Here is a 72,089-nt window from a genome sequence, read left to right as displayed (position 1 = left end):
AGATCCACCCAGCTCCATCATCCTGTTTTCCAATATTCCTTTCCATGTATCCATACTTTCCCATTACTACCCTGATATATCTTGCATGTTTCAATATTTTGCCAAACATGTAATTTTTTTCAAGCAACATGTTGAGTTGAATTGCTTAGGAAATGGTGTGCTTGGTTTGCAGCATTCAACATTCTAGATTCTAGACCAAGAGCCAAAGACACATCTAAGTTCGCTGGGATATATGGGGATTTGGCTGCAAAAGTTATAAACCCCTGCACATATTCTGGGCGCAGCACAACACTGTGCCTTGTCTCCCCCCATTTCCTTTGCTTAGAATATGAGTCTAAGGCCTACTGGGTACCCTCCATACAAACTCAAGCCACACATTTTTAGGAAGACATAGTCCCCCAGGCTGTTCTCTTTTCTGATCTCTTAATTATTTTTTTCATGGCTCCATTAGCTCAGGCATCTGACTGATTTTGTGATTAATCTGTTTTAGCTCTACAAAGGGAACTTCTTTAGGGTAAAACTAAAAATAATATCTGTAGTCTTGGCATATAAAAAAATAGGATACCTCCTTGTTGGGTGTCCCAAATGGCTTGAATAAGGAGTAATCATTTCAAACTGGAATCAGGAATCAACATACTTCCACTTTAAGATAGCACCACACTCAAACCTCAGAGTAAATTTTGGTTACAGATTAAAATGGCTTACATCCTTATGTATCCATACATCCTGCCCTGTATTTGATATTACAATAAGAGACAATTTTCAGTCAAAGAGAACAATCAGAAGTTTTGATTATATCCTATTATAATTAAGGAGGGAGTTTACAGGGCTAGGGTTTGAGGTCCAGCCCTGATAGTATCTGTCTGAGTGAACAATTATAGGAACAACAACAAATTTCTAGTAATAACAGGTGCATTAATACCATCAGTAATAATTATAACAGATGGAAGGGAGTTTGTGCTATGGGCCTCAAACTCTATGAAGCATATAAACTATTTAAACAGTTATTCAAGTATAAAATAAAGAAATTGTATTTCTTAGAAAATATGGAAGACGGAATACCTTAATTTTTTGTATACTCTGTCCAAAACTGCTGTGGAATACAAAATAACTTTTATTTTTTCCAATTTAGAGATACCTAGGAAGAAAGTTGAGGGGATAATATCAGTTGAGAGCATTCCAGTTTTGGAAAATGATGCGTAGTAGCTTCCTTTGCACATGAGAGAAAGCTGAACTCTATCAGCTGGTTGTTAGCAGTCAACAATAAGCACCTATTTATGCTGAAATACTATGGAGAGTCTCGGGAAGTATAGACAGCAATTAAACGAAGGCAGGGATAAGGGGTGGGAATGAAACAGCAAGCATGTTTTAAACTATTTAAAATTTGTCCAAGATTCCCATTCTTAATCCACACAACAAGATGGCTGTCTCTCCAAGAGGCTTAAAGGGATATATGAGGATGATTATTGGGCAGCAGCTAGAAATTCCCCAAGGAAGACCAATTCAGGAGGATGGAAAGCTTTCAGAGAGATTCAGTCAAAGGGAAAAAGAAATCTGTAACTGCTGGATCACTTGAGTGCATTAAGAGAAATTTAGATACTGTGGAGAAAGAACAATGCTGAGTACTCAGACTGTGGTAGAAAACACTTATTGAGTGTTAACTTGTACCAGGTAACTATTGTGCTTTGTATATATTAATTTATTAAACATCCTAGTAATCTTGTTAATTTGGCAATTTTATTAGCCTTATTTTAGAAATGAGCAAATTCTATAGAAAGCAAGTGCTACAAAATAAAATACAGTCATGCTACAATAGGGGATTTAGCTATACATAATATTTAAATAATTATAAAATGCAAGCATTAACAAAAATTATGCAATTGCTAAGATGAAGGTAGAGGAAGTATTTCTGTGTGAAGATAGGGCATGACATTTAACAAATATAAGAATGATTATTTCTGATCTACAAAAGAAGTTCAATAGGTAATATCTAAATCTGGGAAATCAGAGCATAGTGGCACTTTAAATTACAAACAGGGCCTCCCCATGGGATGCAGGACACAAGATAATATGTAGTGACCTTTTTTACATCAACAATTTGATTTAAAATGTGTGACAAAGTTCATGGGCCCATGCAAGACATTAGGATTTGATGCAGATGTTGAGAAGAGGTAACTACATGTTTGTAGGTATGATAGGGCCTAGCTTTCATGTCTTCCTGTTCAAGTCCAAAAACCATAGCATTGTGTTCTTTATTGCTATTTCTGACTAATTTGAGTCTTTTCACCCACATGAAAAGAAAGAAAGCAATACTGTTATTATTCGCTATGCAATGTTTCTTCCAAAACTGTTTTTATTGAAGCAATATAAGTCTTGCTGTACAGTTCCCTAATTCCACTTTTTAAATGCTGATTACACCATTACTTTTTATGAGTACTGGTTTTCAATGACTCTGAAAAGCTGCTAGTGTGTTACACTGATAATGATCACAGATGAAGGTGTTCTCTAAAGTACACAATAAATTAGTTTTCTGGTTTTGTTAAATTTACAGGTCAGCATTGAATAGTGTAAATGTGTAACAACACCCTTCAATTATGTCTTTTCTGGACTGCTTTGGACTAAAATGCCCATCTTCCTAGGATGTGATCTCTTTTGAGTTTGACCACTCCTCTTCCTTCTATCCACCACCAGAAGGCAACTGAGGGCAGTTGGGTAGAGGGAGAAGAGAATCTCATTCATGGAAGGACTGTTGATCTCTTCTCTAGTATAGGCAATGACAGTCTCTGGAGCATATGTCTCCATATTCATTGGAGGCAATTCAAAGAAATTGATGAGAAGGGCCTCTTCGTATTGTGAAATAACAGTTGTAAGTACCTTGTGGGAGATGGCACAGCCACCCCTGCAGAACTGCCTAACACTGGACAGAACCAGTGACAAGGAACACACACATGTGTTGGCTGTAGACCTGATGTGGTGGGATGATGGGAACATGAGTGGGTCCGATTCATTGCAGTTCATTGCTCAGGCCCATAAATGGGGCTCTAGGCCAAGTGTCAACAGGAAAGAGATGGTAGGCCTTGGTCTAAACTTGTCCTGTGTCTGACAGAAATTAAAGACTCACCCCAGATCAGCAGCAAGTCAGCATCGTCATGGCAGCTAAGTCTTACAAGATCCCGAGAAAGAAATGTTTACAATTATCTTGCAGGAGTGATCTGAGGGTAGGCCACTTTCCTAGAACTAGATCCATGCTTGCCTGGTCTAAGAGTAGTACTTAGTGTTCTGAAACATGGAGGCAAATACAAGAAGAAACAGTTTAAGAGGTAAAATATTGAGCTGGTAAATTCTTACATCAGGGCTAGGGAAAAACTGTAGAGGTGAGGGTCACTGGTTTGCACCATATGCTTTGTAATACTATATTATTAATACTTTTAAAATTCTAGAGAGAGATTTCTTTCAAAAATAAAAATAAATGATCTATGGCAACAGTTTAATTTTAAAAGTTTCTTCCAGCTCCAAATTGCTATATAAACTGAGCTTACAGGGAGCTAAATATACCATAAAATAGTGGAAACAAAGCCAGTTGCTTCAGGTTTATGTTTAAATTGGTCTATTCCAATATATCAGGGTTGATCTCTAAGAAACCTAGAAGTCAATGGCCAACAAAGGGGGCCTATTAACCTAAAACAGTCAAGTGAAATAAAGAGGAGGAAGCTTAGTATTATTCTAAGTATAGAATTATTAAGGCCATACTGGGCCCAAGCTGTGACTCCAAGGTTGCTCGTCATTTCAGGCCCTGTCTTCCCTCAGGCATGTCTGCTGGCTGTCAATTAAATACCACTAATGAGGACGCTAATAACAGCTTAAGAAATGTTCCAGTCCCATGGGTATTTTCATTCTAATAAAAAATGTCTTATTAGACCAAACCATCTTAAAACCCAAAGGATTAATTTTAAAAGGAATTCACTTTGTCACTGGCAATAGGGGAGATATTTTGTGGCCTTACAAACTCCCTCTGCCCTCAAGTGTTGCTTTATAGTTGGCTGCATATTGTGAAGCTCATCCTAGTTATACACAGCCTTGGAAAAAAGGGTCAGCATTCTTAGGTAAAAAGGGTCATATATTTTTTTAAAGCAGAGTTTTTGATTGACTTCCATGAAGGCTATAGTAAAGCTAAGGAGGTGAGAAGTATTCTGATGGTCATTTATCTCAAGGCACCATACAAACCACCCCTCTCCACATTAGACCTTACTGAATAAACATGTGTAAGAACAGAGCATAATTTCTTGGCCGTGTCTCAGCAGAATTGAATTGCCTAAATAATGTGTGCCTGCACATTCAGAGGCACACACAGTAATATCTCATTAGCTCTGAAGCATTAGAGAAAGGATCATTCTTTATATGTGAATTTCCAGAAAATTAAAAATTATCTTCTATCAGAAATAATTTAAATGCTCTTAAAAGCTCTACCCAAACTACAGAACGATTCTTTATCTTCTAAAAACACTAAATTGAGCTTTGAAAATATTTCAATAACACACAATTATTTTAACACACGAGTTGACATAATGTGCTATAACTGATGCTTTTGGGTTCTTGGCCACGTGCTAATACTCTTAATGATCCCGGAGAACTCTGCTATTGATTTCTTTTGTTTGTTTTGATAAGTTTCTGGTGTTTTTTTCCCCCCTCCACTGGTATGTTTCCAGTTTCATCTCTCACTTCTGTCAGTATTTTCTAGCTACCACTTTAAAAAAAAGTAACTATTCAGTTGAATTGAAATACGTTTTTGTCTTGGTGCTCTTGTAAAGAAATACTCAAATACTTTTACTGATCACAATCCATTCATTTCTCTCTTTTTAAATTAAGGAAGCTACTTAATATTACTTGATTTGATCTATTTTCAAAGTAATTCAGGCACTGAACGTGAAAGTCCTGTTAATAAAAATCCAGTTAGTTTTGGTCAGTGTGACAGTCTAAGTAATCACTGAGATCGGACTCCCTTTCCCATGAGTAGCTGGAGTGCTGTCTTGCAAAGGGCTGCCTGTTGGGGAGGCTGACAGCCTTCACGAGAGGGTGTGAAGCTATCCCTGCATCTCCACAGGAGGAGCTGTGACTCTGAGGAACCTCGCTCATAAGGAGCATATGTTGGAAGCCATTTCAGTTGGTAGTTAACATTGATCTTTTCATTTCTTTCCACTGTCATCTCAGTCCCTCTTTCAAAATAAATTATATTTCAGTTGTCTATTTTAATGAATATTCCCCACCCCCTCAAAGGTGCTAAGAAATTTCACTTAGAAATTAGGAAACTAGAAAGCGGAAGGCCATTTTAAAAGTAGTATATTGTATGGCCTCATATGTGAAAGGGCCCAGAAGGCCTCATCTCCAAGCAATCAAGGCAGTCATGTCTGACTTTATGGCTGCCCTCGGCTCAGCCCTTTGATGGATGCAAAAGTGATTTTATCAAATTGACATCTGCTGTTTCAATGACACAATGTGGATATCTTCAGCTTGTATTCAAAACAGAAATTGGATTTCAGTACACAGAAAATAAGGGCCAGGGACACAAATGACCACATTAATGACTTTGAATGCTCTCTAGTTATACTTCTAGAATAATAGCATTAGGAATATTTGCTACGCTACCAAAATATTGTTTTATCAGTAGAAATTATGGCATTGGCCTTACCTTGAATGACTTTTTAAAAAAGCTCATGGCATGCATATAAGTACAACCAATGGACACAAAACTCTGGGGAGGGAGGGTATGTATGGGGGGGGCAATGTTAAAATATGTACACAGATAATAATTTAATAAAAAATGTAAAATAAATAAATAAAAATAAAAAAATAAAAAAAAAATAAAAAAGCTCGTGACAGAGCAAGGACTGGGGACGGGTTTCACACCACATGTCAGCTGTAGTAATGCCTCACACATTTGTCTGGATGCTTCTTCCTCCAGTCTTAAACTCTGAGAAGGAGACTGAATCCTATTCATATGTTACTTCCAGAATCCAGCTACTTCCTGACACTATTGCACTGAGTATCTGTTTAAATAAATAGACATGATCCTTTAAATGCTAACATACTAGTTAATACAGTTTTCTCTGATTAAAAAACAAACAAACAAACAAAAAACAATACAAACCCAACTGGTTTAGTTTGAATTATTATTGAGTGAGTTTTTCTTTTTTTAAAAAAATATATTTTATTGATTTTTTACAGAGAGGAAAGGAGAGAAATAGAGAGTTAGAAATGTAGATGAGAGAGACATATCAATCAGCTGCCTCCTGCACACCTCCTACTGGGGATGTGCCTGCAACCAAGGTACAGCCCACAGGCCAACACACTGTCCACTGAGTCAAAGTGGTTAGGGCGGGTGAGTTTTTCCTAACATCTGTTTCTTAAGACAAGTTTCATTCAATGGATATAGACTATTAATATTATTATCATATAAATATTTGTGTTAATTTTACTGTGAGTCCATCTCTTACCACAAAATACAGAACTATGACAAGACTACATGCCCCTTGCAGGAAGATTCCTGCAATAGGGCTTCCTGCTGCGGTCTCCACTGCCCCTGCCTGGCTTCTCTCCTTTCTCCCCACCCTGCTTTCTTGCTTCACAGCTCCACTTCCTTCTGCAGCATTTGGCTTCTTTCTACACTGTCTTCAGTCTTTGCTCTGGCCTGGATATGCAAATTAACTGACATCTTGGTTGGGTTAATTTGCATACTTGCCCTGATTGGCTGGTGGGTGTGGCTTGCGGGTGTAAAGAAGGTACAGTCAATTTGCATATTTCTCTTTTATCAGATTTCTGAGTCTCTGAATAGCTTTCCAGTCTCTGGGAATGAATAACTTCCCAGACTCTGGGAAGCTCCAGTTAGCTCCAGTTTCTCAGCTCTCTATGAAACCTGCTTGGTTAGTTTCTCCAATTCCTTGTGAGGACAGAAAAATTAGGGAAGGAGGAAGGGAGGAAGGGAGGGAGGGGAAAAAAGAGAGAGAGAGAGAGAGAGAGAGAGAGAGAGAGAGAGAGAGAGGGAGAGAGGGAGAGAGAGAAAGAGAGATTAATTGGTTGCCTTCCATATGTGACCCAATCAGGTATTGAACTCACAACTCAGGTATATTGTGGCCTTTTTAGTATGGATTATTATACTAGAGGCCTGATGCACGAAAATTCATGCAAGGGTAGGCCTTCCTTCCCCCAGCTGCTGGCACTGGCTTCCCTCTGGCACCCAGGACCTGGGCACCTTCCCTCCGGCCACCAGCAGGCACCTGGGACCCAGGTGGCTTTGCTCCAGCCCCAGTTTGTCTGAAAGGACATCTGGAATGATGTCCAAAAGGACATCGGGTCTAATTATCATATTACCTTTTTATTATTATAGATTTTACGCCTCTGAACACCCAAATTTGCTAAGTACCTGAGAAATAGAACACTTCAAAGTATTCTTTCTTACTAGATTCAAATAAATATTTTAAAATCAGGTTTCTCATTACTCTACTTTTTCAACCAGTGTCTTTTATGTATGTGAGAATTTGAGTAACTTCAGTCTTTCTGTGGTTACACTATAATTACCAGTGTTTAGTAAAGGCATAGAGATCCAGAATTATAAAGGGGAAATAAATCAAATATGATTTGAAAGTAAATATAACATTAAGAAATCTATAAAATAGATAGTAGGATCTAGGAAAACAGATTCTACATTTGTAATCAAAATGTCACTGTTGGGATATTTACTTTCTTGTGTGATACTGGCTAAAATTCTGAAGTCTCTCATATTTTTTATTGCCATATTTTTTCACGAATGCTTTCCTGATTTGTCAGAAGAAATACATGTTTGAAAATGCCAAAGGATTATGGAATTAATATCAGCATAATAGTCAAGGCCTAAAGTGCCTCTCTCATAAATAATATAAACATAAGTATAGTTGATGAGTTTTAGAGTTTTGAAAAGCATAGAGAAGGCAACATTTTATATAGGATGACAAAAAAAAAAAAAGGAATAGGTTAGTGACAATAAAACACACAGAAAGTTCCCTTATAAAAACAAAGTATAATCTGTTATTGAGTGATAAAAATCAAATATACATTTCAAGTTTAATTATAATAACCAAATTAATAGTTTACAAAATCAAACGTATCACATTTCAAATCATGTAGAGTACTATTCAAGTGTATATTTCAAGTTGGGCCATTCCACTCTCTTTCCACTCCGATCTCTCTGTTCGGTTCTCTCCCTTCACGGTTACTGTAAATCTTCATTTCAGTCACTGTCAGTTTTTTCTCCTCAAGTCAGTATCTTTAAATAGATATATGAGAACATGTCATCTCTCACTTTAAAATATCTTTAATTGCATTTTACCTATATTTTTTAAAAATTAAAAATAAAAGTCTTTTTCTGCCACATAAAATCCAGCCATAAATTATTTTTTATCAAAGCCCCCTGTGCATCTAACTTCATCTTTAACTTGTCATCTCTGCAGGGGTACGCCAGTGTTGTTCTTGTCGGTTTAATCTGCCTCTTTGTGCCCTTTTATATGCTGCTCTGATTACCTAGAATACCTTCTCCTTTTTCTGCTGGCAAACTCTTCCTCATTCTCTAAGACATAGCTCAAATATCGCATCCCCATAAAGGCTCTGTCTAATTCCACACACCTGTTCTATTTTCAGTTAGAAACTGTGATAGCACTTTCCAGACTTATAACTCATCTGTTTAGATCATTTAGTTTTTTTCACTAAATTGTGAGCTCCTTTGTTAGAGGGAGTGCTTGGCTCACAACTTGTATTTAATAACTAAAACCTAATTGATGGATGGATGAAAGGCAGGTAGAAGGAAGCAAAGGAAAAAAGATGATAGCAAGGCAACTCTCCTTTGTGCATCTGCCATGCAGGAAGGCTGTGGTAGGCAAACTGCGGCTCGCAAGTCACATGCGGATCTTTGGCCTTAGCAAGTCTATTTTGAAGAAGTGGCATTAGAAGTTTAAGTTTAAAAAATTTGGTTCTCAACAGAAATTTCAATCGTTTTACTGTTGATATTTGGCTCTGTTGACTAATAATAAGTTTGCCGACCATTGCAGTAGGGATAGCTCAATTTCCTCACAGGCAGGACCAAAGGAAAACCTGGAGCTCTTAGCAAATACGTGAGAATAACACACTTACTGTTTGCTGTGGAATATTCAGAGATGCTACTATTGGATATTGGAATTTCCTTTTTGTCTTATTTATGTGAACTAAAAATGTGCTCTTCATGGCAATATACTTTTACACTTTATTTTGTCAACTTAGAATTTTTATCTACTCAGTGCAAAACTGCTTGAATATTATTGCCAAGGTTTCTCTATTCCAGCGTGGACATCCTCATAACTATAACTCCTCAGAGAACACCACATCAGTAGAATTTAGTTATAACTATTACCTGTAATTCCCCCCCGCCCCAAAGCACTTACTGCTTTTAAATCAATGAGAAGGATATTTAAAAATATCTTCATTGTCATTCTGGGTTACTTTATTTTTTGTATTTAGAGCCAGTGCTTAATTCTGCATAGAGTGCAGCCTCCTGAAAATAGGGCCAATCTGGCAACAGAAAAAAAAAACAATCAAGTTTTCTGCCTGCAAGTCAATACAGTAAAAATGTTAACAAGGATCCCTGATTCTATAAATAAGAATTTCCTTACCAGCAGTAAAATTTCTAGAAGACTCCTGCTGTGTAAGCTAGAAGGCTTCAAGCTGAGCTCTTTTTTATCGGCAACTTGCCCTTAGATAAATTACACTGATGACTAAGTAAAACCCAGGTAATGTGAGACTTGAGTACATATAGCTAGCATTCTTCACGTCATGCACCATTATCAGACTCAATGAAGCATACCTTGGGCGATCAAAGAATAAACCTTGTCCTCGCTGCTTTTTTGCTGTGTTGAAAATTTTTAACTGCTGGTTAGTCTATTTTTAACTTATTTAAATGGAGCCAACTGCTTCCTGTCTAAGAGGGTGCTGAGCTGAAAAATGATGGCCTGGTTTGCATGGTCTTATAAACTAAGGACTCAGTGCCCTAGATTTCCCAGGGCAGACTCTGCTTTTAAGACTTAACAGGTTTATGTCCTGGTTTGTGTTTCTTGGCTTCAATGGCGATAACAAGAAAACAGTCTTGTTGGAGAGAGAATTCACATTAGGTGACAGAAGACTGACTGGTTTGAATGAGAATTAGAATTTAAACCTAACGTGATAGGCCACACATAGCTATACTGGATCATTGACTCGAATAGAATACGATAAAGATATATTTAACAAAAAATAGTAAGTTACAAATATTGCATAGTTTGGGTCCATTGTAGGGTTGTGATGGTATTAAGGTGTTGCCATGGCTTAAAGATTGGTTTGCTCCATTGTCTAGCTATCTGTTATAGGGTCTAAACACTGTGTAAGTTATAAAAGTGTTCCCATTGTCTGAGACCACTGATATTCCCTTACTTACAATCTCTATTAAACATTTGATGATTTTTCGAGTGGTGCCAGGCTCAGTGTAGTTTCACAATCAATATAAGGGGAGCAAAGAAACAAATGCTGGTTTCATGAACTCTGGAACCAAGAAGGAAGGATATCATGTAAACTATTACCTCTAAAGTGCACGAAATATATAAATTTGCTCTAAAACAAAACAAACAAAAAACCTTACAATTAAATTTGGGAGCTAAATGACATATTCATTAAATGGCAATAGTAATTCATTTGATGATGGTACACAATAAGTTGTGTCTTTAGAGGAAGGAGGAGAAAGAGAGAGATGCCTAGAATGAGTCTGAAATTCTGACATGATCATTATGAAATAATATATGTGAATATTGAGCTTCAGCCTCCTAATGTTCATAAGTCCAAATATTCTCTTTTCTGGCATACTTGCTGGGTATGGGCTTATTCAGCTTTTCTAGAATAGCATTGTTTTCTATCCCAAATGGTTACATCAATATCAATTTTAAACAGCAATTTTAAAAGCTCTCTTTCTGCCAGATTCTTGACAATATTTAGTATTATCAAACATTTTGTTTTTATTTTTCTGGTGAAATGGGTATAAAGTAGAAATTCATTGAGATCTTGTTTGAATTTCCCTTCTTGAAGTTTTTCTTTCACATCTAAGTAATTAATACGCATTGATGTGCATGATGTAAATTAGTGATCTAATTTTATTTTGTACACTAAGATTAGCTGCTAAGAAATATGGGGAAGGCATCTGGTATTATCAGTATGGACCCTAAATGCAATTACAAAGGCCCTTATAAAAGACAGACAGATATACACTAAGAGACAGTAATGTGACTAACAGCAGATCGAAGAGTGACAACAGCCACAAATCCCAGAATGCCTGCAGCCAGGAGGAGCTGGGAGAGGAAAGGAACAGGTTGTCCTAACGCTTCTGGAGGGAGCATCGTCCTGCTGACACCATGACCTGAGCCTGCTGCTAAGAACTTCAGACTTCTGGCCTCCAGAAGCAAAAGAACAAATATCTGTTATTTTACACATCCCAATTTATGTTAGCTTGTACCACAGCCACAGGAAACTTAATGTCTTCATTCTTATTTCTTACTCATACTTAGAAAAATGTTTGCTGCAAGTTTTAATTAGATGCCCAGTATGAGGTGAAGAATGGGAAGCTTATTCCTAGTGTGCTAAGAGTTTTTGTAATAAGTGGTTGATAAATTAAGTAAAATACTTATTGGCATTAATTTTTTTCCCTTCTTTTCAATTATTAATAAAAATTACAGACACAAGCACAAACATTCTTCTAAGATAAATTACATTTGTTTTTCCTAAGGTAAACTCAACTTGAGCATGATGCATATATTTTTAATACATTACTTGATGTTGTTTGTTCCTATTTTGTATCTATTTTATGAGTGCAACTGACCTAGAGTATTCCTTTCTTGTACTGCACCTATCTACTTCTGGTTTATAAGACACAGTCACTTCAGAAAATGTGTTGGAGATTGTTGTCTTTGTTACTTTATGGAAGGGTTTATATGATAATGATCAGTTCCTAGGCCAGGTTTAAATTTACAGTACCAAAGGAAAGTGATATCAGTGGCCAAAACACAAGTTTGCTAGCACTGAGTTGAATATTGTACCTGTGTGTTTAATTGTACTATGCATAGGTCATAGCTTGACTTCATTTAAGATATTAGAACAAAATGTGAATGTAACCCCATTACCAAGCAGCAAGTACAGTTAGTAAGATGACTTTTCCTGATCACCTTGTAACATGTTAGATAACTGTACTCTGACAGACAGATTACTGATGTTTGCCATGACCTCTGGATCTATATGTTTTAACTAGAGGCCCGGTGCATGAAATTTTGTGCACTGGAGGGGGGGGGGTCCCCTCAGCCCAGCCTTTCCCCTCTCACAGTGTGGGAGCCCTCGGGATATGCCACACAGGGAGCGGGTCTAAGCCACAGTCTGGCCTCCCTCTGTGGGAGGCAACCAGCTGATCATGGGAAGGCACTGTCCCCGTTACCCCCTCACTGATGCTACCTCTGGCCTCCCTCTGCAGGAGGCAACCAGGTGATCAGGGGAAGGCAACGCCCCCATCACACCTCTGCTGCTGCCCCTGCTGGCCATGAGGATGCCTGAGCCTCAGCCCTCACAGCCACTGTGGCTTGCCTGAGCCTCAGCCCGGCCCTTGCTGCCTGAGCCTTGGCCCCTTGGGGTAGCAGCCACCATCCACAGCTTGCCTTAACATTGGGTTGGCCCTCGACAGAGTCAGCCACCCCTGATGCACTTCCTGGTCAAGTCCCCACACACCTGCATGTGCCTTGCACCTCACGTAGTCCCATCCAACTACGCGTGCCTGCTGTGCACATAGGCCCCTGGTGATCACTCCTTGTGACATGAGGGTGTCATGGCATGAGGGCATGCTGACCACGTAGGCTTTTATTAGTATAGATGATGTTTGCTGGGAGTATTATTATCTTTATGAAATATTTCAACCAACTGAAATCATGGAGGGACATCTTGCATAATTTAAGAGCATAGACTTGAAAGGCTGAATTCCTGGGTTTAGATTTCAGATATTTGCATTTTGGCCTGACTTTGGGCAAGTTACCCTCTCTAGGACTCTGTTTCCTCATTTGTAAAATGGAAGCAATAGCCTGGCCATCATGGCTCAGCGGTTGAGCATCAGCCTATGAACCAGGAGGTCACAGTTTCATTCCTGGTCAGGGCACATGCCGGGTTTGGTTCCAGACCACCACGATAAAGTAAATATTGCAATAAAGTGAGTTGGTAATCTTTTTGCTGGTGGAGGGTTTTACCTTCAGTTTATAAAAATACAACACTGGTAAACTCAATAAAACAAAGCACAATAAAACAAGGTATGCCTGTATATTAAACTACAGGCCCTGTGCACAAATTCATGCATGGGTGGGATCTATTGTCCCAATTGGGGAGGAGGGAGGCTAATGGGGGCAGGGCCAGATGGAGGGAGGGGCCATGGGCAGTTGGCCAGCTGGCCTCATCCCCTGGTTGAAGTCTTGGTCCAGGGGACAATTTGCATATTAGCCTTTTATTATATAGGATAATAATAATTAGTAACAACACATTTTTCTAAAAGAAGAATGAGTGAAGATTTCAAAACTTTGAGCATAGTCTATCACTTTTTTTTTCTCATATGGTATGTTACTTTTTTAGTCAATTAGGGCACATCTGGCAAAATATTTTTATTGCATATAAGCATCTCAGTCTCCGCCCATACTAAATTGGCTGATGTTCAATATCTAAAATTGGATATGTTCAAACTAACTTGCCAAGAAAGTAGGAATTTTTTTATGTGGCATCTATAATAAATAATATACATTTTTATTAGCTCTTTGTACATGATTAGTTTAAAATTACCTATGCAGAATCTTATGCAAAATGGAACAGAAAAAGAGTGTGATTTCTGAGTGTGATTCAAAACAAATCAACGGAGTGTGATTCAAAACATTCCTGAAATATTGTAGCCTTTATATTTTACTTAAATAAATTAGTTGATTTTTTTTGTGTGTGTGAGTAATAGGACAGCACGATTTTTTTTTGCAAAAGCATAAAGGAAAAGAAGGAATAGAGGAGGTATGGATGGGAGGAAGGAAGGAAGGAAGGAAATGAATAATTTTTATAATTTTTATTACCAGCTGTGATTTACTTCCCCTTTTGACGAAATAAAGAATATACATAAAATTGTATAAATCTCTAGTATATTTTAGTTTTATTCTAGTCAAATAGAAAATAAGAGATGAACATATAATCAATTGGACTAATCAATTGGTGCTGATTTATTTCTAGAGAGACTGTGAAGTTATAATAGTGTACAGAAATTGAATAGGATTAATTAAATAACAGAGTATTAAAGACTATAATATATGTAGAGTTCTTGTTTGGTGCTATTTCCTTTGTTATTGTTTAATACAGGTATTGATAATAATACCATTATTGTTCATAACATTAATATTGGTATTAGAAGGAGGGCCTTGAAAGCCTTTACAAACCAAAGGCCTAATAACTTAAGAGTCAATTTTCCTGAGAGCCATGTTGGTTTTAGAGGAATACAGAATTTTCGCTAACCAATAAATAAAAAAGTTACTAATTATTGTTTATTTCTGTGAATCCTTATGACCTACTTAAAAAAAATGAGATAAATGCAATTGAAAAGGAAAATACATTTCCCAGGAAAAGAGACCTCAGTGTGCAACTGGGCTCAATCCTGAATAAAATGAAAAGTATGCATTTATAGGTCAAGGAATGAGGTTGATGGAGGTCAATAGGAGCTCAAGTAACCTAACAGACCTCTTACAAAAGACAGGCAAAGTAGTCAGATATCACTTGGGGAGGAGTTGTATGAGAAATTTGGTCAGCTAGCAAGAGTTATCGATATTGAGGATGGGGGATTCTGGCTAAATCTACTTAAGAAGATTCTTGTTGCCGGGACCGGTTTGGCTCAATGGATAGAGCGTCGGCTTGGGGACTGAAGGGTCCCGGGTTCGATTCCGGTCAAGGGCATGTACCTTGGTTGCGGGCATATCCCCAGTAGGGGGTGTGCAAGAGGCAGCTGATCGATGACTCTCTCTCATCGATGTTTCTGGCTCTCTATCTCTCTCCCTTCCTCTCTGTACAAAATCAATAAAATATATTAAAAAAAAAAAAAAAAAGAAGATTCTTGTCATGCAAAGATGAATGAGGAAGTCAAAAGTCAAGGCCTAGTTAAAGAAAGTTTCAGAGGAGTCCCACAAAGTTTGGACAAGGAGAGCCACTTTGTGAATGACACGTTTTTAAAACTGGATTAGCCAGCTGGGAGAAAAATAAAAAGGGCCTGAGGAAATGTGATTTAGAGTAAACCATGGTGAATGATTGGAGTTGTATTTGAAGAGAGTTTTTTTGCAAAAGCACTTACCAAACATGTTTTTGGAAATTGAAGACATGCAGGTGAATAGACAATAAGGAAAGATGGGAGAAAGATAATAAGAAGTGGCTGACAAAGGTGTGAAATTAGATCAACGTAGAGCTGGCCGCTGAACTATCCTTGGGTGTGATTTTGGTGTTCTATGTCAATATAAGACATGTCCAAACCTGTAGAGCATTTTTAGGAGTTTATCTAAGTTTATTGAGCCAAACAGAGGACATACCTAGGAGCAAGATCTCAACAGACTAAGAAAATGCTCCAGAGAATGAAAGTTTTGCAGTTTCTTTTCTTTTCTTTCTTTCTTTCTTTCTTTCTTTCTTTCTTTCTTTCTTTCTTTCTTTCTTTCTTTCTTTCTTTTTTCCCATTTGGAATTAAGAAGGGGGCATACAAAAGATTAGAGTTCATAGTATTATGTGCTCCCTGGAGGGTAGTTATGCCTCCAAGGAGTCTAAAAATAGGATTATTCTGGCTTTCAAAAATGTGTTCACATAGATGCTCAAGAATATTCTGTGAACTATCATGAGCTAAGTTTTGCTGTTTGTCTCATTTTTCTGTGTTTTGCATCTCATAGAGCATTTACATACTCCCTAAAAAGAGTATTAAAGGTTATCCTGTATGTCTTCAGAAAATTATCTCACACTTATAACATAGTACATATATTGGCACCGAGACCTTTTAGCCATGAGAATAACTCATTAGTGTATAAAAGAACAGTCAGATCCAAATTTTGTTTAGGAGGCATTTACAATTCAATCTATCCTTGACAATTCGAATTCCAAATGACCTTCCCTTTCTTAAAAATAAGGATAGCTGTTTTTTAATATTTCAAAGAATTGAGTTACCGCCTAAGCAACATAAGTTGATCCATCTATCTACCGTATATCTTTTTGAGGATTCAAGAGATCAATTAAATGTATTTTTTATTCATTGTGCCTAATTTCATAGTCAGCATTTTCTAACTGTGCATGATAAATACTTAGAAGTATCACAGCTTTGCATCCTGCAGGAGTATTAATGGGGGGCAGACAGTTGTGGGGCTTGTTGGTCTCGGAGGCATATTTCCCATGTTAATTTTAGGTTTTCTTCTGAAAACTGAACAAGTGTCTGGGAGGAACTAGCCTGCAGATGCACGTTTCAGGATGAGTCCAATGCAGCGGGTATCCCCATGGGACTGCTTCATGCCCTAGAAAAAATCTTTCCTGTCAATCCCCAAAGATTCTTAGAACCAAAGAAGAGCTGAGATTTAGGTTGGGGAAGCAAGTGTCTTTCCTCTTTCAGAGCTACTTAGAGTTCAGTCTCTAATTCACTTAGTTCAGACTCTCAGTAAGCACTCCAATAAGAATCCAAAATTAAAAGGATCACACCCCACTCCCTCTCTTTCTTTTCCCTCATTATTTCAACTCTCTTCCACCGAGAGCAGTGGTCTGCAAACTCATTAGTCAACAGAGCCAAATAGCAACAGTATAACGATTGAAATTTCTTCTGAGAGCGAATTTTTTTTTAAACTTACTCTATATAGGTAGGTACATTGTTATTAACTTAATGAGGGTCCTCCTAAGCTGCTGGCCTTTGCTAAAATCTCAAGGGGCCAAAGAGCCGCATGTAGCTTGAAAGCCGCAGTTTGCCAACCACTGACCTAGAGGGTTTTTCAAAAATGGTTCAAATAAAGTGCAGAGCTGCTATGAAAAGCAAGGGGTTGGGACTCCAAAAGGAAATTCACCCAAGTTTACACAATGCAAGGCAGGAGCTGGCAGGGGACAGTGGGCCCCAGCTGCCACCCAGCACCAGGTCCTGCTCTGCAGGGTGGTCCTGGTTGGGCTTCTTTGGAATCAAGTAAATGTCAGCGTAAGACATTTCCAAACCCTTAGAGGAGTTTTTAGTTTGAGTTCAACACAAGATTTGCCAAGAAGCAAGATCTCAACAGACGGAGAGAATGCTTAAGAGAATGACAGCTTTGCAGTTTCTTTTATACATTTGGAATTAAGGAGGGACAGAAGAAGATTTAATTCACAGCATTCTATGCTCCCTGGAGGGTAGTTATGCCTCCCAGGGGTCTGAAAAAAAAAGTATTACTCTGCCATTTCAAAGGTATGTTAACCTAGATCCACAGGAACAGTGGACAGGGCTTGCTTCAGGCAAAGATACACCTTTTACTAAAGAAGTTATGTCTGGGGTGAGACTATGCACCATGACCTGTCTATTTAGGAATTTATGATCAAGGTACCTTGTGAGGTTACTTTGGGTTACTAGACTTGTCCAATTTATTACAGACCCCCATTTTTGCGCACATATATTATTAGTTTAATATATTAAGCTCTAATGAAATGAACACATCTGGCAAACTCATTGTTATTCTTTAAGAATAACATTCAAATCAATTTTCTATATCACGTGTATCCTCATTATAAAAACCTTCTAGATGAAATTTTTATCTGATTACTCTTCCAAGAATAATACTTCTCTTGAATAATTTATTTAATTCTATTTGATTAATTACGAATTTTATAATTGACTGTTTCTATTTTGAACAGTAGAATTGCAGAATTTTGCTCAGATAAAAACTGGTGGTGTACAGTATCACAGAAGTACAGGTGGTACAAATATTTATTATAGAGGCTTTGGATCCTTCCGTCAATGATGGAACACTGCCAGGGGCACACCTCAGGAGTTCAGGTTCAAAAGTACAAGAAGGGATAAAAGGCAGGAGAGACGATACCTATACAATGCCCTTATTCTCCATGCTCAGCACCATGCTCACATAGGGATGGATTTATCTGTTGAAAGGCATAAAATAAGAATCATTTTAATTATTTAGCACCAGGCTATTTTCCCAGGCTGGTTAGAAATGGGTTATGAAGGTAAAAGACAAATATCCATAAAATTTAAGATGATAGAAAGTGCAGAGACTTTTTGGGAGTAAAGGGGTTGGGGTTGGGTGGGAAACACTTCTTTAGTTCAAGCACAAGGTTAATTTAGAATAGATGTAAACAATGAGCCTAGTTATAATGTTTGGGAACAGATGCAACAGTTAGGAACAGATTGTTGGAAGGCTCTAACTATAACACAAAAGAGTTTAATTTTACTCTCTAACTTAATAGGAAAATGTTGTAGACATTTGTGTGGAGCACTAATGTTATGGTAATGGTGTTGCAGGAAGATTAATTTGGTAGTGTGACCTCAGTTTATTTTAACAATTATTTATTGAGTGCCTACTGGTTTCAAAAGTATTCTGCTTGGTATTTCAGGTGATATAAGTTGACTTCATACTTAAAGTTCAACAATGAAGTGTTTAGCATTAACTATGGAATGGACATAGTGCTAAGTGTTCAGAATCAAACAGGACCAAATGGGAGTATAAGGAAATAAAAACACGATAAACAACACATAATCACATGCTATGGCGATTCAAAGTGGGGAAGAGATGATATCCAATTGGCTACAGAGGACAGCCAGCCACCACTGTTTTTCTCAAAGGTGCTGTTACCTGCCCTTATAGCATGTTCCTTATCATTTGGTGAACAAAAATCCTCCCAGCAGTCTTGAAGAATGCCCTCAGCCCCTCGTATCTTGGTTATATATAGCAAATCCACTTTAGCACGCTCATCATCTCTTTGTGTCCTTGTTCACACATTCGGGAGTTTATTATGGGAATTTTGGCATCCATACTAATTTAACAAGGCTTATAGCTTTCCAAACGTCCACCAGTCATCCCAGAGGGCATTAGAGCTGTATCCTGGGGCCTTTGTCAAGATATTAAATATTGTGTCAAGGGACAATTCCCCATATTGATAGAATCTCCCTTATCCGGCATCATATTTTGCTCTTCTTTATCCAGGATCTTCACAATTTATCCCCAGGCAAATGCTCCCAGTTCTCTGTTATACATGTTAGCCAGACCTTCTGGTATATAAACATTCTCTCCCCTTACAAGCCCTAGTGATCACCACTGGGGTCATGCTTAGATTTGATTTTATTGATTTTTCTGGTGGCCAGTAGGAGATAAAGGTGCAGATTCTGAGAGAAAAAAAAGCATTGTCTTATAAGGCATCTGCCATGCCTGCAATCCAAGCAGGGGCTTCTATCATCTGACAAAGTAAGTAGGCAACTCCTGAAATCCCAGAGTTCAATGTTATTGGAGACTTCAGGGTTCTTTAGTTTACCCAGATAACTCAGGTATAATAGCAGGCTCCTGCCTGTGGCATAGAAGGCTTCATGTTGGCTGAAAACTTACCATCCTCTGAAGTCAGCCATTTCAGTTCTTGCAATTAATTATGTGCCCAGTCCTCCAGCTCAATCTGTCATCTGGCTCCAGGAGATAAAAGACTCTTCAAATGCTACCGAAGAAGACATTTGGTGCTTATACTTTGTGATCTTTGTGTTATATAGGGCAGTAGTTCTTCGGAGCTAATCATTTTCACTATTGAAAGTATAAAATATGCTACGCAATGGCCTAGGTCTTAATAGCTATTTTTATTCTCCACTGATCAAAGGCCTGAACAATTGCACCAAATTGTGCATCCCCTTTAGCTCCACTCCCTTCCAATAGTTCACTCCCTTCCAATAGTTCACCCTTTATAAGTTATTCGGTCTTCATTGTTACATGGCCCAAGAATAAACCAACTCTAGAATCCTATTCTTGGAGTCCTAGGACCGTTTGTGATATGAACTATTCTAGCCGAGGTTGCAAATAAGCAGAGCTTGAGATTAGACTGTTGTGCAATGGATTAGTTACATGTCTACTCTTCTTGTGAAATCTACTAGAGGCTTGGTCCATAAAAACTTATGCACTCAGGGTGGGGTGGGTACCTCAGCCTGGTGTGCACCCTCTTGCAGTCTATGATCCCTCAGGGAATGTCATGTCCACCAGTCACAGTAGAACATCCTTAGCACTGCCACAGAGGCAGGAGAGACTCCCGCCACCACCCGCCCTTCTGTGCTCAAAGCTGTTAGTTTGGCTTGTGTCTGAACAGAGCTCCCCTGTGGAAGTACATTGACCACCAGGGGCAGTTCCTGTGTGGAGCATCTGCCCTCTGGTGGTCAATGCATGTCATAGCAATCAGTGAGTCAATTTGCATATTTCCCTTTCATTATATAAGGGAGTAAGGGAAGCAGAATAGGGCAGAGAAAGAGGCGACCTGAAGACATGAATTCAGCTTAAGTCAAGCTCAATCTGACTATGCAAAATTCTGAAGAATGAATGGTAACACAGAGGTGTCTGGCTGAGAGGAAATGAGGCTAGGCTTCTGTAGCTCATTTCATTCAGGTATTGGCTGAGGGACAGTTCAGGAACAGGGCACAGCATTCTAGGCATTTCTGGACACATGTTAATCAAGTGTCAGACTCTTTAAACATGTACCAACAGCAACTACCTGGAGAAGGCCAATCAAATCTCACCTCTTAATTAGACCCTGTGAATTCTTGTTCTTTGAGACATAGCACCATATATTATCTGGTAGTTTGGCATATTTACCACACCTTGATAGGTAATATCCTAAGCTACCATATTGCTGCCTCTAGGTTGACATCCTGACTGGGCCTTTAAAGATCATTGCACAAGAGAATTAGTCCCTCTGTTTCTTGAATATGTCTTGCTAAGACAGGTGTGCCTATTGAAGTAATCTTCCTTTGTCATGAAGTGGTCCTTTGAGCTGAGACAAAGGAACAATATTAACACCTGAATTAATATATAAGTTATATGTTGGTACTTTGGTAGAAGGCAAATTCATTTTGCAGTAGGTATCGCTTATGGGTAAGGGCGAATTGCTACAAAATGTCCAGGTTGGAAGATATCTGATTAATCATGTCTTCCAGTAGATAAAGAGTATTCTTAAGGAGTTATGTCATATCAAGGGCTCCATATTTATATTTGCTACTGGCAGTGGCAGTAGCTAGATCAGCCATGATAACATGGAACCTATGCTGTTAAATCAATACAGTGATTTTCAACCTTTATCATGTCATGGCACACATAAACTAATACAATTTTGCAGCACACCCAGAAATATATATTTTTGCTCATCTAACAGAAATAAAAGTATAATTTTTATTGATTTACAAACAAATAATAATGATAGTGATTACCTACCCTTTTTGCTCCAAAGTGATTTTTTTTAAAAAAAAAATCAGGTACCTATGCTGTATATAAGGGTTTCTGGTACCAAGAATTAATGAATCAGACACAGCCTTATTATGCAACATGACCGATAAGCTACAAATCTATTATATGACCTATATATTTATAGTTAAGACAGGGCATTCACACCCGAAGGCTAATATTGTGTTGGCTGTTGTCATTTTTTTATTTGCCAATTTAAGGGTAAAGCCCCTTACTAAACAATCAGGCATTGCATATTTTAAAAATTCTCGGGGCACACTGGTTGAAAATTGCTGAGCTAATATATAGCCTTCATCACGGCCACAATGGTACTTACAATCATTGGTCCATTGAGCCAGCACTGAAGCAGCCAAGAAGAGAGTCTGACTGACATCCACAGACCATGTAATCCTACCTATCTGGTTTCAGAGATGACCTCTGAGGTAGACACTTCTTGAAGTCATGATGCTAGATAAAACTATGTGCATGCTTTCTGTACAATTTCATTAGTCCATCCATGCACTTCTTTTTTAAAATTGTACTTGGGATATGACATTATATAAATTAAAGTTGTACATCATGTTAATTTGATACTTTTATTTATTGTACTATAATTGCCATTATAGCAATAATTAGCACCTCTATCATTTTTTTTTGAGTGGCTGGAATAATTAAATTGCAGTCTCTTGGCACATTTGTTGATTATAATATATTGTGGTCTATATTTACTATACTGCATTAGATGTCCAGGGCTTATCGACTACATTTGTAAGTTTGTACCCTTAAAAAAAAAATCTATCCTATATCCTCATCCCCCATCCTCTAGCAACCACCATTTTACTCTATTTTTTTCTTTCAGGTGTGGCCTTTTTGATTCCACATATAAGTGGTATCATAGAGCACTATCTTTCACTATCTATCTTAGCATAAGATGCTCAAGGGTCACCCATGATCTTGCAAATGGCAGGGTATCCTCTCTTCTCATGGCTGAATAATATCCCAGTGTGTGTGTGTGTGTGTGTGTGTGTGTGTGTGTGTGTGTAGCACATCTATTTATTATCAATTTATCAATAAATACTTAAGTTGTTTCCATATTTTAGCTATTGTAAATAATGCTGCAATGAGCCTAGGTGTACATATAAATGTATAAATTATCCAAATAACATGAAAACACTAAATACTCAGAAGTGGAATTGCTAAAGGATAGGGTAGCTCTATTTTTAATTTTGGGGGAATTTAAAAGTTGCTTGGATGTTAAATAAAATTATTGTTTTGTAAGATGAATGACAACTTAGTTGTTCATTCACTTATCTCAATCTGAGAAACATTATTAACTATTCCAGCAGATGCCTGTGAAGCAAGGCATCTTTGTTATTCTTTGTGTTAAGCATTAATACCTTGTCTATACATACTGTCTTGTTACCTAGCTTTTGACATTATGAGTTCCTATCGTGCCCAATTAAATTAAGAATTCCAGTCCACAGAAGTGTCTTCTACTGTCCACCTTGTTCTACAGAGGATAACTACTAGCGAATTTCTCAAAGATTTAATTTCATTCTTCTTCATCTGATAATTCCTTGTTGGCCTAGGTGAGTGTGCTACTGAAAAATATATCGAGGTGGTGTAGTTTCAGGATTTACATAGTAATTTCATTTAATATTACCACTTTTCTGGGTTTTCTAATGCTTTCAGTAGTATGATATTATATGTAAATTTTTGTATTCATGTTTTCAGTAGTCACCCCAGTTGAATTTTTTAAATATATTTTATTGATATTTTACAGAGAGGAAGGGAGAGAGATAGAGAGCTAGAAACATCGATGAGAGAGAAACACTGACCAGCTGCCTCTTGCACACCCCCTACCGGGGAAGTGCCCGCAACCAAGGTACATGCCCTTGACCCGAATCAAACCCGGGACCTTTCAGTCCGCAGACCGATGCTCTACCACTGAGCCAAACTGGTTTCGGCCCCAGTTGACTCTTAAGACTGGATTAGGTGTCACTATGAATATGCTTCATCCTCCATATCATCATGTCCTCTATCTGCAGATTTATATTCTGCAACAACTCCTATTTCCCATAGAGATCCACTTTGGCAAATTCTTCCTGAATTCCTGCCCATACTTATTAACCAGGTTCTACATTTATGGGCTCTGGTACATTATTTCTCCCCAGAGAAGCACTGCACTACTTTGCTTGGGCTGTTCTAGACTCTGAGCCTATAGTTGCCCTCAACAGCAATGATGAGTAGCAGAAGCAAGTCTTAAATAGAATGAGCAGTATCTTTGTGAGACACTTGACACTGTTTCAATATCTATTACTAGAGGCCCAGTGCATGAAATTCGTGCACTGGTAGGGTCCCTAGTGATTTCTGGCCAGGGCCTCCCTCATTTCCTCTGGCTGATCCTAACCCCTGGTAAACTCCAGGACAACCTCCCAGTCAAGGAGACAATTTGCATACTATGCTTTTATTATATAGGATTATCTCTATCAAGTATAAACCTTCTGGAATTGTCAGGGCTGCTTCTATAAATCTGTAGAGTGTGGGATTATTAATACTTTTATTGCATATTCATTGAAATATTTAGATTCACTATCTAGATTCACCTTTTACCCTTAGGGTCTTGATTTTATATCAGAGACTTTTTGAATATAAGCATTAGGTCTCTTTTTAGTTTCATCAGATACTTGACCTGATTTTCTATACCATCCACAGAAAATTATTTTTCTTAAAAGCTACTACAAAGAATTCTCTAGCATTCTGGACATACCTTAAAACCAGCAGCCAGCTATAATGATTCCTCCCCCCCCCCAGCCCCTTTTTAAAAAAAAGATATTTCAAAGACAATAGCAGTAGTCAATCCACAGTTCTTATTATAATTAGCATTATCTCCATAGTATTGAAAAGTCACAACCACTGCCTTTTTCTTACCTCACCACCTCATGGACCTCATGTTATACATGTAAAAATGCAATTATCTTCAAACCAATTTATAGACTCAATGTCAGTAGTATATATTTTTTTCTTTTTAAGAAAGTGACATTCAAAAGTTCACATGAGAATACAAATGATCTTGAAAACTCAAAAACAATTTTGAAAGAGAAGAATTTGCAATTTCAATGCTTCTTATAAAGGTAAAGTAATCAAAGAAGCATGGTGTTGACATAAGTATAAGCATAAATCAATGGAACAAAATAGAACTCAGAAATAAACTTTGGCATGAAGAGTCCATGGATTTTTAAAAAGATGGTGTGGTAATTCAATGGGGAAGGATACCATTTTCAACAAATATTATTAGAATGATTGACTATCCAGATATGGAAGGTAATGTAAAAGATAAGAAACTCTAAGCAAACAGAAGAAATAGTTGTAGTATATCCAACAAAAATCGATATCTGAACCATCTAAATAACCCTCCAAACTCAATAATATAAAAAATAACCCATTGAACATTGGTCAAAATATGTCCTGACTGGTTTGGCTCAGTTATTAGAGTGTTGGCCCTTGGACTAAAGTGTGGAGGGTTCAATTCCAGTCAAGGGCACATACCTCAGTTGCAGGCTTAATTCCTACTCCGGTCAGGGCATGTGTGAGAGGCAAAAAATTGATGTGTCTCTCTAACATAGATATTTATCACTGTCTCTTCCACTCTCTCTAAAAAATCAGTGGAAAAAATATTCATTGGTGAGGATTACAAAAAAAAAAAAAAAAAAAAAAGCAGGAGATGGGTGTGTGTGCAGAATAGCCCAGCTGATGTAGTTCAGTTGGTTGAACATCACCCCATGCACTAAGAGGTCACCAGTTCAATTTCCTAGTCAAGGCACATACCTGGTTTAAAAGCTTAATCCCTTAGTAGGGGGCATGCAGGAGGCAATTGATCAGCTGATCCATGTCATGGGTGTTTCTCTCTCCCTCTCCCTTCCTCCCTCTCTAAAATATATTTCCTCTCTCTCTAAAATATTTGAACGTACACTTCACAGAAAGAATGTATAAATAGCCAATAAAAACATGAAAATACCTAGATGTGTTCAATGATCCCACTTCTAGGAATACATCCTACAAATCCCAAAATGCCATTCAGAAAGAATATACGCATCCCTATGTTCCTAGCAGCACTGTTTACAATAGCTGAGATCTGGAAACAGGACAATTGTGCCCCTTGTTATTAACCCAACTTTTATACCTGTACAAAAAACATGCACATAAATGGTAACAAAAACTTCCTTCACAGTTGCCAAAACTTGAAAACAATCAAGATGCCCTTTAATAGGTAAATGGATAAATTGTTACATCCAGGCAATAGAATATTATTCAGAGCTAAAAAAAAAAAAAAAAAAAAAATTGAAATGAGCTCTCTAACCATGGATAGAAGCATCTGCTGGATAGGGCTCCTAAGGGGAGGAAGCCACTGACCTCCAGATTGCAGAGGAGTGGAATAAAACTCTGATGGAGTTGGTAGATCCTGGCTCGCCTCAAGCCAGGGTGGGTGGGGCAGAAAGCTGGACAGTAGAGGAAGGAAGGTGGAGGGTAGAGGACTCCAGCCAGCAACTTCCCCAGCTCTGCTGCTTGCAGTGATGAGAAATCCAGAAACTGGCCCTAGACAGCAACCCCAGAGCGGTGCTAAGGGGGGTACAGGTGCTGTGACCTATAAGAGTGCACTGAGGATGTTCAGGATAGAAGTCTCCATTGTTGGTTTATAAGAGAGTCTATGGCTCCCAGTGAGATCTGAGAACTGGGAGGCCCGGGACTGTCATAGATCTCAGGGTGCAAGAGCATAAATGCATCTAAGTGAAAAAAGCCAATCTGTAGAGGCTTCATATTGTTTAATTCCACGAGTCCAATTATATGACATTCGGGATAAGGCAAAACTATGAAGAGGGTAAAAGGATCAGTGGTAGTGGTAGGGGGCAAAGTTGGTGGTGAGGTATAGATGCTATGTATTGGCAGGGTATGGGATTTTTAAGGCAGTGGAAATACTCAATATAATACTAAAATGATGGGTACATATTATAACGATACATTTGTCCAACCCATAAAATATATAGCAACCACAGTGAACTTTAATGTAAACTAGAAACTCCGGGTGATTATATCGTGTTGATGTGGGCTCCTTGATTGTAAGAAATCCATTCATGGGGGATGTGAATGTGGGAGGCTGTGCATGTTTGGTGATAGGTATATATGGGAAATAGCGATACCTTCTTCTTAATTTTCTGTGAATCTAAAATTGCACTAAAATAATGTCTTTAAAAAACCACAGTATGCAACTACAGACCCATGAGAATGGCTAGAGCATTAAGAATGCCAGTACCAAGTGTCAAAGGCTGTGTGTTTTAACTGCATAGCTCACATCTTGCTGATAGGAGAGCGCAATGGTACAACCACTTTCAAAACACTGTGGAGCTTCTTATAAATTTAATCAGCCACATCCTATATGCTACTTATCCACTCATTATCTCTCAATTCCCAATGCACCTTTCAATTTATGCTCTGTAGTAACAAAAAAGGATAATAGTAAATATTTTACTTTTAAAGCGAGCATGGTGTTCAGCTTTCAATAGAAAGTGCTGGAGAGAGATTTCAGGACCTTGGCTTCCTGAAATGTTCCATGTGGGCCTGGGACGGGGCTGAGGGGCCACAGATGACTAGTTGTCTTGTACCAAGAATGGGGTAGAACTGTCTTCAAAGTGGCAGGAGGCAAAGAGGAGTTGATAAAAACGTTTTATATCTTCATACAGTGTTGGTTGTATGGATGGAGTTGCCAAAACTCTTCAAACAGTTCATGCCAGCTCATAAAATGTATGTATTTTATTTTATGTTAATAATTTCAAATTTTGTGTTAATAATTTTAAAATAGCAAAAGTTATTTTAAAATATTTCATTTGTGGACATGTGAAAATGTGAATAGCACTTTGGTATGTATTTCAAAAATATGAATTTGATTCACAGCTCACTGTAAAAATTTGACATATATTCCTTCTGCCCTCCTCCAACACCATCAAGGCACATTTAATAATTCAGTTCAGAGAAAGCTTGTACAGCTATACCAGGTTTTAACTAAAGTTGGGATGCACACACACACACACACACACATACACAAACAAAAAACCACAAAGCAAACAAACAAAAACTACCTTAACATAAAGCAAAATTTTAAAAAAAAGAAATGCAAGAGTTAAAGCAAGGCTCTAGAAAGAAATAATTATTTATGCATTAATTCATTAGCATCTACTGAGGAGATATTTTGTACTAAGCCTTGTGCTAGAGTCAGGGGAAAAGGTCTCTGGATTTAATAAGATCCAATAGACAAGTACTAGTAAGTAAAACCCCTATGTATGGAGTTGGGTAACATATTTTACTAATGAAGCATCCCAAAGAGCTTACCAATGTGTGCCACAGGGGGAGCAAGACCTGAGCAAGGGATATAAGAGACTGGTTGGGTATAAGAGGTAAGAAAGAAAGAGATGCAAACAAAACAAAAATCTCCATGATGTTGAGCCTAAAAAAGCAGAAAGAAGTATAAGGTTTAGATGAAATAATGAATTTAGCTTTGTATGAGTTAAATGTTCATAGTGAGAACGTTGCTCTATGAAGATTACCTAATCAGCCCACAAGAGGTGATGGTGGAAAATATAGACAGAGATGAAATCTCTAGGAAGATGATTAAAGAAGCTCAAGTATTAAAAGTAAAAATTAAAGACACATTCTTAATGAAGGGTCAAAATGAGGAAGATGTAACCATGGTAACTCTTCAGCTATAAGAGCTTGATACACTGACTGCACTCAGATGTAATTCTGAATCCTAGCTACATGCTAAGTTCGGTTTGACAGTATGGTTTAAATTATATTGCATTGATTTGAAAAGTAATGGCAATTAATAATGAAGCTCGAATGATGTAATAAAAAGTGCTTTATATCTCAACAGTGTTATGGTTATAAAAACAAAAATTTCAAATGTACAATTAGCCAGATTTTTATAATACTTTAAGGTGAGCAGGGCAGATCTATTTAGTTCCTTTTACCAGTTAAAGAAATAATATCTCTATTACATTTAATGATTGTCATGAGATCATACAGCTAATAAATGACAGAAATGGAATGGATACCTGATTCAGATTCTTAACCCAATGCAGTTCCTACCTTACAACCTAATGTGAGATTTTTTTATACTTCATGCTCTGATATAATAATGGGACACATAAAAATTACTTATTTCACTCTGGGAGATTAAATACATTAAGAGTGGACCAGGGTAATGGAGGTGAACATAGTGAATATCATGCATTTGAACATGTGTAGAATGTGTTGCTTTGTATGTGTGTGTGTGTGTGTGTGGTGGTTTTTTTTTCTTCTTCAATATTTCAATATGCCTCTCTCCTGATGATGAATTTCAGATAATAATGATTATCACTGTTGGAATTAATTTTCTATATTACAATAATGTATCCATTTAATTGAACTGACTTGCTTTTATTGGCAATTATAAACTCTCACTATTAACTTAATGAATGCATGCTCTCCTATTATCCATATATTTTATGTGATATTTAGAAGTTGGGACATAAATTATGCTCCCAATAATACTGAAAATTTCAATAATACTAATGCTAACTTCCATATCTAAATAAAATGCTGTTTCTTGCAGTCCACAAGACATATGCTCCTTCAATTAAAATTGATGGACTGGTCCTAGTCCAACTACTCTCTGTTTCTTGATCTAGTTTGTGGAATGATGATGAATATTTACAAGAGGTATGGCCTAAATTAGCAGTATTATTTTTGCCCCAAAAGAGTCTAAAGATAGATCTTTAACGCTAGCAGTTTCTATCCATCTTAGGTGAATTTCAGAAAATATATGTGGAAGACATTTAATACATTTTGAGAAAAAAGTGCTGGCTGGTCAGCATGACTCAGGGGTTGAGCATCAACCTATAAACCAGGAGGTCACAGTTTGATTCCTGGTCAGGACATCTGTGCAAATTGCAGGTTCAATCTCCAGTACAGGGCATGCAGGAGGCAGTCAATCAATAATTCTCTTTCACCATTGATGTTTGTATCTCTTTCTCCCTCTCCCTTCCTTTCTAAAATCAATAAAAATATATATTTTTAAAAGTGCTGTTAGACCACATAGTAATGTAATTATTTTGTATAAGGTTTGACATTCCTTGCTTTTCAATAATAAGATTAAAATGCATCATGGCTAAATATAAATGAATTATGTGCCTATGATATGTTAAGTCATGAGCTTCCTAATTTTTTAGAGCCAATAATAAGCAATATATTATCCAAGAAACTATTTTGGGGAGGAATTGGAGATTGACTGAACAGAAGCTCAGACAGAAATGCCCAACATTACCTTTTCTATATATGTCATGATTAAAACATTTTATTAATAGATTATTCTTTACATATAAAGCTTCTCCACTTTTGCCTTTATCATGGTTCTTACCAAAGACTTCCCTGCATTATTTTTATTTTATGTTTTAAAAAAAATTTCTACCTGAGAGGAATCATTCAAAATCCAAACTGTCTTGCTCTTTGCTGCATCTCTCCTGATGCCTATCAAAATATACATTTACTACCGTGTTTCCCTGAAAATAAGACATCCTTCGAAAATAAGACCTAGCACATGGAAAGATAAGACATCCCCTGAAAATAAGACCTAGCGCAACTTTGGGAGAAAAAATTAATATAAGACACTGTCTTATTTTCGGGAAAACAGGGTACCTATAGTTTACTATGCTTTTATCATAATAAACAATGAATAAATGCTTCTTAAATAAAAAAAAATGAATACATACCTTACTGAAAGATATGAGATTGATCTATATAGGGACCTAATCTCTGATCTTATTCACATTATATTTGTTCTCTGAGGGTATCTGAAAAAGGTATATTCATTTAAAAATAAATTATATTTATCATGTCTCTACTATGTTTTGGTCATTCTTTTTGACACTGAAGTTATAGTAGTAAATGAAACAAAAACATCTTTAGCCTAATGAAGCTCACATCCTAGTAATAGACAACAACAACAACAAAAACCATACAAATAAAGTACTATATGGCATGTGAAATGGTAATAAGAGCTATTGGGGAAATAACGTGTAACAGGTAGCTAGGGAGTGAAAGGTTGAGATGATGATGACTTCCCTGATAAGCCGGGCTGGTAAGGAAAGGCATCCTGATAAAAAAAAAGCATTTGATCCAAAACCTACCAGAGGTAAGGGAGTGAGTCACATAGATATTTGACAGTAGAGCAATCTAGGCAGAATATTTTTTATGCAGCACCAGTCTTCCAGTGAGCATGGAACAGCAATATTGTCAATTATTCAGTAATTAATAAATGCTAATGGATGAGTAGAAAAAGATGACATCTGTACACAATATGTACACCTTAAATTAGATAAATTAGATGCAGGGTTTGAAAGAAAAACAAAAAGATATAGGGATGACTACAAAGTTTATGGATGGAGGAACCAAAATAATGGAATTGCAATTAACGGGCACAAGGAAGACTCTTTGTGTGATTTTTTTTGTATTGTTTTGTTTGTGTGTGTGTGTTTTTTTTAACTTGTCATTTTCAAGATATTCATTAGCTCTAAGTAGAGATATTGATGACTGAAGTTTAGAGAACTGACACTATGGGAATAAAAAAAAAGAAATAACACTTAGATATTTGTTAAAGCCATGGACATGGAGATCACTCAAAGAGTGAAGATAAATGAGAGGGGGCAAAGGAAGGAAAGCAATAGAAAGTGAAGGGAGAACTGAGAAGGTAAGAAAGAGAAGGTAAGAAAAATTAAGAACTAATTCCAGGAATACTCTAATATTAAGAAAAGAAGAGAGGCCAAAAATAAATAAATAATAAATAAATAAATAAATAAATAAATAAATAAATAAATAAGAGAGAATATGCCTGTATTAGTTTTCTACTGTTTGCCATTACAATATACTATAAACTTAGTGGTTAAAACAACAAATTAATTTTCTATGGTTATGAAAGTGAGAAGCTCCACTGGGCTGAAATCAAACCGGGATTGTATTCCTTCTGAGCTTCTAGGGAAGGACCAGGCTCCTTGGCTTTTCCAGCTCCTGGAGGCCACTGCATTTCTTGGCTCATGGACCTCCTCCCTTTTGACATCCAGCAATTCCATCACACGGACCTTACTTTCTGCCATCGCTTCTCTTACTCTGGTCTCATTCTTCTGTCTCCCTCTCCTATAAGGACCCTTGTAATTACACTGGGTCCACCTTAATAATTCAGCATAATGTACCCACCCCGAGATTTTTAATAAAATCTTTAAAGCCTATTTTTCCATGTAAGGTAAACATAGTTATAGGTTTTGGGAAGTAGGCCATGGAAATCTGGTGAGAGGCAGAATTTATTTATACAAGATAGTGTGTTGTCTTCAAATTCAAGTAAAGTACATGCTTAAAGCAGGAAAGATGCATAACTATGCTGCATGTTTATTGATAGCTGAAGAAATAAGATAACTGAGAAATAATGATTGAACTTAATAGAGAAATTGGGTAAAAATTTAGGGCAAAGGTATTGTGGTATGGATTCAAGTGAGTACATACAGAGAACATTATAGGCAACTAGTTTGAATAAATTTATCAAGGAATTTTGCTCCAAAGGGAAAAATAACATATAAAGGAGAGACTAGCAGTCGTTAGAGAAATATTTTTAATGGAAGAAGTTATATGCATATGGTGCATATATGCATCAGCATAATAACATATGTTGATAGTAGTGATTTAGATAAGCTTGGATGAAGCATGAAAAGGAGAGAAACGGCTGCCATTTTGGTAGGCAAATGGCAAAGAGATCTAGCACAGATTGGAAGGATTAACATTCATTTGCACATAACATGCCCATAATAATAAGAGGGGAAATGTAGGTAGGTAAATATAAAGTGGACATTTTTCATATTTGTTTCATTCTTAATAAGATGGAAAGTAATGCTAGAATAAACATGATGCAGAAGTCATTAGGATTTATGGGATAAATGAGAAAGCTTGACAATGTTATCCAGGAGAGTGAATGGTGGCCTAGGGAAAGAGTCTGTGATTTCGGGGCAGCACTAAGAATACTTAAAGTTTAATGTCATAAATGTATTGTATACTAGGAATGGTTTGTTTTTGCATGTGTTTTTAGTTTCATTCGGTTATATAGATATAGAATCAGAATAGGCAAAATGCTGAATTTAAAAGGTTAGAGAGATTGAGAGTGCAGAAGGTAGTTTAACAGGGAAGTGATTATTTCTCACAGAGGAACTTATTCATGGTAGTGGGGAAAGAATACATGGGATTGAGAGTAAATTTTGATCAAAGTGAATGGATTGTTGATGATTCTATTATTGTTCTGGATTATATGAGCTAGGTATATGAAGCATTAGGAAGTAGGATGCTTAAAACTGAAATTAAGATAGGGTTGCAGCAATTGGTAATAACAGGGTATACGGTATGCAAAGGAAGTGAATGGTCGAAGTAGGTAAAGTCAAAATAAGAGGAGGTGAAGAAAGATATCAAGGACTTGATAAGTCAACAGTAGTGCTATAATAACTAACATGGATAGTGAAATAAGCCAAAAATGTGACAGAAGTGTTCAAGATAATGACAAAAACTTAGGAATTAAATGTTTCAAAAACAAAAGGAGTGATCTTCTAATTATATATGACAGTGTCAGGAGTAAGCGTTATGGAGAGTAATCTAGTGATAAGTGATGTATGGTAGAGATTTTCAGGAAAAATACAGTCATTGAAAACGTCAACAATCAGAGGGGCAATAACTCCCTTTTCTGGGGATATTACAGAGAAAGATGAACTATTAGAGTAGCTGCAAAAGTTGTATCTTCAGAGGTAGATCCAGTGTCTGTTAGAGCAAGGAGAAGTGAACATTGAGGTGTTAAGACTATGGGGGATTATGCTGATCTGTGCCCGAGGCTCAGTGGTATAGAGGAAAGTTGGGGGGATTTAGGAGATGAGTAAACATTTGGAATGTACAGACCTACATGAAAATTGTATTGAAAAAAATGAGGGATGGCTATATGAATATAATATTAAATTTTGTGGTATTGAATAAAAAGCATAAAGAATAGAATAAGCTGTATCTAAGGAGAGAAAAGAAGGCTAGATTCCCCCCAAACCAGTTTGGCTCAATGGGTAGAGCATTGGCCTGTGGACTGAAAGGTCCCATGTATCTTGGTTGTGGGCACATCCCCAGTAGGGCTTGTGCAAAAGGCAGCTAATCAATGTTTCTCTCTCATTGATGTTTCTAACTCTTTATCCCTTTCTCTTCCTCTCTGTAAAAAAATCAATTTTATATATATATATATATATATATATATATATATATATATATATATATATATATATATATATATATTTAAAGAAGGCTAGATTCCTTGCCAAGAGGGTGGAGAATCCTGAGACATCTTCACAACTGCCAATGTGGAAGTTAGAGGAAGAGTGCTCATGTCCTTAGCTCCCAGCTCTCCTCTCCACCACACCCTCTTCTTTATTTGGTGGCTCTTGAGTTTTGTCTTAAATTATGCCATTGTCAACGTAAATCTGGAAAAGAAGCGATTTTTGTTGCTGTTGTTGGAGTATGTGTAATTTATAGGCACCTTATTGACTCCTTTTTTTGATGGTTTGTTCTTTTTGCGTTAAAACCAAACGGATTCTATTATTATGGTTACTGTTGTTGGAGAGGCTACTACTAATGCCTGCTCTATGTGGTCGCTGCTTCCTGCTTTGTTTAAAGCTGTTCACTTAGTTAAGATCAGGCAACAGCAGTAAAGAATCAATTGATATCAAGAAAAATTCAAGGGTCTTTCTACGCATACTATTATTAGTTGTACTTGAGCAGTTTAAGAGCTCTTCTTTCCATTTATTTAAGCTTAGCCTCCTTATTTATAAGTGGAAATAACAGTATTAATTAATAAGACTGTAGTGTGAACTAAATGGGATATTCTTAGCACAGTATTCTGGCTAGATTAAGCACTCCAGGTGCATTTATGATACCTATTATTATATGTGCATTAAATTGCACCTTGGTGAAAGTGTAATTGCTTAATCCCAACCAACCAGTCATAGATCATGAGCTCTAAAACAGTATCTCAGGAAAACACATACACACGTCTTGGCTGCAATGTTTTAATGTCATTAATCATATTTATCACTCTCACTGTGTCTCACTATAGAAAAGCAACCTATAGATGGGTTTCCTAATTGGCCATATGCATTTTGAAGTAATTTAGAAAATGCACTTATATTTGAATTCACAGTGAGTTTTAGTAATGACTTTTACAAGAGGATTTTAAGGGAGTAACATTGATCCAGATTTCATTACATTTTATCCATTGCCTCTATAAAAACTCCCTATTAGGCCCTGTGAGGTAGCAGATGATGGCCAGATATATTGCATTCAGGCTAACCTAATTTCAGAGCTATGTAGAGGTCAGAGTGACATAAAGAAAAAAAAAGTTCTATTTAACAAAAAATGAAATTCCAAACACTCACTACATGGCATCCATCCTTGCACTTCCTTCTTTTTAAAACATGTTTTCCCTTGCCCTAGCCAGTTTAGCTCAGTGGACAGAGTGTCATCCTGCAGACTGAAGGGTCCCAGGTTCAATTCCAGCAAAGGGCACGTGCCTGAGTTGAGGGCTCAATCCCCAGTAGGAGGCAGCTAATCAATGATTCTCTCTCATCATGGATGCTTTCATCTCTCTCTCCCTATCCCTTCCTCTCTGAAATCAATAAATAAATATATTTAAAAAGCATACATCTTTCCCTTTAGAGAGTTGTTACTTGCTGAAAGTGTTACTCCTGTAAGATTTGGATAGGATATGCACTGTGTACAGTTGTAGGATGAGCAATGATGAATGTAAGCAAATACATTAGAGAAACTGAGCAAATGAGATCGTGGTATCCCATTGAGTATAAATATTTGTTTAGTGTTAGTAAAAATAGAGCAAACCTAAGGACTTGTAAAACATCTGAGTGATGGTGAAAGAAGTATTAAATATAAACAAGGGAACATTTAGTTTAGACCTACTAACTGTCTCTGATGATCAGATTGCAACTATAATCAAAGCCAGACTTCAGATGAAGACTTTGTATGGAGGAATGGGGAGTAGAAACAGAGGAGTGGAACAGTGTCCCTAATTCTACTGTATCTGGCACTCCCACTGCCCCTGTATTTTCAGTTATAAAAGTAGTTTAAATATATTATTTAAGCTATCTTAAGTTTTGGTTTCTTCTATAGCTGAAAACATGTAATATACTACTTTTAGCTTGTCTACTCAATCTTTGAAATGAAGTTATTACTTGAACTTTATAATGAGACATTTAATAAAATAATAGTGGCCTATCATATCATCTACTTCATATATTTATCCTATATTTCAATTTTACATATGTCACTGCTAGCAACTGGTATAGCATTTCAGTATCCTGGTATGAAGAACAAAACTCATACCAGGAAACTAAATAGAAATAATTTAATATGTAAATCAGTAATGAAACTGTTAGAAAAGCTGCAAAAGCAATCAGGAGATAGAAGGTAACTGAAATTAATAAATACACGAGGTTGTTGTCAATGCTAAGTTCAGGAGTGACCAAAGAAAAAGACTGTGCTATCGTGACCTAGGAACCAAAGCCACACCCCAGAAACTGGAATAATGGAAAATCCCACTGGCAGGAGCTCAGCCATGGAAAGAAGTTACCTATTTATCAAAAGTGGTGATTGAAGGAGGGGAAGGAAAATGTAGGCTGCTTTCTATCTCCTGCCAATTGCTTTCATTAATCAAAGCAGTAGGCAAAGTGACCTGAAAAACACACACACGTACACAAAAGAAAACTTTCAAGTCAGTTTCTTTTCCAAAAAGAGCAGAGTATGAAAGTGAGAGAAACACATCTATAGGTTGCTTCCTGATAAGGCAGGGAGTGAATCCACAACCCAGGTACATGCTCTTGTTGCTTTTAAGATTCTCTCATTGTCTTGTCCAACTAGCATGGTTCAGTGGTCGAGCATCAGCCTATGAACCAGGAGATCATGGTTCTATTCCCAGTCAGGGCATATGCTCGAGTTATGGGCTCAATCCTCAGTGTGCGTCTTGCAGCAGACAGCTGATCAATGATTCTCTCTTATCATTAATGTTTCTCTCTCTCCCTTACCCTTCCTCTCTAAAACTAATAAAAATAATTTTAAGAATTATCTCTTTTTCTTATACATTTTAATGATAATGTGTATTGGTGTGGGATTCTTTGTGCTCCTTGGACTTGTATGTCTATTCCCTTCACCAGTGTAAGAAAGCTTACTGTTATTATATTTTCAAATAGGTTTCAATTTATTGCTCTCTCTCTCTCTTCTCCTTCCAGCACCTTCACTGTGTGAATGTTATTATGCTTGAAGTTGTCCCAGAGACTCCTTACACTATTTTTTTATACTCCTTACACTAATTTGTTTTTTATTTTTGTTGTTCTGAGTGGATGTTTTTTGCTTCTATATAAGTATATTTCAAATTACTGATGTTATTCTCATCTTTATTTACTCTATTACTGATTCCATGTAAATTATTCCTTATTTCAATTGGGGTAGCCTTCATTAATGGCTTGTTATCTTTTAACGTTTTCACGTCCTTTTTAGTACTGTTTAAGTCTCACTAAGTTCAGTGAACATCCTTATAACCAGAGTTTTAAATTCTGCATCTAGTAATTGTTTCCATTTTATTTGATTCTCTTCTTTTCCTTCTCATTTTGGCAGCCTCCCTGTGCTTGTTTCTATGAATTAGGTAGAACTGCTATGTTGCCTGGGTTTGGTAAAGTGGACTTACGAAGTAGGTGTGCTATAGGAAAAAATTACCCAGCCTCACCAATTATCAAAGTAGTGCATTTACTGGTGCATCCCTCTGTGTGGGTTGTATACACCCTCCTGTTATAGGGGAGCCCTGACTGCTGTTTGCACATCAATGGGAGGGGTTCACCAGGCTGATAGGCTGTTAGGATTGGCTGTGACAATTTACCACCATGATCAGTTGTGCAGGACCCTGCCCCACAGAAAAGGATTTACCTCATAGGACCTCTCAGGTTTGCTTAATTTGTCCCTTGAATTGCTTTGACATGGTCTGAAGCTGTCCACCAGATGAGCTGGCTATGGGGCCTCCCAGGAGATGAAGGCCAAGATCAGCCACCACCTATGTGCTTCCTGGGGCCACTCTGGATGAGCTGCAAAGTGATGTGTAGATCGGTGCTACATGTGCAGGGCTTAGAGGTGCCCAGGTGAGGTCAAGCTGCAAACCAAGGCCGGCTGCTGCTAGTGCCAGAACTGGGGTCATTTAATGCATAGTACGGAATATACTGATGTCAGATGCTGTTTATTGGGGAGATCTTAGGAAAGTCTAAACTATGAGCTACGGCAAGCCATTCCTTTGGGAAGCTATTGGAAACAAGTTGGATAGAGGGAAATTTTAGAGTGGGACAAACAGTGTGAGCCAGGTTGATAGGAGAGTCAAATATGGCACCCACCTGCTTGCTTTGTATGAGAAGGGCTCTGAAAAGGAACAATGGCTTCTGTTGGCACTTTTGTCTGGAAGAAAGCTGTCCTCCCAGCTCTTGCCTTGATGCCATACCACTTGGTTCTTCCCTTTTGAGCTGCTGCTGCCCTAGCACTAAAGCTCAGAGGGAGTGAGTCTGAGTAAGTTTGTGTACTAGCCTTTTAAGAGGAACTGCCTGGGACTCCAGTGTCTTCCATCTTACTCAGTCACAAACCCTATTGGTTTCTACAGCCAGAAGCTTTGGGGACATCTCTTCCTGTTGCTAAAACCCTGGGTTGGTGGGGCTGGAACTTCTCTCTCCTCATGGGAAACCTCCATAGCTGAATCTCTCCCAGTTTTATTCCCCATGTGCAACCAGCCCATTCTGCATAGCTGCCCCCTCCTGTCAGTCTTGATGTGGCTTCTTTTTTATATTCCTTGTTGTAGAACTTCTATTCATCTAGGTTTCAGGTGGTTCTGAATGATGGTTGTTGATGGTTGTTCAATAATGTTGATGTGGTTATGAGAGGATGCAATTACTGCATTTATCTACCCTGCCATCTTGACCAGAAGTCTCTGTAATTTGTTAATTATAGTTTAAGTGTTCCTGCTGGCACTGGCTCCAGCAGCAGGTTTCTGGTCCTTGGCTCCAATAGATTCTCTCTATTCATCTCTGTCTCTAGTTTTTGCTGTTGTTTGTGACTTGCCCTATGACCTCAATTCTCTGGTGGCTGTAATGAAAGTTGTTTTTTTAGTTTGTTCAGCGTTATTCTTACTGTTATGATGCAAGTGACAACTTCCAAGCTCTCTGTATGTTGAAGAGGAAATCAGAAGTGGACTTTATTTTTAAAAGGCAAAGACACTAAAGACCCACCTGTGCTCTAAACATTAATCAAAGCCTTTTCTTTCTTTTCCTTTTCTTCCTCTCCTTCTTCTTCTTCCTCTCCTCCTCCTCCTCCTCCTTCCTCTCCTCTTCCTCCTCCTCTTCCTTCTCCTCCTCCTCCTCCTCCTTCTTCTTCTTCTTCTTCTTCTTCTTCTTCTTCTTCTTCTTCTTCTTCTTCTTCTTCTTCTTCTTCTTCTTTAGTGTCGTTTACTCATATCTCATCCCATAAAACTTATTGGAGGTATGTAATAAATTTTTAACATGCATGAAAATATGAATAACACATTGTTTAGTGCTTCACAAGTAAGTTGGAGTTCTGGGACCAAAACACATTTTTCTGAAATGCTGTGTTTTCCATAATCATACATAACAACTATTTAGTTATGTATTATTTACTATTATAAATATCACAGTTATATTTCTGTGTGCTACACTAGAATATGGTTATGATTCTGATTTTCCATTTCTGAAACTTATTTTTGAAAGATAAATGAGTTCATCCTTCAATCTCAACTTATTTTGCCTGGCTCCATGTTTGCTCAATGCCTGCTTTTTCATTAGTCTCTTTGTATGTTGTATCACATGAGTAACATCTGTTAAATAAGAACAACCTTTGCCAGTGGTGGGCAAACCGCACCTCGTGAGCCACATGCGGCTCTTTGGACCTTTGAGTGTGGCTCTTCCACAAAATGCCATAGCCTGGGTGAGTTTATTTTGAAGAAGTGGCATTAGAAGAAGTTAAGTTTAAAAAATTTGGCTCTTAAAATAAATTTCAGTCATTGTACTGTTGATATTTGGCTCTGATGACAAATGAGTTTGTCGACCACTGACCTATACCAAAGCATAATTTTAAAAGTCTCTTTGTTTTGTACTGAAATTAAAGGATCCTCTTTGTTAACTAAAATACAGGAGCCATATACAACGGAAGTAGTTTAAATAGAGGTAATATTATAAATTACATCCTCTGCAGTCTGTCAGTCAAGGTGAAGTAGTTCAGAATTTGAGTCTTTAAAATAAAACGTATAAAAACACAAGATACTATTTCGTAATAGAATTTTAGAAATGAATGGGACTCAAAATCACTTATGAATGCATGATTTATTTTAGAAAATAGGAAACTTTTATGTAATGATATTAAATAAACTGCTCTGAATTTCAGGGAACATTAGCAAAAAAACAACAAAAATCCAGGTCTTCCCACTTCCAATTAAGTGCTTTATCTCTGTATTATTTTTCTTTTGCTGTCTTTTACCGTTCAGTTCAGTTCTTTTCTATTTAGTTGAACAAAGTAACACCTAATACACGGAGGGTGATCATATGTTAATTAGTGATAATAATAGCATCTGAGATTTGTCAGGTCAAGTTATAGGGCAAGTTATTTATCTGGCTCACCATTTAATTTATTCTAACATCCTGACTCAAAGGAGAGACTATAATTTTATTGCTTTACATTCTGGGACCCAGTGTGCATTTCTATTAAAACCCCAGAGCCACATCACAACTCCAGCCTCCATGCAGTTACACTTCACAAAGAGGCTAATGGAAATTCATGCTGAGATCAGGGCAGGGCCCACAGGGTGAGTACTGCTTCTTTCTCATATTCTCTGGTTGTGTTTATTAGTGTTTTTAAGTTACTGATTGTGAGGAACAGCTTTAGAACTGTCTGTTTTTAAGACATTGGGACAGAAATCCTGATTTCAATTTCTCTCTGTACCCTCAATTACAGAGAGCTCTGAGCCAGTCATATCCTCTACCTGCTCATTTTGCTGTCTTCATAATGAGGAGAAGGATGCTCCCTTCCAACTTACCTTACAGGAATGCCCTGAGGACCAGTGAGATCACATGCAAAATGCTCTTGGAGCACAGAGAATGACATCAATTATTTTTCCTATTAATCTCATCAGGTGTAATTCATGACTGTATAATGTGGTGTAGTTTTAGGTGCTCAGTGACAATTTACAAAAAGCTTTTCTGCTGGGTAGTTGTCTACTTCTCTGAAAGAGAATAATAGTGTGGGGGAAACAACGAACTTTCCTCTGAATTGTGCAGTAGCTAAGTCTAGAAAACACATGGAACAACAGTGCATATTTAGAGCAGAAGGCACCTAGGCTAGCTTCTCTTGGTGCAGCTATCCCATAGCAACATCTCCTTAGGTAGCAAAGTAACCTCTGAGTGAGTATTTCTAGGGTGGGGACCCCACTACTTATAAAGACTGTCAATGCTAGACACTGGATATTGCTTACATTGATGGCTCAATCTACCCTGTTTCCCCAAAAATAAGACAGTGTCTTATGTTAATTTTTTCTCCCAAAGTTGCGCTAGGTCTTATTTTCAGGGGATGTCTTATCTTTCCATGTGGTAGGTCTTATTTTTGGAGGATGTCTTATTTTTTTTGGGAAACACGATATGATAATATTTTTTTCTTTTGCCTATCATAGTTCTTTTATTTCAGGGCCCTATCAAACATTTCTTAATTCTTCTCTTATATTGATTAAATAGCATTTATTTCTCTTTCCCTTCCTCTGCCTTTATTCCAGTTCTATGTAGCTACTTTAATTTCATATACTTCACTAGAGGCCTGGTGCACAAAATTTGTAAACGGTGGTGGGGATCCCCTCAGCCCTGCCTGCATCCTCTCTAATCTGGGATCCCTCTCACAATCCAGGAATGCTGGCTCCCAACTGCTCACCTGCCTGCCTTCCTGATTGCCCCTATCCGCTTCTGCCTGCCTGCCTGATCACCCCCTAACCACTGCCCTGCCAGCCTGATTAATGTCTAACTGCTCCCCTGCCAGCCTGTTTGCCCCCACTTCCCTCCTCTGCTGACCTGGTCACCCCTAACTGCCCTCCCCTGCAGAATTGATTGCCTCCAACTGCTCTCCCTTGCAGGTCTGGACCCTCCCAACTGCCCTTCCCTGCTGGCCATCTTGTGGTGGCCATCTTGTGTCCACGTGGGGGCAGGGTCTTTGACCACATGGGGGCAACTATCTTGATCTTGTATGTTGGAGTGATGGTCAATCTGCATATTACTCTTTTATTAGATAGAATAGAGGCCTGGTGCATGGGTGGGGGCCAGCTGGTTTGCTGTGAAGGGTGTCCCGGATGAGGGAGGGGGTTCCCTTGGGGCGTGGGGTAGCCTGGGTGAGGGCCTATTATGATTCATTAACAGTAGCAAAAGTATAGTTATGAAGTAGCAACAAAAATAATTTTATGGTTGGGGTCACCACAACATGAGGAACTGTATTAAAAGGTCACAGCATTAGAATGGTTGAGAACCACTGCACTAGAACATGGTGGTTGTTATAGCCAAGTAAGTGCACTATTTTGATTGAAGCAGTTCCCTATTGTATAAATTTTTTGTGTCTATATTTTAAATGGAATTCCATATTTCCTGAAACTTATTGCTTGCTGTGTGCATAGCTCTATATGTCCTCATTTGTACTTTCTCCCTTCAGCCTATTTCATCTCCCTGGCAGACATGGTGCTCTGATATAGTCATTTCTCTCCTAGAGCCATATATTTTTGAAGACACTCTCTTTGAAATATTACATTTGAATGTGTGTTTTCCCAATTATAGTGTGGTGGAAAAAACATAGGTTTTAGAGTAAGAGATGCACACACTTTTTTTTTTCCTGGGCCTTTAAGGCACACAAATAACTTTAAAATGCATTCATTTCAGAAAGCTATTTTAGTTATTAGATATAATTAACTTAATTTTAAAAAATAATTTTTAATTGTTGGAAATATTACATATGTCCTCCTTTTATCCCCCATTGACCTCTTTCAGCCCATCATGCCCCAGGCCTTCAGCACCTTATTGCCTGGTCCTTGGGATATGCATATATGCATTACCCAAAGACATGCATTTTACATCTAAATTTGTGACTGTTCTATAACTATGCAACCTTCCTTAAGTGAGCTTTGTTTTTGTCACTTCTAAAATGTAGAAAACAACTTATACACTAAAGGATATTGGAGGATTATATTGAGATATTGTATGAAAAACATCCCGGTGCCTTTTAAGCCTTACTCCATCAAAATAATTCTATTCTAACCTGGATGGCATGACTCAGTGGTTGAGCATCCACCAGTCTATGAACCAGGAGGTCATGGTTCAATTCCTAGTCAGGGCACATGTCTGGGTTGTAGGCTCGATCTCCAGTGTGGGGTGTGCAGGAGACAGCCCATCAATGATTCTCTCTCATCATTGATGTTTCTATCTCTCTGAAATAAGTAAAAATATATATTTTAAAAAATCGTATTCTATTTTAATTGCCAAATATTATAGTTGATACATTTTCTAAATTGAATTTACTCACATACCTTAGAAGTGCCACAACATTAATCTACCATGTGTCATTTTTTACAATGGTTCTTTGGGAAAAAAATGTGATAAAATATTTCTAAAATGCCCTCTAAGTCCCAAGAATTGAACTAGGCATTATTAGTGACTTTTTATAGACACAAAGAGTTAAGCCCAGTGAAGTTAAGTAACTTGTTAAACTTGCTTGGCAATAACTGAATAAATATGTGTCTCAAATACACATTTTCTAACTACAATAATCTTCTCTACATAAACTTACTTTTTTCTAAGTAAGATAAGGAAAGAAAATGTAAGGATATTAGCTTTTAAATGATAAAATTCCATAATGCAAAGAATCAAGATCGAAGATTGATAGCAGACACGTGAACCAATCAACCTTCCTACACCACCAACTTTTTTTTAAACTTTCTATCTATGCTCCACAGGCAATAGGTTCATGGGTTTCTATGGAGACATACAGTATAAATAAATGCAAAGGGACTGAAGCCTAAATCAATCTCTGCGCCTAAGTGTCTCAGAGGTAAAATTCAAATAAGGCTTCCGAAATTTCAAACAATATTGGGATTTATCTACATAAGGATCTCAAAACATCAAAGGAAAATTGACTAAATAAATACAATTATAAATTGAGTTCCCATGGGGGCAAGGTATTTTGCCCTCCCGAATATGTTATGGATACTTACAAATAATAACCAGTTGACCAATACAGAATTCAAATGCAGCACATACTCAGTAAATATTTTCTGTGGCATTGATTTTAAAGTAAAGAAAAAGAAAGTAGCTTCAACTTTAAAATTGAACTTGTAGTAAGTAAATAACTGAAGGGAGAAAAAAAAAAAGCAGAAATAATAGCAACACGATGTGCTGTTAGGATGTGAAGAAACATTTAAAGATGTAAGAGACCGAGGAGAATAGGAAAGCTAATTCAAGCACACCATTTACTTCTTTTGCAGGATGTCTATTTGTGACTCTCAGATAATTTATGGATCTATTCAATTAGCAAGTTAGACATGAGTGTGCCTACATCTGCCCCTGCAGCTGAAAGCAATAATCTCTATGCCGGAGCATTATTGTTGATAAAAACTTTTCATCAGCAAATGGAAGAGAATTTAGTTTTCTTCAGAGTGGTGGAGAGGGAAATGAATCACAGAGAGGAATCTTTAGAGATTCAAACGTGGCAAATAAATCTGTGGTCTGGAGTGGAAGCCTCGGGCGCACAGATGCCACAGTCAGAGGCACACAGTGAAATATTCAGCCGCAGTCTTCCCATTTTGGTTTAAATCTTTGCTATTTACAAAAAAAAAAAAAAAATGTATCAAGCATATGGTTTCTGTTTTCTACTTGTTGTCCTTTACAACTTGAACCAAGGTTGTTTCCCACTCTTTGCAAGCTAAACTCCTCAGGAATGTGCCCATATCATTTGTCAGTCCAGCAGGCAAAGTTGGAGATTTAATGAAATGGGGAGCTCTAATTAAATTTGGGAGAACCACCTGAAGTTTACATTAGAATTTCTTTTAGGTTGAAATTAGATGGTATGTAATTTTAAAATATGGCATCATCTCTTTGAATGTTTCCCTAGCAAGTAACCTAACATTTTGGAAAATGCTATGTGATGGAAATCTTGGCGACTAGACAGACACTTTTTATCAGAGGCTCCTGAGCTAAACAAAATAGGAAGCCTTTTACAACCCCAGTCCTTATCTATCACATCTGTTACAGACTGATAACTGTGAGACAGATAGGCACATAAGAGTAGTTCGAGCATAGCCTATCCATTTTGTTGGCATTATAGCTTTTCTATTAATTCATACAGGTATTAAATATTCAATGCCTGTCTTATAAATTAGTAAATAGAGGATATATGAATATGTATTTCATTTTACGCTCCCTGGGATAGCCATATGAGACCAACTACTTTACTAGCAATGCTTCCATGTCATGCTTGGAAATTGTTAAACTATATCATGGTATATCGGAGGGAAAATGTTTCATGTTGAAATTAAACCTGTTAATTTCTGCAAGTAAGGAAAAGGGGCAGAAGTATTGTACTCTCCTGTAAAGCTGTGACATGTTTCTAGAAGGAAAAATGATGCATTTACTCTCCTGAGATTGAGTCTTGTATATGTGCACGTTTCAGTTTGTTTGGATCTCTAGATGTAGTATGTGTTTCTAATTTGTTTTCCTAATATTCTTGATAGCGAAAAAGACGAAATAAAACCTAAGCCTTCCACCATCTTGTTTCTGACTTCCCAAGATGTTTCACTTAGCTCTGGTTGTGTCAAAGCACTTAAATGCTAAGAATAACTTTTGCTTTTGAAAAGTTCAGTCATCTATCCAATAGTTATAAGTGGAAAAGCATTTATTGCAGAGCAAAGAGTAATTGGTTAAAATAATATATTTATAATTGCATATAATTACATATCAATTGAAACTTCATTAGGTTCTCTTGGTTCTCTTGTCATGATTGAAGGCTTACTTGAGCAATATGAGCTGAGGGTTCTTTATTAATTCCTTTGTTATTTTTCTCTATAGGCAAGCAGAATATACAAAGTAAGGTTACTATTGTCATGAGGTAATAGAAAAATAAGCCTTTCCCATTTAATAAATATATTGTAAATGAATAATGGGATTTTTTTTAGTATCCATATCTGCTATGCATACTGCTCTTATTAAAACGTTGGATGGAAAGAAAATCGGTATTTTTAACATTGTTGAAAGTAAAGTGCTATAATTTTATTTAAAACTAGGGGCCCTGTGTGATGAGGTGGCTGAGTGGTTAAGGCAATAGACGGCTAAAACTAGGGGCCCAGTGCACACATTTGTGCACCTTGAACGAAACTGTGGGCACTAGGCTGCAGTGTGCACAGGGGAGGATCCTGGCCCAACCTCCACACCCCTGCCTGGACCCTCCTGCCACAGCCTCTGGTCCTGTCTGCTGGCAGCCACTGCAGCCACTCCTATGCACACACCAGCCTTGCTAGCACCCACTGATGGCACGGAGCGATTGAGGCTGGCACCAGCAATGGGTGAGAACGGGGTCATAGCTGGCAGCAGGTGCGAGAAGTGGCTGCCAACCCCAATCACCCCTCAGGAGCAGGGGGAGGTGGAGAAGCCCTGAGGGGCACCCACCACTTGCACCTGCTGACAGCACTGAGCTATCGAGGCCAGCAGCAGTTGCAAGCGGCAGCTCTGGTACCAGCATCTGGTGTGAGTGCTTGGTGGGATCAAAGAATGTTCAGTAACCACCACAGGCTTGCCCTAATGTCAGCGATAAGTAACCCACCTTAGTTTGGCGCCCCCGCTCACCTGCTCCACCATTCCACCAGGGCCAATGCCCACCATGTTCTGCACTCTGCCTCCTGCCCTGTTCTGCGCGCACCCCCTGGTGGTTAGCACACATCGTAGCAACCATCTGTTTGATCATTTGGCCATTCAGTCTATTTGCATATTAGGGTTTTACTTATTAAATGAGCTTTATAGTACATTCAATCCTTTTTTTTGTAGTTTTTTCACAAATGGATTGAACTCATTTGCTAACACCTATGATGATCATAATACTAAATTTAAGGTGGTTGAAAATATTGTTTTCTCTCTCACAAATTAGTGATGGAACTTCATGTTGGATATGATTTGTTTCGGGTGTATAAAATACTGTAGCACTTATTGCCCTGAAGTGCTATATTGGAGCATAGTTGAGAGCATAGCAGAAGAATTCAAATATTACTATAGAACCAAATGCTGGGGTGCAATCTTTTATGTACAGCTTCTTAACCTTAAAGCTGAAATATAACCTCTGTATGTTCAAGTAAATTGGGGATTAAATCAGCAAATCTCTTACGGTTATTTTGAGGATTAAATGGATCAATACATGTAACCTCATTATAATTCTGTTTGTTACATTTAAAATACTTCAATAAGTATTAGCAATGATTAATATAGGGAAAATGAAAATATCTTATCATTGAAGGGTTCTCCAAAGGTGTCCTCTAGGTATTTGCTTCCTGAGGATATTTAAGATCTGAAGGTATATATATTTGCTTTTTTTATGTTGAATTAATATCCAGGGATTGTCTGGCTCACCTTTCAAAGGCAATGCACCTCACACATCTCATACATACACAGAAACAATATAAAAATATGTATCATTATAATGATTATGATTTTAAAAGAGATTTGGACATCCACAACTTTTTCACCTTTTAAAAAACCTGTGAACTAACTATGTAATAGAATTTTCATTATTTTATCCATTTTATTGATGAGACAACTGAAGTTCTGAGACTAAGTAGTTTGCTTTAAGTCTTACACATGCAAGAAACAGAGAGAGAAATTTGAATACCTGTCATTCTTAAGCCTTTGCACCTCCTACAGTAAAATATATAGAAGGGTGTGAAAAAGTATGTTTATAGCTGTTTGTATAGAAAAACCTATAATAATTAAAGTGTAATATGCTAATTAGACAGGACAGCCGAACAACCTTCCTGATGAAGCTGGGGCTGCAAGAGCCGAGCCCCTTGCATGAATCTCATGCATTGGGCCTCTAATAATACAATATCATCCTATATAATAAAGAGGAGCTATACAAACTGACCATCACGCAAACACACAGGATAGCCACCACCATGTGGACACAAGATGGCCATCAGGAGAGGGCAGTTGTGGGCAATCGGGCCTGCAGGGGAGGGCAGTTAGGGGTGACTCGGCTGGCAAGGGAGGGAAGTTAGGGGTCACCAGGCTGGCAGGGGAGGACAGTTAGGGGGTGACCAGGTTGGCAGGGGATGGCAGTTATGGGCAATCAGGCAGGAAGGCAGGCAAGCAGTTAGGAGCTAGCAGTCCTGTATTGTAAGAGGGAAGTCCCAGATTGGAGAGGATGCAGGCTCGGCTGAGGGACACCCCCTCCCCCATGCACAAATTTCGTGCACCAGGCCTCTAGTACAAGAATAATCTCTGTTTTGCAAATTATAATAAAAGTTACCCTTGGGCAATAAGGAGAGGAAATATTCCTTCTCTATATATTTATACTTCCAAAACCAAGGTCATAACAGACACTCTCTTATCTCAAATTGATTGTTCTCTGGCTTTCCTTTCTCAATCAATGAAGACTATCATACTTCATTCCATTTAATGGGTCAAAACTTAAATGTAATCTTTAAGTCTTTTTTTAAAAATTTTTTTATTAAATTATTATCTGTGTACATATTTTAACATTGCCCCCCCCTCCCATACATACCCTTCCTCCCCAGAGTTGTGTGTCCATTGGTTGTACTTATATGCATGTATACAAGTCCTTAAGCCTTTTTTGCTTAATCCATCCATTAAATTCATGATATTTTCTCTATAAATATCTTTTGATTCTGTCTACTCCACATTATCTCCTCTGGTTCTACCTAAGTTAACACTACCAACATTCCTCTCATATACTGTTCCAACATCCACCGATGTCCTAACATCCATTGTGCCCTTTCTCCAGTCTGCAGTCGACACCACAATGCAGGTCATCTTTCACAATGGAACTCCCATCATTACACTTTTCAACTAACATGCTTCACGTACCACCCTTTTTCTCTTTAGATTAAAAAAAAAAAAAAAAAAAAGTCTTTAACATGCCCTCATGGCTCTGCATGTTTATGTCTTCATCTCCAGGCTTTCTCTATCCCATTCAGGTTAGACCACACCATGCATTTCTTCCTTTAAGCCCAGCACTGTTTCCATCTGGAACTCACTACCCTGCCATACTTGCTGCAGGAGCCCCCAAATACTATTTAAAATGTACCTCTTCTGCCCATCCTTCAGATGCCAGCATAAGTTCTGCTTTCTTGGGAAAATCACTTCTGATCCCCAAAACAAGGCCAGATCTCTCTATTACCCTTTAGCACATTTTACTGTATCTTCATTGAATTTGTCTGTTTGAAAATATTTATTTTACTGGTTATTAATATTTAATACTCTCATACTAATCCTTGAGATCATTGTTACTTTTTATTGTTTTTACACAAGGCAGCAATATTGACAGGTAAATGGGTATTTCAAAGTATCGGTTGATTGAAAGAATGAGTAAATAACTGAATGAGCCCATACATTTTATTTTTTATCTAATTATTTACTGCTCGATCTTTATTTTTTATTATAGAGGCTTGATTTCAGAGATGTTCCACTGTATTAGTAAGATTAACAATCTAAAAGACTTATTTTAGAACCAATTATTTATTAAGAGTAGATGTAACTGTAACACCTCTAATTTTATATATCAGAAATGACTTTATTCAAACATTTGTGTAGTAAATGGTTTCACTAAATTTATACTAATAAAAGGGTAATATGCTAATTAGACCAGATAGACCAGATATCTTCTGGATAAAACCATGGTGGGGGTGAGGGGTGTCAAGGCAGAGTAGTTAGGGGCAATCAGGCTGGCAGGGGAACAGCAGTTAGGGGCATCGGGCAGGCAAGGCATAGGGGTTAGGGGCAATCAGGCAGGCATGCAGGTGAGGGGTTAGGAGCCAGTGGTCCCAGATTGGAGAGGGTGGAGGCCAGGCTGAGGGACACCACCCCCCCATGCACAAATTTTGTGCACCAGGCCTCTATAATTATAAACACATTTTATAAATATATATGTTTTAAAATTATACACAACATATATGTATCCTATACAGTATATGCCTCTATAAAATAATGATGAAATAAGCACATCATAGAAATCAGTTTGTTACAGATGACTGCTCAAGTATGTAATGACCTTATTGTAGTTTTAGCTCTTGTACTCAGTATAGTTGTAGGAAAAGCACTGGGGTGAAAAATAAAACTACTCAGGTCTTAGTTCCAATTTTGATCTAAAATCTCTCTAGGATATTAATGAAATCACATTTTTCGGGAGCCACTTTTCTTTATCTGTAACTTAAGGGTTTATGCTACTAGGCCTGTCAAGTCCCTGTAGTTTCACAGTGCTATTACCTTTTCTTTATGCATTACACTAACATTTTATAGATGTTACTTTCAGATCTAGAAGCATTTGAGGAAATGACAGGTAAAATAAGGGTGATGATTTATGCACAAGTATTATAAAAAGGTTAGAAAAGTATGCTTTAAATCAATGCGACTTCATTATAATATCTGAGAACTTCATTTTATCAATCAATGGTATTTTGTGTAACTTATTTAATTTTTAGAGAATATAATTCAAATTTACTGAAAAATATAACTAGAATTTAACAAAATTTGCAAAATATAACTTTAGGTTTTCTGGTTTTCCATAAATTAGGTTATTTTTGTTTGTTAGTTTTAAAAACCTCTCCAGTGGATGAGGTGGTTCAGAATATGAATGGCTATCTACTAGGTCACAGTGTTTCCCAAAGTGTGGTACGTGTACCCCAAGGGGTATGGGAAGAGTTTGGTGGGGGTATTTTTCAGTAAATTTGAATTATATTCTCTAAAAATTAAATAAGTTACACAAAATACCATTGATTGATAAAATGAAGTTCTCAGATATTATAATGAAGTCGCATTGCACCGGAGTTTGGTGGGGATATGCACTTCTCCATGCTTAGCTGAGCCTAATTCTATGTTCTCATGAGTATGAAGGGTACTCAGCGTTATGAAAATTATAGAAGGGGTACACATATGTCAAAAGTTTGGGAAACACTGTAGTAGGATGTTGTTCTTACTCAATTTCCATGTGATTTCAAACATCTTAAAAATTACAAATCAATAGGCAATAAAAATAATTTTAAAAAATTAGAGAGCTATTAATATTGATACAGGATCAAACTGAATAAATATGCCATTTTATGTTTATATGGCTCTTATTGACCTTACCAGATTACAGAAAAAAAGGAGAGAAAAAAACTTCAAGAGCATTAATGAACCTAATACTTTTTCTGACATATTTCTATATTTTTAGAGGATTTGAAATCCTTTTAGAATATTCAGTTCTGTTATTGTGGATATTCATTAAAATTCAACTTTAGATGGAAAAGAGTGTCAATTTCTGTGTTATAGCTGTTAATAGGTCACAGAAAAGTAATTTCTTCTCATTGACCTTACAAAGTAAACATGACATTTATCTCTTTAAATGTAACAAATGTAAGAAAACCTAGAAAATTAAATTTAAGATTGTTACCATTATTTAACACCTCTTAGTTCTTTTCTCAAGAAATATCCCGATGACAGCTTTAATATGTTTCTTAGTAGAAAATACAGTGCTTGGGATGATGTCCAGGGTTATGACAGCTATATATATCACAGAGAGGTTGAAAGGTAGCAGACAGCTTCCAGAAATAATGAATACCTAGGTATCCTATCATCATCTTAAAACAATTCAGTTATACAGAGTTGGGGGGCAGCCAGGAATGGAAATTGAAGATGCAAAAATTAATGGGACAAGATAAGGGTTGTAAATCAAAAAAGATTTGCAAGCTATCGTTCTTATATAGCAAGAAGATTGAACAATGATTGACAAGATGTAGATATTAACTTGAGGAGATAGAGATGGAGATAATAGGATATGGTCACTGGACTAAATGTATGGAATTAGAATATTGAAATAGATGTAAAGCAAAAAAAAAAAAAAAAAAGGACCCCAAAAGGTTATCTTGATGTAATATCTTGAGTTTTGAAATTCTAATCACTATAGAATACACTGAAGAAATACAAATATATAAAGTATGATAAAGAGTTTTATTTTACCACATCTTCTTTATCCAGTTATCCATCAAAAGACCTTGAGTTTCTACTTCTTGGCTATTGTGGATAACGTTGCAGTGAACACAGAGGTACATATGTCTTCACTCAGTGTTTTCAAAGTGTTTGGGTAGATACCCAGAAGATGGATTGCTGGATTGTATGTTAGCTCTATTCTTAATTTCCATAGTGGCTGTATAGGTTTACATTCCCACCAGCAGTGAAAGAGGGTTCCTTTTTCTTCACACCCTCTCCAACACTTACCATATCCTGTGTTGTTGTTTTTTTCTTCTTTGATAACTGCTTTTATTATTATCATTTTCAAGACAGTACCTTACAGGTATTTTTTTTTTCAGGCATATTCTTTTTTTTTTATTGATAGAAGGCAATGTATAAAATTTGTTTGTATTTTTATACACTAGCAATGAACACTCAGAAAATAAAATTAAGAAAATGATTTCACTTATAATAGCATAAAATAATAAATTAGGTAATAACAAAAGAATTGCAAGACTTTCATACTAAAACCAACAAAATTTTTCATTGAAAGAAATTCAAGGATACCTAAATATATGAAAAGACATTTCAAGTTCAGGACATGTAAGGATTAATATTGTTAAATGATAATACTCCCCAAGTTCATCAATATATTCAATATAATCCCAATCATAATCTTAGATGCCTTTTTTGCATAAATTGACAAACTGACTCTGAAATTCATATGAAAATACAAGGGATTCAGAATTGCTGAAGCAATTTTGAAAAAGAACATATTTTTCTACTCTAAACTCAGAAATATAAACATTTAACAAGCATAAATGCTAGAACAAATACTCATAAAAAATATCAAAACTGGAAAGCCTTGACTTGGTGATTGCTGTCTAATATAACAGATGCTCCTTAAGTAATGGTGAATAAGGAAATGTGGATTGTCCCCTCATCTGCTCTAACACTTTCTATTATCAAATTATAGATGCAAAATAATTAGCCATTTACATGCATTAAACACTAATATTTCATTGGCTCCTCATAGTTCACCCAGATTTGGTTCTGATTGGTTGGTTTCTATGCCAGTCAAAGTCTCTGGGCCTATCTCTGGGCCTGATCAGAGAGGCCCTGAGAGAGAGAGAGGTGCACTGCTGGCCAGGCCCAAAGAGAAAGAGAGAGGCAAGGCCTGATCAACAGCTGCCACTGAGGCTACACAACAGACCCTGCTTCTCTCTCTAGGCCTGATCCACAGCCCTCTCAGCAGTCAGTGCTGGGTCCGCAGGGGCAACAGTTAGTGCGGCACCATGGCAACCTAGCACTGACTGACTGACTGTAGAACTAACTTCCGGTGTTTGGTCCAGCCTTTATTCATTTCGGTCACTGTCTATATATATATATTCATTACTGTCTCTAATATAATATATATATATTAGAGGCCCAGTGCATGTATTCCGACACAGGTGGGGTCCTTCAGCCTGGCTTGTGCCCTCTTGCAATCCAGGTCCCCTCGTAGAATGTCAGCTGAAACCAGCAGTATGACATCCCTGAGGGCTGTAGTAGTGTGCAAAGTGGCAGGTTGCTGGGCACCACTCCCACTCAGTAGCACACTGTTGTAGAGGCCAAAGAAGCTTGTGCCGCTGCAGTAGCACTCGCCAGCCTTCAGCCTGGCATCTGGTGCCAGTCAGCGGAGCAGGGATTCTTTTGTGGGAGCGTACTGACCACCAGGGGGAAGCGCCTGCATTGAGCATCTGCCCCCTGGTGGTCAGTGTGTGTCATAGTGACTGGTCAAATGGTCCTTTGGTCGCTTAGGCTTTTATATAAATAAAAGAATTTTTGGAGTTTGTTTTAGGTCTGTGAAATGTTCCATTGTTAGCTTAATGGGGATTGCATTAAATCTCTAGAATCTCTAGATCACTTTGTGTAGTATGAGCATTTTAATGATGTTCATTCTAATCCAAGAACACAGTATATTCTTCCATTTGTTTATGTATTCCTCTTTTTTTTTTTTTTTATCTCTTTCTTTCAATGTTTTGTAGTTTTCCCAGTACAGGCCTTTTACCTCTTTAGTTAAGTTTATTCCTAGGTATCTTAATTTTTTGTTGTTGTTGTAATGGTAAATGGGATTTTCTTTTTCTTTTTTCAGTTACTCTTTCTGTGAGTTCATTATTGGTATATAAAAAAGCCATCAATTTCTGGGTGTTAATTTTGTATTCTGTTACATTGCCGAATTCATTTATTAAACATAGTCATTTTTTATGGAGTCTTTAGAGTTTTCCGTGTACAATGTCATGTCATCTGTGAATAATGACAGTTTTACTTCTTCTTTTCCAATTTGGCTGCTTTTTATTTCTTCTTCTTGTCTGATCGCTGTGGCTAGAACTTCCAGTACTATGTTGAGCAGGCACAGTAAAAGTGGGCATCCTTGAGTTGTTCCAGTTCTTAGGGGAAATGGTTTTAATTTTTGCCCATTGAGTATGATGTTTGCTGTAGGTTTGTCATGTAAGGCTTTTATTATGTTGAGATATGCTCCCTCTATTCCAACTTTGCTGAGAGTTATTATCAAGAAAGGGTGTTGGATTTTATGAAATGCTTTTTTCTGTAGCAATTGATATAATCATGTGATTTTTGTCTCTCAATTTGTTTATGTGACATATCACATTTATTAATTTGTGAATATTATACCATTCTTGCATCACTGTGATAAATCCCACTTGATCATAGTATATGATATTTTTAATATTTTGCTGGATGCGATTTGCTAGAATTTTGTTGAGAATTTTAGCATCTAAGTTCATCAGGGATATTGGCCTATAATTCTCTTTCTTAATAGTGTCTTTATCTGGTTTTGGAATTAGGGTGATGCTGGCCTCATAATAATAGTTTGGGAGTATTCTTTCCTCTTGGATTTTCTAAAATAATTTGAGGAGTATAAATGTTAGTTCTTTGAATGTTTGGTAAAACTCCCCTGGGTAGCCTTCTAGCACTGGGCTTTTGTTTGGAGTATTTTTTTTAAAATTTTTATTTTATTTTATTACAGCTTCTATTTCATCAGTTGTTATTGGAAATTCAGGTTTTTCTATTCTTCCTGATTCAGTTTTGGGAAATTTTATTTTTCTAGGAATTTGTCTATTTCATTCATATTGTCCAACTTGTGTTGGTATATATTTGTTTATAGTGTTTTCTTACAATCCTTTGTATTTCTGTGGAGTCAGTGGTTACTTCTCCACTTTTTATTTTAAAATATATTTTATTGATTTTTTTACAGAGAGGAAGGGAGAGAGATAGTTAGAAACATCGATGAGAAACATCCATTAGCTGCCTCCTGCTCACCCCCTACTGGGAATGTGCCCACAACCAAGGCACATGCCCTTGATCAGAATCAAACCTGGGACCCTTCAGTCCGCAGGCTGGTGCTCTATACACTGAGCCAAACCGGTTTCGGCTACTTTTCCACTTTTGTTTCTGATTTTATTTATTCAGGTCATCTCTGTTTCTTGATGAGTCTGGCTAATGGTTTATCAATTTTGTTTATCCTTTCAAAGAATCAACTCTTGGTTTCATTATTTTTTGTATTGTTTCTTTTAGTCTCTATTATTTATTTCAGTTCTATTCATTCCTTCTACTTAAGCTGGGCTTTTCTTGTTCTCTTTCTAGTTCTTTAAGTTGTAGGGTTAAATAGTTTATGGTTAATATTTCATGGTTATTTTGTATGCCTGTAATGCTTAGGAAATTTTCCTTCAGGACTGCTTTTGCTGTGTCCCAGAGATTTGGAGTTGTTGTGTGTTCATTTTCATTTGTTTCCAGGAAGTTTTGCTTTTTTTCTTGATCCCATTGGTAACCCATTCATTGTTTAGTAACATGCTATTTAGCCTCCATGTGTTTTAATGTGTGTTTTTTTTTGTGGTTTATTTCTAATTTCATTCCACTGTAATCTGAGAAGATGCTTGATAATATTTCAATCTTCTTGAACTTGTAGAGACTTGATTTGTGTCCTAACATGGGGTCTATTATTGTGAAAGGTCCATGTGCACTTGAGAAAAATGTATATTCTGTTGCATTAGAGTGAAATGTTCTATAAATGTCAATTAAATCCATCTGATCCAGTGTGTCCTTTAGAGTCTGTTTCCTTATTAACTTTTTGTCTGGAATATGTATCCATTGAAGTAGAGATTTGTTAAGGTTCCCAACTATGACTGTATTGTTGTGTATCTCTCCTTTAAAGTCTTCTAGAAGTTTTTTGTTTGTTTGTTTTGTTTTGTTTTGTTAAATATATTTAGGTGCTCTTATATTGGGTGCCTATATGTTTACCAAGGTTATATTCTCTTGTTGGATGTATTCCTCTAGTATTATGTTGTCTCTTGTGATGGCCTTCCTTTTAAAGTCTATTTTTTGGATATGAATATTGCTACTCTAGCTTTTTTTCTTTTCCATTTGCATGGAATTTTTTCCCATCCCTTCCCTCTCATCCTGTATCTTTTGTTTTTAGTTGGCATGAACGTTTTTGTATCCTTTCAGCTTCCCTGTGCATTTTGATTGGATCATTTAATTCATTTACATTTAGGGTTATTAATAGTTATTTATTGCCATTTTAGTTCTGGATAGCTAGGTTTCTCTCTCTACCTGCCCTGATTGTGTCTCAGTGAACAAAAAAACTATTGTCATAATCTGCTGCTACGCAGGTAGAATGATGATTATGTAACAATCCCTATCTGTTATTTGTGAAAATTTTCCACTTTTCAGTCCAGAGAGATGATTCCAAATATAAAACATGAAGCAAAAGGAAGATAAAAAGTAAGCAGTCAGGGTGCAACACAAAAATGCTTGTGCATTCTAACACTAAGTTTTTCAAGTACAGTCAAGCATCGTTTAATGATGGGATAGGTTCAGAGAAATGTATCATTAGATGAACATGATATAGTATACTGGTATATTCTACTATTTCTACTCTACAAACTTTGTGCAGCACATGTGGCCAAACCTGCTTGTTTGCAATGTTAAGTAAAGGCTAGCCCTTGCCGGTTTGGCTCAGTGGATAGGGTATTGGCCTGCAGAATGAAGGGTCCCAGGTTTGACTTCAGTCAAAGGCACATGCCCAGGTTCTGGGCTCAATCACCAGTGTGTGGCATGCAGGATGCAGCTAATCAATGATACTCTATCATCATTGATGTTTTTATCTCTCTCCCTCTCCAAATATGATCATGAATGTACTGCTTAAATCTGGATGGCAAACTCAAGAGTCATTGCATAATATGAAAGTGAGGGTCAAGTCTGTGAGTACTGATGTGATAGTGTTACCAAGCAAGGTCCTCTGCCCAATGTGTTTAGGAGCCTACCTCTGACACCAGCTTTTGAGGAAAAGGAAGAGCTTTGCCAGGCCAGCATGGCTCAGTGGTTGAGCATTGACCTATGAACTAAAAGGTCAAGGTTTGATCACTGGTCAGGGCACACGCCTGGTGTGGGCTCAATTTCCAGTGTGGGGTGTGTAGGAGGCATCCAATCAATGATTCTCATAACTGATGTTTCTTTCTCTCCCTCTCCCTATCTGAAATCAATAAAAACATGTTATTATTTGTGGATTGACCTATGAGGAGACAGGAGACACTGCTCCAATTTGCCTCCCTGATCCAGGGTAGGTTCATAAGGGGTTAGGAGGGAACAGTTATGCAGAAGTGCTGGCAGGGCAAGTTGTGGTTTGAAGAGTTTTGGAACTTGGCCATTTATGAACGGGCTTTAGAATTGAATCTTCCTGGATGGCGGACCCTTCATTTCTGAAAGGGTTCATGTGTTCAAGTGCAGGTCAGGTGCCCAGCCTTTGGGGAAGGGGAGGCTTTGGTTCCTGGTCTAGCTGATAGATATATAGTAAAATAACTCAATGGTTGTATTAATCATGGTTCTGCTTTAAGGGAGTAGAATGAGTTTTGAGCTGGCCAGTGTGATTTGTGCGCTGTTTCAAAAACAGCTAAAGATTTTTTGGAAACTACATAAGCTAATTGTGGAGGAATATTATCAGTATTCAGTTGGCCTCCTTATGGATAGAAGTCCTTTGAGGCATTCATTTCCAGAATAGAGAATTTTCGTCCATACTCAATAGGATGTCATTAGGCAATAGGGATTTTTTTTTCTTCATTATAATCTTATATGTGTTCTCTCACTGATCAAATGTTCAAATGTTGTTATTCAGCTCACAACTGTATAGTGTAAGGGCAAAAAGACAATAAAAATATTTTATGTAGTAGAGATAGGAAAGAATTTTTAAGAATAATGCATTCTCAAGACCTTCATTAATGAGGTACATACCAAACATAATATGCAAACACAAGGGAATTCACACAAGGTGTGAAATTAAAGTGAAACAGATGCATTCCGTCAGGACTCCTTGGGCTCACATAATTACACCTAAAGAAAGAGAGTCTTGGCCAAAGGCAAATGGCTAATGAATCAACGTTATAAAACTGCCACAGCAATATCTGCCCTAGGCTATATTCCACTATCCCAGGTGGAAATTCCTTGGGAGAAAATATTGGATAAGAGATCAGAAAGAGCATGATGGACTCTATGGGGCTACACTCCTGGCTTGGGTTCAGCTCAAGGTCCTGTGCTATTGCTCTGATCAGATGTGGAATTCCAGATGATTGTCCCCCAAATTAAGGAAATAACTATATAGAAACCGAAGAAGTTAATTATTTTCTTTCTTTATTCTATTGTAGTTACATCCAAGAAATTCATGTTTATTTATTAAAACCCTTTTTCTGTCCTGGAAGGAATTAAGTAGGAAAAGTATATTTTTTTTCTGTGTATAATATGGAATAGAGCATTATGATGATTTTTTTTCATCTGGTCAATTTTTATTACTTAAGCTATAAAATGGAACAGTTTTCTGATCTTGATTCTGATATCATCCTCATTAAACAGTGCTATTTCTATTCTCTTGCACACTTGAGTATAGAAAACATTTAAACCCTGGTGTGTAACAGAACTATAAGAGAAATCAGTGCAGCTAATAGAGACATCTCTTGTTTGTTTTGTAAAAAACAAGATAAACATCCCCAGTAGCATTGCCTTTAAATTAAGAGTTTCATAAGTTCCATATCATTTGCTAAAACAACAGTTGTTAAGTTATTTGACTTTTCCTTTATGTCCTTTACCCTCACAATGGGGAGAGATCAAAATTAAAAGCCCCTTTGCCAGCAGATGGTCAAATGAGTTCCAAAGAAAAAGAAAGAGGGGAAAAAATATTCAAGCTTACTCCAAGTTAAAAGAAGAGTTTTTTTGTTGTTGTTGCATGAGAAACATGAGTTTTTGCATATATGCAAAGAAATCATCCCAAGCACAAGGAGTTTCATTAATATCACATCAACATCTTATCTAGATTTTTCCAAAATTCACATCATGTATTTTTAATATCTTGCATATCTTAAAATGGAGAAAAAATGGTGAAATATGTTTTACATTGTTTTTAACTTAAAATTTTACATAATTTAAATTTCTGCATTATCAAGTATATGTACAATAAATATAACTATGTTAAATAAGTTTCCCACCATTTCCAGTATTTGGAAGTGAAAAAAGTGAAAAAAGTAATCAGCAGTCATTATAATAAAATTCACTCATATCTTGGAATTTTTATTGCACAACATTTGTAATATTGTCTTAAAAGTTGTTGCCAAAGAAAACATTTAGCCAAGTACATGGAGATGAGTCACACTGGCATTTTAAAGCGAATAAGAAATTTGTTAAAAGTACTTTCACACATAGGACTTAAGGGAACTTATTTTGAGAGAAATTTGAAGAAGGTGTTTTCATGAACCACTTAAAATTCACTGTTGTGATGTATCATACAGTATGTTGTTTTAGGTTATTTTGGTTTCCCTCATGTGCTTTGTTGTTATCTCTCTCGAGTAAGAAACTGATCTTCTTATTTATCATGTTTCTTGTGTTATTTAATTTGGAAATGTTATAAAGCATATTTTTATCTATTATACAAAAAAAATCCATTTTCCAGTGTATACATGCTTTTGATAAAATATAAGTTTAACCTGTACATTTTACACTATTAACCACATTTAACTCTACTATTATACCTCAAAACATTCTAGTTTTACTTATACATTCTCTGCTAATTTGCACTTAAGCACATACAACTAGGATAGGTCCATATTTTCACCTTCTGGCATTTTCACTTAAGGCCAAAACATACTTTCTTTATGAACATAACTGTATGTATAGGCTAGGTTATGTTAACAAACAAAGCCAATGTTTTAGTTGCTTAAAATAGCAAAGGCTATTTCTTGCTCATTGTGTGTGTGTGTGTGTGTAGGAGAGAGATGAGAAATTTTTAAACTATTTAAGTTACTAACCAAACCTTATTTGTGGAAAAAATATTTATTCCTAATGTCAAATACTCAAAATTTCTTGTGTAGGTGAGAGAGAGAGAGAAAGGACATCTACCACTGACACAGGACCCCAAGGGCAGTATGTCCAAAGAACCATCTGGCAAATGTAACAAATTAATATTGTATTATTTATCTTTGATTCCAAATTTCATGCCTTTGTGAGTTGAATTTGGACTAGCTAAACTCCTTTAAGCTAGATATGCAAAACCAGTTTGTCCCACAGTCATCTTCTCCTCATCCCATACTCAAGCCCTTTGGTTGCCAAGATGGGACACCTCCCATAATGGGAAGTTCAGGTTTGTCTGATTGCATAAGTCAGGGAGTTCTAAAGAATAAAGAGGGGGAGATGCATCCAAAGCATCAAAAATAAAACCAAAACAAACAGATGCCAAAATAGAGAAAAGGCAAGAAACTAAAAATGTGAATTACCAAGAAAGCCAGGTTGCCATTTCCATGTGTTTTCCCCAAAAGCTACAACTGATAGCAACTACTAAATTAGTGATTTCAATTAGTACAAGATCCATACTAAAACTCTCTGGGCCTTGCAAACTTTTTGGAATCTGGAGTACTTTTGGAATCTGGAGTACTTGTTTAAAGTTCTCTGCATTTTATTTACATGAAGCCTATCATAAGCAGGGAAACCTATTTGATGTGTTACCTCTTAACACAGGGGCATACCTTGACACCCAGTGGGTTCAGGGACTCTAGGCCAGTGGTCAGCAAACTCATTAGTCAACAGAGCCAAATACAATGATTGAAATTTCTTAAAACTTAAACTATATAGGTGGGTACATTGCTATTAACTTAATTAGGGTGCTTCTAAGCTGGCCTTTGCTAAAACTCAAGGGGCCAAAGAGCCGCATGTGGCTTGCCAACCATAGTTTGCTGACCACTGCTCTAGGTAAAAGGAGTGCAATTAACCTTGAAGCTGAGGAGGACAAGAGGAGATAGAGGTAAAGACTTTGAGACTTTATGAGCATCAAGAAAAGAACTTGAATTCCCCTGGGAGATTTAATTTTTGACTTTTTGGGATTAATTTTTTTGTGCTAGTACTAATTTACCAGTTAGTTCATAGGCATATAGTAATTACTTTCTGAATGAAGAATACTGGATGTTTTAGATTTTTTTTTTCCCTACAGTTCATACTCCATCTCCTTTGACCTCCCATTACCGAAGTATTTTTGTTGATAATCTATGGTTTTAATCAAATTGACAGAACGCTCCAGGGAGTACACTCATGCTAAGTACTTTAATGAAGATCAGATTAGTGTGAGGTGATTGCCTATATTAGCATATTTATGTAACCCACTTTGGCATTCCTTGAAATAGAAAAACAGTAAGAGTGGTTCTAGAAAACAAGAACCATCACCCTCCCTCCACACATACACACACATCTCCCTCTACACCTCCCTCAAAATATAAGTGATTTGAAGAAAATGTAATAATTATTTTCTACTAGTGACCCGGTGCATGGATTTGTACACATTGAAAGGAAATTAATTAGAAAGTGGCCGGTGGGGCAAAACTGTGCAAGGCAGGCTGGACACACCCTGGAGTCAATCTCCTGCAGTCCCTCTCTGGCCTGCTTGCTGAACCTGGGACAGCACTGTGACTCCAAGGGTGTTTGTGAAGTTCTTTGGCAGGCCTGGCCTGTGGGGATCAGGTTGAAACTGGCTCTCTGACATCCCCAAGGAGTTGAGCTCCCTCCTCTCTGGTTCCCAGGTGTGTCACCTGAGAACCACAGCTTGGCAGCTCCTGCATTAGCATGCCCCCTGGTGGTTAGTGTGCATCTTAGCTACTGGCCAGTTGGATGGTTCTTTAAACTTTTATAAATAATTTACAGATGCCCTTTTAATTTCATATTTCAATATTAGAATTCTGATATTTTCAGCCAAAACCGGTTTGGCTCAGTGGTAGAGTGTCGGTCTGCAGAGTGGAAAGTCCCAGGTTCAATTCCGGTCAGGGTCATGTACGTTGGTTGCCTGCACATCCCCGGTAGGGGTGTGCAAGAGGCAGCTGGTCGATGTTTCTCTCTCATCAACGTTTCTAGCTCTCTATCTCTCCCCCTTCCTCTCTGTGAAAAATCAATAAAATACACTGAGAATATCAGAATTCTTTCTTTTTTTAATATATCATGTTTTTAAATTTATAACTATAATTAGTAGACTTTAAGCTGTGGGTGGTTTAAGCTGTGGGTGGTGATGCAATAGAGAAATCAAATAAAGTTTTAAAAATCAACTTTTAATAGCAACAGCAGTTCACACAATTAAGCTAGCAATTCAGTGAACTGCATCTTTTACAACTTCCAAGCTCTGACACATCATGGGGTGACTTTATACCCTACTGTTTTCACATCCTTGTTGATATCTTGAATTAGTCAAGCATCTGTTGCCCCAATGAAGTCAGATATCTAATTCACTGTATTTATTTTCAGCATTGAAATTGTGATCTGATTGCTTTTAAGTATTTATACAAGTGAAATATATTTTTGAATATTTTCTCATTATTATTTCTTATTTGTATTTCAATGAAAGGTACTTGTGAGGGATTGTTGTTTTTTTTTCAAATGGAACTATCAAAACTTATTCTTTCAATATTTCCATTTACTTACTTTTTTTTATTTTCTAAGAGAATACTATGCAAGTCAAAGAGAAGTCTTATTCTAAAACATAAAGAAGTAAACTGGCAAGTAATCATTAACTGGTGCTTTCACAGTCTCATTCACTACTCTTTGGGGTCTATATCATTTTCCCTTCCACATAATGCATAGCCCAAAATGGAAGAGTTAGGCTAAGGAATCTAGATAATCTTTCCTTAGAATATTTTGATGAGATCAAAGATCTTAGGTATATTACAAAAAAAAACCAGTTTTAAAAGCCACGCTTCCCAACTATTAATGAAATGACTTAAGTCAATATAGTCAATATATTTTTATTAAGTTGTGATTCTTTTTAATAACATAAAAATAAATGAAACTTGAATATTTTCAAATACATTTCCTAAACTCAAAGCATTAAGAAAAATGTATTCCTTTTTATATTAAGCTAAATAGCTCCTTGTTGAAATACTTCAGATTAAAATTTTAAAGCTGACAGAAAAGTGACTGGTATGTAAAAGGTAATAGTTATACCCTTCTTTAACTTTTGTTCACATGTCATGTCACTGTCTAATGGACTATTATTTAGTGCTAGTTTTTCTTAATGCTAATATATTTTTCCTATAAAACAGATACTGCACCTCTCCCCTGCAAAAAAAAAAAAAAAGTTTTCGCATACAACCATGGGAGATTTTTAGTTATGAAATTATTCTCTCCAGAATAATTAAAAAGTATTATTAGTTAATTAATACTTAATACTCATTACATTAATAAAATTGATTGTGTAAAGGCAAGTGATTTTAAAATAAAAGTATAATCATTATTCATAGTTTTTAAATTCAATAGAAAATTATCAAGATGTTTCAACTCATTAAGGTGGCTTAATCAACAAAGTGTGATGCCTGGCATATTTAACAAGACCACAGACAATTCTAAAAATAGCTACTCCCCTGGCCTCACATTATTGTCTGTATTTGTCTCCAAAGAGTTACTAAAGGGCTAAGAGGACAGAGAGAATTGGGAAAAGTAACTGGAAAGAGTGGTTAAATAATCTTCTTTAAAAATGATGAGGATGATATTATTACAAAGGGAAAAAAACTCAGGCTTGCCTATGAGCACTAGTCAAACTCAGGGAGAGATACTACTTGAATCTGGGATTTCTGTACATGGAATCCATGTGTGCGTCTACTCATTGGGAGGTTTCTCCAAAAAGAAACCAAAGGAAGAAACAAATGAAAGCAAAATGGATGAAAATTGCTAAGGAGACTTTTCCCCTCTCCTTTCCAACTGAAGTAAAGCTAAGGCAAGCTGGGACGGAATGGGGAAAACATTTATTGTGTTTAGGACTCAAAAATAAATAGGCAGCTTCTTGAAGAAGTGAAAACAAAAGCATAATGAAGGCTGGGGACCTTAAGAATTCATTAAATAAGGCTTTATTCATCACACATGGCATGTTGTCTCTCTGCCTCCTTTAGGTTTTGAAGGAGGAGTCCAATAATCTTTCCAGTAGTTTTATTTCTTTTAGGTTTGTTGTATCAATTCCATGTGTGTATTGATTTTTATATAAGGCAGACAGGAAGAGCCAATGACTTACTTTGTAGGAAACACATGAATAGGAGAAATGTCAGATATTTCCCGTTTACTCCTACTGCTTAAGTCTAGGTTGTTTTGAAATATACACTTAACATTTTTAATATGTCTCAATTTATCTCTGAGCAAAGATCAATCTAAATCAGGCAGCATACAATCTAGTAGATAAAAAGGATTTCTGAGAAGCTGTGCAAAATGAAACATTTTTATAGCCAGAAGAAAATGGGGAAAGAAAGTTATAGTAAGCAGAGAAGTAGGCTGCTTATGGCAAAGTTACTTTCTTCTAGTATAGTTTTGGGAACATATAGGTAAAATTGTATACTTAACAACTCTGTCTTAGAGCACTAGTTAAGTATACAATTTTACCTATGTGTTCCCAAAAATATCTCTGAAATCAATAGAGCACTAGTTAAGTATACAATTTTATCTATATGTTCCCCAAAATTCTAGTTTAGCACTTTTTAGTTGGGATTCAGGGGTCGGTATTTTAACAACTCTACCAGTTGATTCTCATCATGAGAGAAGTTTGGGAAACACTGGTCTAGGGGATGTCTGGGGTTATAGTTATAGAGCACATGTGTCAAACACAAGACCCGCGGGCCAAATCCAGCCCGCCAGGCCTTGCAATGTGGCCTGCACCGCGCTGTCATCACTGCACTCTGCTGTCAGTTTATGACATTTTCAGTTTATGACTGTTCAGTAAACCATTTGGCCCCTTCTCTGATTGAGTTTGACACCCCTATTATAGAGAAATAGGCTGATCTAGATAGACCCCAGCTGATCAGGTGATTCCTGATTGACTGGTTTAAGAGTACATTTCTGGTTAAGTCTTGGCTTTGATGATGTGGAAGCAACTCTATTTTGGACATATTGTCTTTAATAATTCCCCACCTTCTGATTAGATTATTGGCCAAGTGGAGAGATGTGGTCAATATTTAAGGACAATATTGGCACTATTCTTGCTCCTGATCTGTAATTCTCCATTATTTTTTCTTAGTCTCTGTGGAGTAATGATGTTGGGTTCATATGTTTAAGTCAGTCATTCTCTTTGCTCTTTTTCTAATGTTCTAATCTTAGAAAGATCATCTTCTTGGTGGTTACTGGCTGTGAACATCCTTTACAACTTTTGAGCTACCAAGGAGACTCAATGTCTCAATGTCTGAAATTCATTTCAGAAGCAAACAATTGGGATAAAGTAAGTTTTAAAAAGACCCAGTTTTAAGGAGTCACTATCTTAAGTCAACTGGCTTCTTCTTATGTAGTTGAGAAGTTAGATAGTTCCTCAAAAGGGGCAATCCAACATATCAGGTGACCTTTTTTGCTCACAAATGTTGTAATAGAGATAACATGAGCTTATCTGACTTTTAGTAAACCTAAGTGGAAAAAAGTATTATATTTAATTCTAATAACTCTAAAGACATGCCTGCTTTATTTAAACTAACAAACTAGAAGTTTATCTTAGATCATGTGACCTTGACAACCATTTGGCAAGACTCAAAGTCTTTGCTTTCTAGGTTGATTAAAGGTTAAAAATTTAAAACAAAATAGGTAAAATCTTTTATAATCTATTATCAAGAGCAGCTCAATAGTCCAGGAATACTTTGTCCTTTTAGCAGATGAAAGAATATTAAGTTTTAGTCTTATATAAGTCCACTGTTTCATTATGTTTTTATTAGTCTCTATATTTCTGAGAGTATATACTATATATTTGATTTAAATATAGCTCTTTAAAAATTAACTTTGGCTATACCAGTCAGAGGTAGAAAAAATGACCCATTTTTAACATATAAGTATGCATAGACATGCAAAATTATATAGATCAATGCAACCAGAAATCTTTTAGCTTTCATTTTAAAATCTTAGCCATGAGACAGGTACAGTAATGCAAAACAAAACGCACTAGTTTAAAAAAAAAGTTGTATCAAAACTGTGGTTCTAGAAGATGGGTAAGTTAAGGTTACTTGATCAAGTGACAGATGGCTGAAGCTTTTTGCTGATATTTGTGAAGGCGATTTTTAAGGTTTTTGTTTGTTCTCGACACATATAGCAGGTCCTTGCATAATGTTTTGTTTAACATCATTTTGTTATAACATTAATATGTTGCCCCAGGGATTAACTATTTTTTATATCAATTAGGCTATGGTAAAATTGTAATTATTATAAGAATCTATATTTTTAAAAGCCTCTTTCCCCATTTTATTTACCTTCATCTCCTGTGATTGTGGGCACTGTTTTACTTACCTTTTGGGGTGTATACATTTCAAAGACTTGGAACGGTTTATATCTCTAAGGGGCAAAGAAAAAAAATGAATGTTTTATCCTAGGAGTTTTGGGGTATATCTCTTATAAGAAGTCTAAAGTAACTATGTTTTCCCTTCATTTTCTTAAGAGCAGGACACTTCTATTCACAAAGTCCTGACCTTTGACAATGTCTGCAAGCATTTAAGATGGATGGGAAAGGTACATGGACTTTGAGTTGCTTCTAGAGCTGCATTTCTGATTTTGTAAATTGGAAAGATAATGATAGTTGCTTTTATTATTAAGTGTGGGTACAATGTTATGTTAGTTTCAGCTGTGCAAATAGTGATTAGTCCATGTTTAGACCTCAAGATTTTGCTTTTTATTCCTCAAAAAATAGGGTGGCAGCTTCAATGATATCAATGGGGCTGACTGCCCATCCAACTACATCATCCTCAATTTACTTCTTTATATCAGTGAAATCTTCCACTAAGATGAAAATGAAGGGATTCCTAGATCTAGAACTGTGTGGCTTTAGAGTATTTGTCTTTCCCTGTGGGCATATAGAATGAAAGTTTTATTTTTGCTTAGAGGAGAAGCAAATACTTTGCCAGGTTTCAATTGGGACAAACAGTAAATATTCCTAGCATTATTAAACAATGCAAGAGGCAAACAGAAAGAGTGCAAAACACACTAACTTCCCAAGTCCTAGAGCCACTTTAAGATAAATTTTAGAAAAGAAAAACAATTCCCTTGAGAACTGTCAATAGTTGGTAGGACTGGAAGTACAAATGGAATGAAATCTATATTTCTGTACAACAGCATTTTGGGGGTCCCCAATCTGAAGTTTGCCAAGGAATGCTCTCAGGGCACATGACAAGACAAATTAGATGGCAATAGCTTTTCCTCAGAAAAAATTAACAACCAATGGGTATTTCTCAAAAACTACACAAGCTACAATGTAAAGGTCTAATTCTTATTATCTCTCTTTTTTGTTGCCAGTTTGAATTTGAAAAGAAAGGTCAATGTGAAACTTTACTTTCCTATCTCAACCAGGTAAAATGTGAAAAAACTTTCCCATGAGTGGCGATATTAAATATGACATATAAAATTCAATATGTGGATATTTGTTAGAAACTATGGCTTACATCTCAGTCAAAATGGCATTTGCAGAATCCTGACTCCATACCCTGAAACACCTGAAACACTTTCTTATTACAAGACAAAATGTTTTCTTCAATACCATTTGTGTATCTACAATAAGTCTATAGTATCCAAGATAAGCATGAATATTTGATATTAGTATTACTAACAAAGATTTCAATTGTTTCAATATGATTGCTAGCAAACTAACTTATACAATTCACATTTTAAAACTCAGACTTTGTTTTGTGACCTGTTTCTTTGAGCAGGCTCCTCATCCTCTCTTTTCTCCTCCTACTTATCAAATGAAGAAAATAATGTATAGCAAGCATGTCAAACTCACCGGCTTGCCCCTTTTATTTGGCCTGTGTCAGCTTTTGAGTTTGACATGCCTGATGTATAACATACTAGTATTGCAGAAGTTATATAAGCTATTTTATAAAAGAACACAAACATAATGGCTGATATTTCATTATTGTCCTCACTACATGTCTAAAATGCTATGGATGAACATGCTTATTAGGAATTAAGATCCAAACATTGGAAGTATCATACTTTATGGTAGATAGCAGGAAACAGACAATTTTGTACTTGTCTGGTGTTATATTAATAAGTTTGGAAACTCAGACCTGCTCATCTGCAGAGCTCCTGGCTACTTACACTTTTGTAATTAATCTCTTTGGGTTTCATGTCCTTTCTCATTGTGTCATCAAAGGCAAATACTTTGGTCTTTACAAGCCTAATTCTGCTTATGCAATGTGAGAATAACATAATTTAAAGGGAAGTTGAGGTTTACATGAGATAATCTATGTGCAGGGGTTTACAAAAAGTATAAAGTATTATGCTGCTATGTGGTTGCTATGATCACATTTAATGTTTAAATCTGCTAGAGACTTATCAGAATTGGGAATGTTAACATGTGTCAAATCAGGCAATTTACAGAGTAAAAACTAAAAGAAAGAAGTACATCAAATTGCCAAAATGTTATTATGTTTGTAAATGATTAAGCAAAGCTGTTTGGTGGAACCCGATTAATCACATAATTCAAGACATAGCAGCATTGAGGGCCAGTGCGCAATGGCGTCCTATACCAGCATGTACTGGTTCTTGACAGCTGATTGTACCCCTCTCTTTCCAAATTCAGTGACCACCTACTGGTAGAAATCACCCATGATAGAGTAATTACCAAAGTAATTGAGACTTATTTTGAGGTCCAGTTGTTAATTATTTATCAGCATGCCATTGAGCAAAAGTCCTGTGTGTATTTATGGAAGACCTGACATTTGAGGTTGATAAAACCCACTTAATGTAATTGTACTAATATATAATTAAGATTGGTTTGGCTCAGTTGATAGAGCATCAGCCTGTGAACTGAATGGTTTCATTCTGGTCAAGGGCACATGACCATGTTGTGGGCTTGATCCCCAGTGTGGGGTGTGTAGGAGGCAGCCAATCAATGATTCTCTCTCTCTCTTCCTCTCTGAAATCAATAAAAATATTTTTTTTTTAAAAAGAGAAAGTAAACTTTCTCTCACTTTAAGACTATGTTGTTCCTGACAAGTGAATCCTTTTATATCATATAATGAAATAGAGAATACAGCCAAAGGGTAATGTTGTAAAGTTGCTAAAAGAATTCTTGCTTTCAAAGTCATTAAGCTTTCTGAGTTGATCTAATTGTTGCATAATAGCTTTAAAGAGTGATGATTAACATCGTCATTGGTATTTAGTATTTATTTTGTACCAAGAATTATCTTTTTACTTTGTTGTATATCTAGCATATTTTTAAGTGTTGAGGTTTAAGTTAGACTGCCTATTACCTCATGAACAATGGAATTTTATTTTTAATTCATCAGGCCTTGTGAATTTTTATGTTTGGATTTATAATTGCAAGACACTTTTGTGCAAGAAATACAAAGACTAAATTTAGCATTCATTTCCTTTCTTATATTCCAGCACACCAATGCTATCTAACTTCACCTTATCACAAACGGGCTTCTTAAGAACATTGACAGCACTAATAGAAATTATTTCACAACCAGTAAGCAATCAGAAAACTTATTCCAATTTAAATGGAAATTATTTTGTATTATTTTGTAATTGTTATGTATATTTAATAATGGGATAATAATATGACTTTAATGGATAGGAATGAACTTTGTGTTCTTTCCTAAGGGATGAATCATATTCTCCTGAATCAAAGTTATTTTCCTGTATCAAAGTTATTTCCTTAAAAATACAAGTTTCAGCCGAAACCGGTTTGGCTCAGTGGATAGAGCGTAGGCCTGCAGACTGAAAGGTCCCAGGTTCGATTCTAGTCAAGGGCATGTACCTTGGTTGCAGGCCCATCCCAGGTAGGGGGTGTGCAAGAGGCAGCTGATTGATGACTCTCTCTTCCTCTCTGTAAAAACATTAATTTATATATATATATATATATATATATATATATATATATATATATTTATATCTATCTATCTATCTATCTATCTATATATATATATATATATATGTTGCAGGGTCATGTCTAGCAACTTAGTAGCAAAAGCTACTAAGGTAGGTATGTGAATGGAGTAAATGTAAAAATAATGTTCACTCAGAAAATATGTCCTAAGTGATTATTACATGCTGTACCAGTGCCCTTTGTATGAGAGTTCATAGATTATGCATTGTATAAGTATTAAAGGATCCAGAAGGAATATACAAAAGTGTGATAGGAATAAAAAGTACAAAACTGTAGTAATTACAGTAAAGTATGTCAGATTTCTCTATAGAAACATAAACAATATGATGTAGGAGACACTTATTTTAAGGAATTGGCTCATGTGATTGGTAAGGCTGGTAAATCTAAAATTTGCAGATAGCCTGGCCAGCTGGAGGGCCAGGGAAGAACTGCAATTAGAATCTGAATGACAGCTATTGGCAGCACTTCCTCCTCCAGTGAGGTCAGTCATTTTTCTAGGAAGGCTTTCAACTGATTGAATGGACCCCATCCACACAATGGAGAGTATAACACTTAAAGTCTATGATTTAAATGCTCAACCAAAAATTGAGTACCATGGCCTTGCCAAGTTGACAAATAAGATTACCCATCACAGGAGGCAAAAACTTAATATTCAAAGTTAAAAAGAATATACAGTTTATCAAAATTGAGAATTGTAAATTATATAGGCAATAGAAAATAGATCACGCTCAGAATTAAATGGTTAGGAAAAGTTTTATGGTGAGGTAGGCTCTGAATTGGACATTGGGGTATAGGTGGGATTCTAACATAACAATAATGGTTATCTTGTGTAGGGTAAAGTATTAGTAATATTAAAAGTGTAAACATAGTTTTCAATCATTCCATTAATGGATTACTAATTTGGGTAGGTTCTACCCCCCTGCCAAAGAGTGTCATCTAACTGAACTAAGGAGTTAGGGACATAAGTTTTAGAAAAGATCTACCATCTTTGAAATATATGAGTAACTGTATGCCGAAAGATCAGATTCACTATCTGGTTAACTTCCAGCAAAGCAGACTGGGTGATTGCTTTTTCACTTAACAAATGAGAGCTTATTTAAAGAGATCTGCCACTGCTAGCAGGATAGAGTTAACAGCAAAAGAAACTCTAGTAGCTCATCTATAAATTGGGAATATTTGTCTCATGGCTATTATAAACATTAAGTAGTATGTTACATGCTAGAAATATAAGAATAAGAGATTATATATTTATGAAGTTAGTAGATATGCTGTAACATAAGAATATCTATACTATAATAGGTGGCATCTATTAATACAAATTTTCTTAGTCTATTTTTCTTGTTCTGTACCCAGGCATACACAATATGTTCACATAAACATACAAATACCATCTGTAATACCTCCTTGACCTCCTTTAGTTATCAGTTTCAAAGTTACTCTTCCAAGTACAAAAATATCTTCAAGCTAAATAGTCCTATTGCGGAATCAAACCTGACGAAAAAAACACAAAGCCTGACATTGATTTAATACCCTATCATGCCCTTGGGTGTACGAATCACATTGCAGTGTGTGCTTTAGAAAATCATGTAGCACATTTGTGATTCAGAGGCTTTGGGGAGAGGTTTTCCCAGACTAGCAAATGTGATTCAAATAATGCAAAATGCAGGAATGACTGTGTAGAGAACGTGTCCTAATGACTTCTCAGTCAGACAGGCTGTGCCCCTTGGCACACAGCATGTGGAA

The sequence above is a fragment of the Pipistrellus hanaki genome (genome assembly GCF_964339955.1).
Source record: "Pipistrellus hanaki genome assembly, chromosome: 9".
NCBI lineage: Eukaryota > Metazoa > Chordata > Mammalia > Chiroptera > Vespertilionidae > Pipistrellus > Pipistrellus hanaki.
Note: the sequence above shows the minus strand (reverse complement) of the source record.